Source organism: Apodemus sylvaticus, chromosome 19, assembly GCF_947179515.1.
Source record: "Apodemus sylvaticus chromosome 19, mApoSyl1.1, whole genome shotgun sequence".
NCBI classification, from domain to species: Eukaryota; Metazoa; Chordata; class Mammalia; order Rodentia; family Muridae; genus Apodemus; species Apodemus sylvaticus.
This window is the reverse complement of record NC_067490.1, coordinates 19,906,370-19,978,458: the sequence shown is the minus strand read 5'-3', so window position 1 is coordinate 19,978,458 and position 72,089 is coordinate 19,906,370.

The window sequence follows — 72,089 nt, the reverse complement described above, 5'->3', positions numbered from 1 at the left end:
GGAGTCCTGACTGGGAAGGTTGAAAGTGAACCTGTGAGATGCACTGAATCATTTAGTGTACCTGTTAGAGAGGGCGCAGTGGAGTGGAAGAGGCTAGGCCCTCTCCTGTGTGGATAACACTGTCACCAAACACAACTTCACTGAAATGTGGTCCTGCAGTTCATAAAAATGTCTGTATCAATGTTTAATAGTATAGCTACATCTCCTTTTCTGGATCATAAGAAACAGGGAAGACGTCTACCATGAGAGACTGACAATGGATTCTGAAGGTTTCACTTGATCTGGAAGAACTAAACTATTAAAATACATCAGAGGCCAGAGTGCCAAGGACCTCTGAGGGTGACTGATCCAATTTCAATGACATTGCTGATCATCAGTGAGCCTGGGACTTGGATTTGGAAGGAGAGGAGAGTAATGCCCATGGCCAGTTTCTGCTGGGTCTTCCAAAGGGCTCTCTCTGGCTTCAATCCAGCATTGAATGTAATGAGTATTCAGGGGGGTCTGGCACTACCTTCCTTAAAGTTTACTATTGTGGGTCAGTTTACAAGGAGTGACTGCATGGCCTGTATTCCTTCCTATGTTCATGTCTCTAAGTTGTGTGTGGTGCTAGCTGGCAGTCTCTGGAACCCTGTTGAGTTCTCATGGGACCACAGGTTTGTTCTCTGTAGAACATGTCTTCAGTCACTGGCTTTCCTACTCCCATCTTCACCAAAAACACTCGAGAAATCAATCATCCTTGATCTACCATTTCCCATCACACCTCTATATAATTTAGCAGTGATTCCCAGAATAGGATCCCCACTCACGTAGCCCTCTCCCCCTCCATCCAACCATGTCCGGTTTTCATAGACTTTGGTGCTGAGCTGTGTTTTCATTCCGGACTCCTGGAATCTTTCCTCTTGGCAGGTTAAGAAGACAAGTTAGGTATACCATTCCTCTGCCTGAAGCCCTCCATCCATCTTCCAGCACTCACGTACTTCACCACGCCCATTTTCCAGGATGTTCTCTCCTTAGATCGTCACATCATGTACTCCATTGCCCATTAACCCTCCCTGGAATGCTGCCCATCTCTTTCATTCCTTTGTTGGAGGTGAAGTTCTTACTTCTCCATGTTACTCCCAAGCTCTGACCTTACCCTGTCTTGTCTTCGTAGGACAGTTTACCATTTCCAGGAGTTATTTTAATAGCTCCGTATCTAGGTATGGATTCCCTTTCTCACCTCTAGAATGCTATGTTTTGACAGTAAGGACTTCATTTATTGGTCACATCATCCTAATGCCTGGATTGGTGTCTGGAACATCGTCATTACTAGGCATTTCTTATTGAGCTTCTGAATGGATTATCGAAAGAGACCACAGGGTTATAGGCCAAGTCGTGTGAAGACTCAACAAGGTAATGTTTCTAGAGGTAATGGAAAAGGCAGTCAGGACTCCGATGAGTGCTTGTGGTAAGGGTTGTTCTAGAAGCCACCACCAAAGGCATGAGATACTACAGACCTTCTAAGAATTTGTGGCCATGTTAGAATTCAGATCAGTGACCGTAGGAATGATGATTTCCAAGGCCAAAGTCAAGGCTGTGGCAGCTAATTTGAGTTGAATGTAAAGCACCTTGGGGTTGTCTTTTAGATGGATTTTTTTTTTTTACCTTATTGATGGAGTAGAGCTATTGTGGGGACTGAGTAGCTTTGAAGCTTGACTCAGAAATGATAAAGTCTTTTATCCCAAGAGGCTGTAGGTTAGGTCGGCCTGTCAGGAGACTGCTGCCCATCAGTCCATTTAAAACTGTGGGCTCTAAGAAGAGTCCTATGCCTCCCTCAAGGAGCACCCAACAGAGTATAAACTCCTCCCTTGCATATCATCCCTTCTCACTCCCTCAAATAGCCCAACAATTCCTCAGGCAAGATGTCATGGTGCAGACGGCCCACCAGAGACCAATGAGTTCCATGGCCCACTCACTTCTCATGTCGGGGAACTCCGCTCAGCAGCCAGGGGCTCTGGGCTGTCTGGGAATCCCCACGGTAGCAGCAATCTCTGTGGAGCTGAGCAACAGAACAGTTTTCAGATTTAGCACCACAGCCTCGTGAGGAGGGAGGGCTGCGGCTGGTGGCTCTGGGACAAAGCAAAGCCCAGAGACTGAAATATCTGGGACATGAGGTCAGAGGTCAGCTCTAGGGGCTGGACGTGCTGCAGATGCTAAGCCCTGCGTGCCCAGCCTTACTGACCTCAACCCTACTGGGACACTTTGAGAGTCTACACAACAGTAAGTTCATGACTGTGTGTGCACAACCCAGTCTGTTACCTGAAGCTATGAAGCAAAGAGCCTTGGCGCGGCTTCCAGAGGAAGCGAGGTGAAGATTCTTCTCTGCTAAACAGCTAAATAAACCACTCATGAATCACGAACCACAGATCCCACAGTTGGCATGCGACTCTTCATCTTTGTCTACAGATATTGATAGAGAGCCTAGTGTGTGCTTCATAATGTGCTGGCTGGTGTTGAAATGTAGTGGTAAAGCAAGATTAACTCTCTCCTACCAATGTGGACCTTCCTCCAGAGTGGTACATTCTATAGCATGGAAGCTAATGGGTACCAGTTGCAAGTGAACGGCTTTTGCCAGTATTTAGCTGTGACTTCGGACCAATCACTTTACTTCCTGAGCTCCATTTGTTCCCCTACCTCTATTTTAAGGAAATGACGTAGTGTAGTCAGCCTCATAGGGCACAATTTGTTAGCAAGTACTTACATACCAATAAAGGCTAGTTTTTCTTCTGGGTATGATTTAAGGTAGATTTAGTAGAGCACTGCTATGAAGACACATTTATATTGAAATAGTTGGATCTTGAACTAATGTACATACATGTAGAGCCAAGACTAGAAAAAATGGAATAATTGGAAATAATATTTTAGCTTCCTGTTTGAGGCTCTATCTCCCTCTTGCTGCTCTAGAGGCCCCTGTTCTCTGGATCTTGTGGTTGGCAGGCTGAAAGGAATCCAGGCAAGCTATATAGACAACACCAGAAATGTTTCAGAGGCAGGTTTCACCTTTATCCAAATGATAATGCCATTCTAGACATGAAAACACTCCTGAAAGCTATTGAGAAATTGGTCATCGGTGCAGAGAGAGACAGACACACAGAGGCAGAAAGGCTACAACAATATACCCGTGACTGCACAGGACGTTGGCCCTAGTCTGTGAAGAAACGCTAAACTCTCTAAGCTCCGAGGTTATGGGCTATGGGAGAAGAGAAGGGTTGCTTCACAGTGTGTATCAAGCCCGGATGGCATCGGGGTCTAAACTAAGAAAAGCAGTGTGAAGACTTGATAAGGACACGGATGGAGAGCACCATTAAACGTAAGGAGCTGGACTGAAAAAGAAGTTTACAGGCATGCAAACTGAAATAAGGACTTTTGCTTCCAGCAAAGATTCCACTAACGCAGTTAGAGCATAAGCGTCGGGCTAAAGACAGATACTTACAATGTTTGTGATTGGCAGAGAACTCAAAATAAGAATGTATATCTTACACATCGATAGGAAAAGAAAAACAAGCAAATCAAACACACAGACAGGGGTGTAACCGCAGTCTTTTCTACTCATGACGTAGTCCCCGAATAAGGACTCTGAGACTTAATTATTTATGAATAAATCTCTATGCCATAAGCTTGGACTTGTTCCCTGACTAGCTCATAGCTTATATAACCCGTTTATTCTATTGTATGTTTACCACAAGGCTAGTTACCTCTCCTCAGTTACATAGTCTGTAGAATCTCCGAGAGTTCCTCCCTCTCTTGCCCCACCTTCTGCCTCAGCTCATTGGCCATCAACTTTTTATTGACAGGTGATACTTCCACACAGTACACAAGAGGTTCTCTTTATGCGGAGGGGGGGCGGGTATGGGAAAGGGAGCCCAAGTTGCTCTCAGTATCAAGACAAATTAATATTAAAATCATAGCATGATGTGATTTTGCACTTTTGGGGTTGGCAAGATGATATCTCTGATAACACCAAGTTTTGGAAAAGAGAAAAGTATTCTCATATATTTCTGGTAAATGTGTGACTTGGTAAATTACTATATCCAGGTAATAGCTGTCGAAATTGGTGTCTGTTTCCTAAGATTCAGTGACTCGCTCCTCCCTTGACGTGCAACCCCAACACTCCTTTGCATCTACTGTCCGTTGTTTGTGGAGGAATCAGTTAGAGAATACGGCATGATGCTGTCGCTACAGTAAATGAGATGGAGATTTACTTGCGAATAAGAACCAATCCTGAAAAGTGCCAGCTAAGCACTTAAGAGCATCCCTCATTTACTCTTGGGACACTACAGAAGCATCTGAGTTATATGATTAATTTAGATAAGAATTTTAAAACTTGCCAACTTTGTATGGATAACATTATTTTATTACCCTTCAGTGCATACACTTATAGTACATATTATATTCACCCATGAATGGGCGGGTCATTACCCACATGGGATAGGTTGAAGTTAGAGGGAAGAACAGTAATGACAGAGATCGGATGTGTGAGGGTTTCAAATAATATAAAAAGTTAGTATTAAATCTAGGAAATTGTATAGACACCAAATTCAGGTACTCTTCTATGTATTTGATTATATAAACATTTAAAATAGAAAATTCTTTGCTTCCTTTCATTTTAAAATATGCAGTATTTTATTACATTATTGAGAATTTCAAACACGCATGCAACGTTTTTAGTAAGTTCACTGCCCACTCATTCCTCCTTACTACTCTCAGATCCCTACCTGTCCCCAACCTCATTTATCCTGCCTTATAAAAACAACCTATTAAGTCCAATTTATGCTGCCTATAAGGTCATGGGTGTAGGACCAGCCACTGGAGGACGGTTGGCCAGCAGCCACAGGCTTAAGGAAAACCAGCCGTCCCTGTCACAGACGCCATCAACTGACAGAAGCTCAGCGGCCCTCTCCTTTGATGGTCCCTGAGCCTCAGTTTGCTATAGATAACCCTGCCTGTGCAGTTGGCTTGCCTTCTTGCTTATGGATTTCAGATTAGATCTTTAGTTGAATGATGGGTGTCTGAGCGTGTGTCTAGACTCCGCAACACACCGTTTGACACTCTGCCATGTTCTCTTTGCTCGTCTAGAGCAAGGAGGCCGTGGATGGCCAGGTGGTCCCTTTAGTTCTGCAAGCACTGGCTGGGGATGAAAGTCTGAGATGCAGTCAGTCCTTCGCTCTCTAAGCTAGCTGTCCCCACGGGCACAGGCCTGCATCTTGCATGCCTGCCTCAAGCAGAGGTGGCACCTTTTGCTAAGCTCTGGCACCTACGAAGGGCCTGTTCTAATGTTGACCTATGCTATGGCTAGCACACTTTTTTGTTTTGCACAGAGGCATGGAGTAAACTGAAAGTAGGAGTGGGAATTGGCCAAGTAGTTTCCTATAAGATTGAGCACACATCCCACTGAGAACACAGGTGAAGGAGAGAGGATGATCCAAGTGTCAAGTGTCCCACTTGTCTCTTCTGCATTCCCTCTCTGGATCCCCAAAGTCTACAGTACACGCCAGACAACTGGGAGCCACATGCCTGGCCCTTCCAGCCATGTGAAGACTACTAGTGAACTCTCTCTCTCTCTCTCTCTCTCTCTCTCTCTCTCTCTCTCTCTCTCTGCTCTCTCTCTGCTCTCTCTCTCTCTCCCCTCTCTCTTTTTCTCTCCCTCTCTCTCTCCTCTCTCTGTTTCTCTCTCTCTCCCTTCCTTCCTTCCTTCTTTCCTTCCTCCCTCCCTTCCTTCCTCCCTTCTAAGACTGTGAATGTTTTCCGATCATCTTGGATGGAAATGCATGAAAGGCTGAGTGATGCTATTAAGCACGTAGCCAGCAGAGCAAACTAAGCAGTTTGAGGGGAAACAGTAAAGTGGCATTTGCTTCATGTCTCCTTAAGGGCAGAGCAGGGCCCTGTATTTATTCTAGGCTCAGGAGAAAGAGAATGACCTGACGGTGGTAGCCGTGCTCTCCTTTAAGAACCTCCGGATCAGCAGGAGACAGCAGCGAACCGAACCGTGAGCCTCTCTTTGCAACGAGGCCTAAAGACCATAAGCGATGTTGGGAGAGATTTCTGGTGATGAGGGTGGTGATAACTGCACAAGTACATTATAAAGGATTAGTCCTGTTACAAATGTTGTTATAAGTTAGAGCCAATGTAGTCTGCATCATGTGAAAAACCAGGGTACTTTGCCAGTTCATTTTCCTTAACACGTGATCTTAAAATACACCTGGTAGTGCCTACTACGTACTGAGTGCTAGAGGTTGAAGATGAAGGCAGAATTCTTTAAGAAAAATTCCTAGGTCTTTTAGAAGTTCTACTACAAAAGAGAGAAAAAGGGAGGAGGTGAGGGAAGAGAGACAGAGGGAAGGAGTGAAGAAATGAAGGCCTGAGTGAAGGAAGGGAGGAGACGATGGGAAATCCATCCTAAATTTGACCTCCAACCCCTGGCATCCTCGGAAAGCAGCTACAGCCATAAACCTGTGGTGAGAGCACCAGTCCCTTTCTGGGGATCCGGGTTTGTGAGGAAGAGTGGCAGGCGCCGATGACGTCATGTAAGCCTCTGCCCTTGCCTGGCTTTTGTCTCTCCCTCTGTAGATGGGTGAAGAACACAAGAGGTCGGAAGCCACTTCACACAGAACCCAGGGGACTCTGACGGAGATTAAGGCTCCCAGACATGGCGTACCCCCAGGGAACATGCAGATGACAACTTGAGGCTGGCTCGGCTTCTGAGCTTTGCCCCACCAGCCCGAGTCTATTAGTGAAATGGAGACAATTAAAAGTTCCAGCTTTTTTCATTGTTGTAATTACAGCAACAGCTCTGGTACAAATTATGATTCATTTGCTCTTTGAGCAATTAACACCAAGGAAAACCATTGGTGTGTGTGTGTGTGTGTGTGTGTGTGTGTGTGTGTGTGCAAGATGGCATCACACGATGCTCACGGAACTGTGGAGACTCAGCTCCAGATGGAGGAGGCTTCATTTCATGGCGCAGTAGGAGCAAGAATTTCCTTCTTTATAGAAACGGGGCTCTCACACCCCTGGGATGAGCGTGACTCACAAGATCATTGTGACCTTTGTTATTGTACATATTGCTGTTGTGAGAATATACCTGCAAAATGACCATGGCAGTGTAGGACCTTAAATGAAATTACCCATAAGGCATTGGCCTTATGCATTTAAGTGACAGCCTTCTAACTTTGTTGCTTGGAGGTAGTCAATAGAAGTTCTCTGTAATGGATGCTATGGTCCAAGTGTGAAAGTCTCTTTTAAGTTTATGTGTTGAAATTCCACCCCACCCTCCTCCCCCCAGCTATTAGAAGGATCAGGGAGGTCATTAGGCCTTGAAGGGGAGCCCTCACACTGGGATTGGTACCCTTACTTAAGAGATCCCAGACAACTGGCATTCTCCTCCATTATAGGAAGACACTGGGAGGGTGTTGCCTATGACACAGGAAGCAGTCCCTCAAAGGACACCAAATCTATTGGAGGTTTGATCATGGACTCCTCAGTTCCCAGAACTGAGAAACAAAATTGCTGTTGTAGATAAGACACTAGATTTGTGGTACTTCCTTAATAGTATCCTGCAAGCACTGAAGTAATAGGTTAGTACAATTCTGTGTCTAAAGGAAAGTAGCCACTCGTAAGGTCTGTAGCAACTTGGGGACCATCAAGAAGTTATCTCAAATGTTGCTGTTGCCTTCAGAATTCCCAAGTGTTGCCGCTGCCTCTGGTGTAACTCATGCCACTGCAAATGATAGAAATACACGCTTGAAAGGACTTAAACACAGTTGGGAATTTCATCTCTAGAGGGTTGTTGGATCTTGATTTTCTTTGACTCGAATTGGAATTCTACTTTCTCTGCTCTAGAGAAATTAGCTGAATTTTGGATAACACTTTTAGGCTCTGAGTAATACACCAGGGCAGATCCATCCAAGTTGAGCAAACATTTGATCTAGAACTTTATTCCAGACACGTCAAATTTATCACGACTGGGCCAATGCAGGTCTGAATGAGCTAAGGAATACTGATGACCCTCTTTGACTTTTGCACAAGACTAAGTAAGTGTCAATTCTTGAACTCTGTGGGACTCTGAGAGTCAGAGAAGACAGAGCACCACCAAGAAAGCGGCAAGCTCACAGCCCTGAGACTCAACACCGCTGTGAGAGGAAAGGGATGGCGTTACCTTAGAATAGCAGTTCTCAACCTGTGGGTCACGACCCTTTGGGGGGTCAACCGACCCTTTCACTGGAGTCACCTAAGACTATCAGACATATCAGATATTTATGTTACAATACACAACAGTAGCAAAATTACAGTTATGAAGAAGCAATGGAAATAACTTTATTATGGTTGGGTCGCCACAATACAACTGTATTAACTGGTCACAGCATTGGGGCTTCTACCCTGTCTTTGCTCATTCAACTCCTGGATAAAAGACATACAACTTATATATTTACAGTAAATCCTAATCAGCACTAGAGATGGGCAGACATCTACCCTCTATGCTATTAGAATCTACTTTCCTATTGATAACCCCGAGTTATTACTTACTCAATTTCATCTGGGCTGCCCTTAACTCGGATTGACCAGCCCTCGGGGCCATGCTTTCTTGACTCCTAACCCATGGCATCTCTCTCTTCTTTCTACCCTCTTCTCTCTCTTCTTCCGGTCTCCTCCAACCCCAAGGCCTAGAACACCAAGCATCACCTATCTCAATTCTTCCCAGCTATAGGCACTTTTGTTCACCAATCAGAAACAACCTGAGGGGAGATGGTCACACAGCGTCACTTGGGTCTATGAGAAGACTCTTTCCTCTCTGGGGCAACCAGGTCTTGGGAGCCCCACACTTAGCATTACAACACATAACAACAGACTAAACCTCAACAAAATCTCAATTGCCCTTCACAACCCTTTGCTACCCTAAGATGTTCCTTTCATTTCTTCCCATCAGCCTCCGAGAGTCATCCTAAATTTGACCTCCAACCCCTGGCATCCTCGGAAAGCAGCTACAGCCATAAACCTGTGCTGAGAGCCCAAGGAATAAACTAACTGTAGTCAGCAGGGTTGCCTGAAAGGTGATCTGACAGTTACTCACACCTCCCCAGAGCACGTAAAGCCGAGTTTAAGGAGTTATTTTTTTTTCTACTGCAATTTTGGCACACAGCTCAATGGTGATTTTGTAACTAGGTCTCTGAAAATGACTAGCAAGAGCTCTCGTTGCCTGGTAGACCTGCTGTATACATGAGGCTGGTAGACCTACTGTATACATGAGGCTGGTAGATTTGCTGTATACAAGAGGCTAGTACACCTGCTACATATGTGAGGCTGGTAGACCTGCTGTATACATGAGGCTGGTAGGCCTGCTGTATACATGAGGCTGGTAGACCTACTGTATACATGAGGCTAGTAGATCTGCTGTATATATACATGAGGCTGGTAGACCTACTGTATGCACAAGACTGGTAGATCTGCTACATACATGAGGCTGGGTGTTGAGTGCTTTGTTAATGCATCTGTTCCTCACTGAGGTCTACCAGAGAAGACACAGTCATCTACATCACCCAAGTAAAGAGACTCCTGGCCAGCATAGGCAGAGGAATTTCTGGACCCACACCAGGCATGCGTGCAGGCAGGATTCAAACCCTGCACTGTCAACTCCAGAGCTGTGGTTAACCAGCTTGCTTTAGCTACCATCCCTTCTTCCAAGATTGTACACATCATAACATCCCTCTCTCCTGCTCACCCATCAGATTTGAGAGTCTTTTCTCTATGATGACTTCTTGCAGTAGGAAACTGGTGCTAAGCATTTCTGGGACATTAGCTGAGTTAGGCAATGGATCATAGAGGAAGGACCCATGGTTGTATATTTGAAGGTGAGTCTTCAGTGGAGGAGGATGTATTCCTTGGACTCCCTTAGATCCAGGTTTTGCACCTGGTGGTTGGCTAGGAAGACCCCACCCAGTTTCCCAGCTGCCTTGCAGCAGCTCCCACTAGTGAAGTGACGCACGGAGAAGCTGCCCTGACTCATCCCTGGAGTCTGTCCATGCCAGCTCTTGCCACCCCCGCTCCATGGAGACCACGCTTATTAAGATCCCTGAAAATCCTTACTCCTAAGCCCACGTGGAAAGTCTTCTTCATGCCTCTTCCTGGTCTCCATGGTGCTTGGAGCACTCCACGATGCCTAATATTATCTTTTAGAAAGTAATAGCTGGCTAAGGTATTTCTACAGTAGTGGCTGTCATTGCTTGGTGGTCCTCTGTGTCCCGTCTAGGACTGAGAATCACATGTGACAGATCAGTCCCATGTACATTCAATGTATAGGAGCCCCATAATTTTGGGCATTTGGTTAGATGTAGTGTGTTCCCTAAGAAATGTGTAGGATGCTTGGTCCGTGGCAGGACTGAGGTGGTAGAAGCTTTGGAGATGGGACCTAGTAGAAGGTACCTGCTGCTTCTTGAGTGTGTCCAGATTCCAGGAGTAAATCAATATCCCCAGGTAATTACAAGAAGACTCATCCTGACTCCACCATAGCTTTTCCTTACCCTGTTTAGAACAGGTCATCTCATCCCAATTAACCAAGCCAAAAACCTTCCTCACAGGCATGCCCAGAAGTTGTTCCCATGCTGGGTGACTCTAAATCTTATCGAGTTTACAGTCAAGATGAACCATTCCGATACATCTTCATAATTTGGATCAAAAGTGTCCCCCAGAGGTCCATTTGGTAAAGGACTGTCCCCCTACATGATGCTACTGGGAGAGGGATGGAGCCTTAAGTGGGCAGGGCTGGTGAGCGATTCAGGTCATTTGTGACATACCATTGAGGAAATTAGTGGTACCCAACACCATTTTATCTTTTGTTCTCCATTCATAAAGCAGGTGGCTTTGTTATGCCCCATATTTCCTGTATGAGGTGACATCATGGGCCAATAATAGATCATGAGCTGAAGCCCCCTCAAACCACGACCCAAAGTTCTATCGTTCTATCTATCTATCTATCTATCTATCTATCTATCTGTCTGTCTGTCTGTCTGTCTGTCTGTCTGTCGTTATCTATCCATCATCTATCTATATATGTATCTATAATCTGTCTGGTATCTATCAACTATCTATGTATCTATCATTTATTTATCTATCATCTATCTATGCATGTGTCTGTCATCTATCTATCCATCTATTTATCTATGTATCTCTTTATGCATCATCTATCGTTCTTCTTTTCTCTTTTCTTTTTTATATAGAGGAAGCATATCTAGAATTTCCATTTCCCAAGTTCCCTAGGTTTTTATTTCTCCTCCTCAAGAACCTATGAATAGAGCCAGCGAGACAGCTCGGTGGGTTAAGGCACCTACTTCTAAGCCTGATGACCTGGGTTCCAATCCTAGGGCTCACTTGGTAGAAAGAGAGAGCTAACTCCAGAAAGCTGCCCTCTGACTCCCTCACTCACACAGCGGCATGCCCTTACATACACACACTGCATACCACACACCACAACACACACACACACACACACACATACACACACACACACACACACACACACACACCAAACACACCAAAGAGGTGCTTGGAAGCTCTGTTCAAATGATGCCCAATTTTCGTTAGGAACACATCTACATTTCTTTGACAAGTTTTTGTTTCCTGCTTAGAACGAGGGGTGAGAACACTAAATTTAGACCAAACTGTTAAATTAGGTCCGGTTGTCAAATTCTCAAGTCATTTATGGTTTAACACACTTATATTTCAAATAAATATCCAACCCAACTCAGATGTCGATACAATTAGTCACTGCCCAGTTCAACAAGCCAGGTTCATGCACTTTTCTCAGAGGACTTTTAGAGACGTGTATTCCCTGTCTCTTAAGACACCATGAATGCTTGCAATCCTGTTTCTGTAAGGCAAAGTGTGTGTGTGTGTGTGTCCCCAGCAGTGAGGGCTTGGTGAATGGAGGCAACATTGAGAATTAGGGTTGGAGATGAGGTCTAACTCCTGGGATGTGGCTGGTTTGCTCTCATGAGATGATGACAACATCTGTCCCAGCACACAGCTCTCTCAGCATCACAGATGCATGGTGGCATTGACCTCTCATGGGGTTGGATGGCCATTGGTTCTCCTATGTAATGCACATGTACACATGTGATGTGTATCTGTGTGCACGTGGAAACCAGAAGTGGCTCTCTGGTGCCCTCCTCAACAACTCTCTACCTTATCTCCTGAGATAGGACCTCTTCCTTGAAGCCAGCACCCACTGATTTGCCTAGTGTCGCTAGTCACCTTGCCCTTGGGATCTCTAGTCTCTGTTCCAGATGGATGTGGAGTTACAGATGAGCCACTGCACCTGTGTGGCATTTAGGTGGGTGCCAGGGATCAGAAGACCAGTCCCCAGGGTTGCGTGGCAAGCACTTTACCCACTAGCTATCTCACCCAAGCAGCCAGTCTTGACAAGTGCTACTCTAGTCTGAGAGGTCATGTTGTCCATCCTGTTCCTCAGCTCTGGAAAGCAGTCTCTAGAGGTCCCTGTACAACCCTGCAGTGCCACAGCAGACTGGCCTCTGCTGTCCTGATAGCTTCTTCTAGTCTTGGGCATCCTAGTCTAGAGTGCCTCCTGTCCCTTTCCCCGATAGTTTCTGTTATCATAGGAGACTGGCTCCTTCAGGCTGTGTTGTCTAGGCTCCAAGACCAGCTGGATCTGGGGAAGATCCCACAATTGGGAGAGGTAGAAGCAGATTTCAGGGTATAGGTGGCATCGCTGGCAGAAACAGGGTGTCTTTGTGGTTCTGGTTCTTATCAGACAAGCCCTTGTACCCCAATAATGCCATCTCTGATCTTTGTCTTCCAACCTAGCAGAGTTAAATCCATGCCTATTTGGATCATCTCTGAGTTTTTTAATACCTCCCTCTGGGCCCTTGACTCTGTCATCATCTGGATTGCCAGTTTCCAAAGTTTAATTCCTTCCTTTATGAATACACATGTGGCTTCTGTCTTCCTGGCCCCAACTGTCCCATCTGGCCTGGATCAATGGGGACCTTCAGAATCTCCTCCATACCCATCCTGGTTTCATTAAAAATAAATGCCAAGTCGTCTTGGCTAGCTTCTCAGACGTCTATACTGCTGGGTCAGGCCAGCAAATCCTACCACCCAGCAAATGTCAGTTGAATTACTGGCTTTAGATCCTCTAGTTAGAAAACTACCCAGATTTAGGGGAGAAATGTCCAAGTGACTCCTCCTCCCACGATAAGCTATGCCAGGGTTGGGGGAGAGGAAATACAGTAAGGAGTGCAGAGACACACGTGTAACACCACAGGCCCTCAGTCGTATAAAGTGAGAGGAAGATGCTATCTAACTGTGAAAACAGTGGGATGTGGAGGCTGGGTGAGGCAGGGCCGGGGGATGGAGAAAAGATTATAGCAGGTTCAGGAGTCCAGTTGGGCTGTAGATTAAATTCTCATGTTCTGTGGAAGCAGGGCCACAGTGGTTGACAACGGTATGCTTCAAAATGACTAGTAGAGAGGATTTTGAATGCTCCTGGCATAAAGAAACGGTGGATGCCAGAGGATGACACCCTGGTCTGATCATTACATCACCTGGCAGAACTTTCTTCCCTTTTCCAGGGACCAGCACCCATTTCAGGCCTCATTAACACCACCAGTCAGTGCTCTTTGGAGACTCATTTCCTGACACCACGTCACGTGATCAATCACCAACCAACCACACGCACAAACAACCCAAACATCTATCGAAACAGGCTGGTTGCCTTCAGGTAGAAATGATTCAAAATAAAGCAAGATCAAGCTCCCATCAAACACACAACAGAAACTAAACAGAAACATTAACTACGATTTTATGTTACACTCAACACAAGGGACTCATGTTGAGACTGACTCCCTGCCTGCAGACTTTGCGACCCCCTGGTCAGCTTTTAATTTTATTGTTTAAAATATTCCCATGGTCCCTTGTCAACTTTTCTTTTCAGGACCGGTCAGCTTCAGGGTTAGCGAGAGCTCAGTAGTCGCAGTTGGAAATTGGCAGCGCTGGAGAAGAACTATGTCTCTCTGTAGATTAGACGGCTCCCCAATTAAGAAAACAGTGCATTCTTTCACGAGTCTGCAGTGCCCTGAACACTATTTGGATTCTGTTGCTAAGATTCTGACAGTATCTTGTACAATCTAATCTAGCTGAGTTTTCTTTCTTGTCTCTTTATACTTCGTTTCTGGGATAGACTCTCATTTAAAAGACCCAGACACGACAAAGAATGACTGTGGCCATTTTCCCCCCATGGAACTAAGAAGAATGGTCACATGATCAAACATGATCAAACACTCAAGTAAAGAAGTGTGTCCACTGTCAGATCTTCCAGGATGAAGCTTCCAAAGTAATACTTCTCATTTGGGAAGTGATATTCCATAGGAATAGAATAGTGTGTGTGTGTGTGTGTGTGTATGCGTATATATATATATATATATATATATATATATATATATATATATATATAATGTTGCTACAGGTCAAACCCATGACCTGCTACATACTAGGCAAGCACTCCACACTTGAGCTATTCCCAGAGTCTCTCCATAGGTATTTTGATCTTAAAACATTTTTTGTGCAAGGCTGGGAGTCACTTTCTTGATCATAGTTGCTCTCTAACTTAAGAGAAGGCAACATGCTCACAGCCACACCCCTGGCAAAGAGGGGTTCACCGCCTACTCTATTAATAAATAGTTGTTGAAGAACAATGAGTGTACTGGGCAATATAGTAGGTACTAGAAATATTTCTTAATAAACAAAAAAATGATTAAAACAGTCTGTCATTCTAGAGATTATAAGTGTGTGTTTATACAAAAATAATTAGCCAAGACATTCTCTCTCAGATATGAACATATACATCTATTTTTATGTAGCTGTTAAAATGGGAAATGTCTCCCATAAAAGGCATTTGAACACTTAGTCCTTGGCAGGTTTAGAGGTAGTCTTACTGGAGGAAATATGTAAGTGGGCTCTGAGAGGGCAGAGCCTCACCCTCATTCCAGCTTGTGCTTTTGTTGTTTTGTGTTTGAGGTAACATGACCTCTCAGCTTCCTGCTCCTACAGTCCTGATGTGCTCTCAGTCCTCTGTATCCATAAATCTAAATAAACTCCCTATAAGTTGCCTTGGTCATGGTTGCAAAAGAATAACTAATATAGTACATGTAGTACATGTGCTATACCATAGATCATATCTGTTTATATATATATATATATATATATATATATATATATATATATATATATAAATCTACTCTATATGTATGAATATATGTGTTCTGGTTAATTTTTATTGTTAACACAATCTTGAGTCCCCAAAGAATAGAGTGCCTCAAACTGAAGAACTTCTTCTATCAGATTGGCCTGCAGCTATGCCTAGGAGAGGCAATCTAGACAGATGTTGAATGGGGGGGGGGAGAGAAAGGGGAGAGAGAGAAAGAGAGAGAGAGAGAGAGAGAGAGAGAGAGAGAGAGAGAGAGAGAGAGAGAGAGGCAGAGAGAGACAGAGAGAGGAGGCCCATCCCACTCTAGGTGGTACCAACCCTAGGCATCTGGGCTTTCTGTCTAATAAAGCTAGCTCATCAATAGAAGGCTAGGCTCAACCAAAGTTACAAGAAGGTCAACCCAGTTAGCATGTACCAGACAGCGATCCAGCCAACAAGCAGAGTTTCTCCATGGTTTCTGCTTGAGTTCCTGTCCTAACTTCCCTCTGTGAAGGACTGGGTGTGTATGCTGAAAAACTTCTTCCCCCAAGTTGTTTTTGGCCAGAGAGTTTTTAATTCTGTTGCTGGTTTTGATTTATCACAGAAACAATGAAACTAGAATAGCTCCTGTGTGTCTGCTTCTCTTGTTCTTTATTAATTAACTGGCTCTTTCTGCCTCACAGAAGGTCATAAAGGTTGCGAAGGAAACCAAGCAGCAAGGAAGGCCTCTGTTGGCGAGGCACATTTGACATCTGGTCAGGGAACAAAGAGGGGGCGGGGCAGCACAGGGATGACCCTGAAGAGTTTGAGGGGAGGGGGAAACAACTGTCAAGTTGTTGAAATATGAGGGGTGAACTATGAAGGAAGCCAGGCTGGGTGAGGAAATGACCTGGTGACAGCCTACACCCCACTGAACTCTGTCCTAGGTACTCTGGTACTTCAAAGGAAAAAGATGGGCTCCCCAGAGCTCAGTGCCAGCAGGACACTGTAGCTGGATGGGAGGTTAGAGATGTAGTGGGGACCGGGTTGTCTGGAACAAAGTCTCTCAGACTGTTGTCTTTCTGGGACTGTTATTTACTGGGGACCCTTATATACTCATATGCCACTTTTGCCTTTCTTTTACCTCTGTTGACTGCATTTTAATATCATTTCTTTTCAGTTGCATCTAGATTATTTTATGAATCTAGATATGCTTGTTCCGCCGGGGATGGAGCTCAGGTGTTAGAGTGTGTGCCTAGATGCATGAGACCCTGGATTCCACCCCAGTCCCTGCAGAAGTTCGGTTGGGTGACCCAAACACGGTCACCTCAGGACATAAAGAGCAAGACCAGCCTGGGCTACGGAGATACCCTGTCTCAAGATGAATGTATTCTGAAGAAGAATGTACCAATTTAGAAAGATTTCCTACAAGATCAGCCTCATGATGTGGACAAGGAATGGTAGGACCACCGTGCCAGGATTAAAGTTTTTATTCTGAGTGCGATAACAGCGAAACACAAGCCGCCATCTTGACTCCCACACCGAGTGTATGAAAGAGACAATTATTGGACAAAAAGGAGAGACTCTACCATCAGTTCATGTTGGAGACGATAGTGGGTAGAGAGATAGAGTCAGATGATTAGTCAGATGGATATAGATGGAGTCAGGCTAGAGAAAGACAATAATGAGGAGCAACCCTGGAAGAAACACAAAGACCAGGAGGTATTCATGGCGGCATAGCTGCTTTCTTCTCAGCTAGACAGGGGACCAGGCAAGAGTCACAGCAAAGGCCAGACTTATTTGGCCTGTGTATGTCTTGTGTATGAAATGACTTGAATATCCAGCTAGAAATGCTGTACCCACCGCTGGAGACATAAGCCTGGAAGTGTAGGGAGCAGTTGAGGCTGGAACTACAATGTCTGGAAACTTCTGGCACAACAATGTCTGGAAAAACAGCTTCAGTCTTGTCATGGTTACCTATCATTCTAGAGAGAGGTTCATGGGAGGAGAGGTGAATTTGGGTAACATTGCTCCAGAACAAGTTAAGTTCTGGGTTCATGAGGAAGAGAGTATTCTGGGAGCCCAGAGGAGATCCAGAATGGACTGAAGCCCCTAAGAACCAGGGATCGAATTGCTTTATCAGGAGTGACTATTAGACGCAGTGACCGGTCAAATAGGCTTGAGGCACGGCCTGTGTAGGAGGAACACCAGCGGCCATCTCTATGTGAATGCCGGGGACTAATCAGGCACAAAGGCATCTCCTGCAGGAGACCTAATTGAGGACTGCCTGAAAGATGAAGGATTGCTGACACAGACAATGCCAGCCAATCAGGAACTGCTGTTTGGAAGCGATGCTTTCTTGGGACCAATGGGGCACGGGTGGAGGGTATTGAAGGAGCTTGCAGCAGTGTTCAGATAGGATTGCTGCGGCGATTCTCACCTGTTCCTGGAGTCTATGTTGTTGACTCCAGGCACCACCTCACTTCCAGCCCCAAAGGGCAGAGAGGGTCAGGCAGGCAATAGTTCAGGGCACAGGCAGCAGTAGGCCTGGATTTGACAACTCGGAAATCATCGGTGACCTAGATGAGTGCTGTGGTCTAATGTTAGGGATGAGAGTCTCACTGAAATAAGCTCAAGAGAGAGAAAGAAGGACTGATTGGCGTCAACAGAAATAGACCGATCTTTTGGGGGAACGTTCCTCAGAAAGAAACGAGCCTTTGGCGGATGATTTTCAAGACAATACAATGTTTAAGATGGGAGAGATGGTGACACACTTGCAACCAGACAACGGACAACGGTGATTTTGTAAAAGGAAGAATCAGATGCGTAGGTGAGCGGAGGTAGGTGAGCAGAGGGTGAGCCAAAGGTAGGTTGAGCGGAGGGTGGCATCTAGCGGAAAGAGCAAAGCGGTTGACCTTAAATGGCAGCCCAAAGGGTTCACGCAGAGAGAGATAGGGAGGCAGAGAGTATGGGGGAAGGTCAGTGAGAGGGGCAGGAGCAACTCTACAAATTCCCTTCTACTGCTGCCTTGTTGAGAAGAACTAAAAGTATAGTCACCAACTACCCTGAGCATGGGGGAGGGGAAAGAGGGTGGAGAGATGAGAGGACCAGCACTGGTCCTACAAGAGTGTAAAAGAACAATAGAAACAGCAAAACACCGGAGCATCCCAGGAGCGTCCCAGGCCCATGGTACATTTAAAAATCTCTTGGCTGGGAAGACTGCTAGGTCGATAAAGAATGTGTTGTACTAGCAGGCAGACTCGAGTTCAAATGCCTCCGCCTGCTCATTTTAAAAAATCTGGGTGGCTGGAGAGATGGCTCAGTGGTTAAGAGCCCTGGTGCTGGATCAACTGGAGGTCTGCCTGCAGAAAAATGCAAATCGACCTATTCTTATCTCCTTGTACAAAGCTCAGGTGCAAGTGGATCAAGGATCTACAGATAAAACCAGACACACTGAAGCTTATAGAGGAGAAAGTGGGGACAGATCTTGAACACATGGGCACAGGGGGAAAGTTCCCTAACAGAACACCAATGGCTTATGCTCTAAACAAGAATTGACAAATGGGACCTCATAAAATTGCAAAAGCTTCTGTAAGGCAAAGGACATGGTCAATAGGACAAAACAGCAACCAACAAATTGGGAAAAGATCTTTACTAACCCTATATCCAATAGAGGGCTAATAGCCAATGTATACAAAGAACTCAAGAAATTAGTCTCCAGAGAATCAAATAACCCTATTAAAAAGTGGGGTACAGAGCTAAACAGGGAATGGCTCTAAAGCACCTAAAGAAATGGTCAGCACCCTTAGTTATCAGGGAAATGCAAATCAAAACAACACTGACATTCCTCCGTACACCAGTCAGAATGGCTAAGATGAAAAACTCAGGGGACAGCAGATGCTGGAGAGGATGTGGGGAAAAAGGAACACTTCTCCATTGTTGGTGAGATTGCAAGCTGGTAAAACCACTCTGAAAATCAGTTTGGTGATTCCTCAGAAAATTAGACATAGTACTACCTGCGGACCCAGCTATACCACTCCTGGAGCATATACCCAGAAGGTGCTCCTACATGTAATAAGGACACATGCTCCACTATGTTCATAGCTGCCTTATTTATAATAGCCAGAAGCTGGAAGGAACCCAAATGTCTCTCAACCGAGGAATGGATACAGAAACTGTGGTATATATACACAATGGAGTACTATTCAGCAATTAAAAACAACGAATTCATGAAATTCTTAGGCAAATGGATGGAACTAGAAAATATCATCCTGACTGAGGTAACCCAGACACAAAAGAAGGCCCATGGTGTGCACTCACTGATAAGGGGATATTAGCCCCAAAGCTCAAAATAAACAAGGTATAATTCGCCCAGCACAGGAAGCTCAAGAAGAAGAAGGACTTAAGTGAGGGTGCTATGGTTCCTCTGAGAAAGGGAACATAATACTCACAGGAGCAATAAGGGAGGCAATGTGTGGAGCAGAGATTGAAGTAAAGGCCACCCAGAGACTGCCCTACCTGGGGATTCATCCTATAAACAATCACCAAACCCCAACACTACAACAAGAAGCATATACCAAATGGAGCATGCCATGGTTGTCTCCGGAGGGGTCCTGCCAGAGCCTTACAAATACAGAGGCAGAAACTAGCAACTAACTATTGGACTGGGTGTGGGATCCCCAGTGGAAAAGCTGGAGGGTGGTCCAGAGGAGCTGAAGGGATTTACAGCCCCATGGGAAAAACAATGACTTTGGACACCCAGACACCCCAAGACTCCCAGGGACTGAACAATCAACCCAGGGGTACACATGGTTCCAGCCAAAAAATGTGGCAGAGGAATGCCTTGTTGGGCATCAGTGGGAGGAGTGGCCCTTGGTCAGGTAAAGGCTCAATAAAGGCCCCAACAAACGGAAATGGGAGTGGGGGGAATGTGGGAGTGTGTGGAGTGGAGGGGCATATACATGGAGGCAGGGGGTAGGAGGAGGGGTTGGGGGTCTTTGGGGAAGGAGGAAATCAGGAAAGGTTTTACCATTGGGAATGTAAATGAAGACGATATTCGATTTAAAAAAAAAAAAAAAAAAGAGCACTGACTGCTCTTCCAGAGGTCCTGAGTTCAACTCCCAACAATCACATGGTGGCTCACAACCATCTGTAATGGGATCCAATACCCTCTTCTGGTGTGTCTGAAGACAGGGTGTCCTCACATACATAAAATAAATAAATAAATCTTTAAAAAATAATATCTGGGATTGGCAGCACAAGGGGACAGAAACAGGAGGACCCCCTGGGATTTCCTGGACAGTTTGTCTAACTGCATCTGTCAACACTGGGTTCAGTAAAATTCCATGTCTCAAAAAATTTTATATTTTTTATGCTAAATGCTATAGGTCATTTATTTTTACATTTTAATCTAGGGTGGAAGGTTTTTGTTTTTTTTTTTTAGGGTATCCTGTGCCCCAGGCTACCTTTGAACTCATTATGTAATCAGAGATAACCTTGAACTCAGCATCATCCTGCCTCTACTTCCCAAGTGCTGAGGTTACAGACATGTGTCACCATGCCCAGGCAAGTGGCTCTTGAGAATATTGGTGAATGTTGACCCTACCGGTATCCACAAAACCCTTTTACCCAGACACTTCTGGCTGGTGGCACCTATCTGACACATTCTGTCCAACAGAGGACAAGCAGAACTAATCTAAGTGCGGATTCTGAGAAAGTTTTTTCCTTTCCTCAGAAAACAAAAGGCGCAGACGGGTTAGTCACTTCCCTTTAACCCTGTGCCCTTCTTCTCCTTTTTGCTTTCTTCCTTTTCTGTAGAGAGGAAGGGCAGCCTGGAGATGTAGTGAACAGTTTGGGACCACGAGGGCAAGCGCGAAGCTGTACCCACATCCAGGTGACAGGGCAGAAACAGAGCATCCATGTTGGCTAGCTTATGTCAACTTGACACAAGCCAGAGTTGTCTGAAGGGAAGGAACCTCAGCTGAGAAAATGCCTCCATAACTTCCAGCTGTAAGGAATTTTCTTAATGAACGGGCAATGGGGGAGGGCCCAGCCCATGGTGGGTGGAGCCATTTCTGGGCTGATGGCCCTGGGTCCTGTAAGAAATCGGGCTGAGCAAGCCAGTAAACTGCACCCTTCCATTACCTAAGCATCAGGTCTGGCCTCCAGGTCCCTGCCCTGTGTGAGTTCAAGGTTCACTTCCCTCAGTGATGAATTGTTACCTGGAAATGTAAGCTGAAATAAGCCCCTTTCTCCCCAAATTTCTTTGGTTATGGTGTTTCATCACAGCCATAGAAACCCAAACTAAGACATCGTCTGAGTCTCTGGTAGGGATGCTGGGCCCCGCGGAGCCATGTTTCCACTCCTGGAGTTCCTGTCTCGTGAGACAAATCAATTCCTCTCTTGAAGCCAGCACATTAGCTTGACTTCCTGTTTTTCAGCTTGTTACCTCCTAAGGCACAGAGCTATGTTCTAGCCAATGCAGAAATGTTAAGCCATTGGACCAGAGCAAGTTTCACAGACTTATTTTGATATAGCCTCGTGCACCGAGCTCCCCAGTGCTGGGATAATTATTCTGTGCCGACATGTCCAACTCCTCATGAAATCACATGAAACCTTTCACACTTTGTCTCCATTCTTCTTTTATTCTACTTAACTCCATGCATTTAATATTTTCTGTTTACTTCAGCATTGCCCTTTTAGTTTCTTTGGAACAAAATGGAAACCAGACAAAGCAACACGTGAGAGATTTGGATCTTTGCTCTCTGGTCCCCAGGCTATTACAATACTGCTACCTCATGTCTCTCCTTCTGTGTGCTCTCCGTTAGATTAGCATGTCAGTCTCCTGAGTAACATGCTTCCGTGTTCTTTGGCAGGGCATACAATGTCTGTCAGAGCCTCCGTCCCTCTGGTTCCCATGTTCTCCTCTCCAGGAGGCAAACCACTCATTGCTTTCCCCAGCTTAGCTACTTTTCTCTTACCCTTGACGGAATACTATGGCCAAGTTCCACAGGGTTAGAGCCCATGGCCATCGGGGCAGGGAACATGGAGGCAGGCAGGCAGGCGGGCAGACGTAGAGCAGGAGCAGTAGCTAAGAACTGACATCTGATCCGCAACCAGGTAGAAAGAGCCGACTGGGAATGCTGGGGGATTTTGAAAGCTCAAAGTCCACCCCAGTGACACACCTTCTCCAACATGGCTGCACGTCTGAACCCTTTCCAATTAGTCCAACCTCCTATAGACCAAGCATTTAAATCTATGAGCCGACGGGGGCCATTCTTGTTTAAACTGCTACTTCCTACCCCCAAAGCCCCACAAGATTGTACTCATATCGATGTGTTTAGTCCAACTTCAGAAGTTCCCATAGCTTTCCTCAGTCTCAACACAGTTTAAAAGTTCATGTGCCAGGGCGGGTGGAAATCCATGGGAGGCCTCCCCTTCTCCTCTGAGGAGAAAGAGAAGGGGAGATGGGGGTAGGGAAGGGGAGAGAAGAGAGAGGAACTGGAATGAGAGGAGGGAGGGCAAGCTGTGATTGGGATGTAAAATTAATTAATTAATTAATTGATTAATGACAAAAATTTCAAAAAGAAAGAGAAAAATAGGAAAGTGAACATTTCTGTATCAATGTACAAAACTTTTTTTTATTCTTCAATTTATTTATTTTTCATAGAAATACTAGAGCCAGCAATGGCCAATTTTGGATATATAAATGTATATATACATCATATACATATACATACATACACATATACATGTTTGAACCAATCTCTTAATTGTACACCCCCCCCCCCCGTCAAACTAAAAAGTGAAGTACAGACTTTCAATATACAATAGCACAGAACTCGTATTACCATTCCAAAAGGGAGGTTCAGGGGTACAGAAAAACTACTAGACCAATGCAAGTTTGAAAACCAGCAGAATGAACTCCAGATCCTTTAGCTCCTTGTCTCCTGGATAAGGACTTAGACGCCCCCGCCCCCCTTCCAGCTCTGCTAAGTCTTTCTCTGAGACTGGTTCCACTCTCTGCCTGCAGCTCTTCTTGGCAGACATCTGACAGTTCTAGGATCTCCAGCATCTTGGGGTCCTCAACACAATCCAAGCTTCATTCACAGCCTTACAAATGACCTCTCTCAGCCTCCACTCCAGGGTCTCCCCTGCCACACAGCTGCTGGCCTCAGTAGCTTCCTGTAACCTTGGATGAAGAGTCCGCAATCCAGTGAATCCTGAGACCTTTCTTATTCTAAAGACAGAGTGGCTGTGGGTGAACCTTCTAAGTTTGGCTGTCTGCTTGGGCTGGAGCCAGGCCCACTCCTTGAGTTACATTTCCAGAAACTTTGATGCATTGTTTCTTTTTAGGACCAGAATGTTCCTTAGACCTTTCCTTTCAGAGGTTACAGGGTTAGTTGTGTGTGGGGTCACCCCTGAATGTATCACTCCCTTTATTCTATTTTGTACCAGGCACCTCCTTGTCTTTTTCATCAGAAGCTTTGGCTCCAGCATTGAACTTCCTGTTGCTCTTCTTCTCTTCAGACTGTACATGTTGTATCTCCTTTTTTATTTTAGAGCTGCATAATATGATCGCTAACAGCCACTCAGTGGAGGCAATATTAGGCTGTCTTGAAATTTCTTCTGTCAATGAAACTACTCAAGAATGCTTCAATTTCCCCTCTTAGGACAAGAGCCTAAAGCAGTCATATTTGTAGCCAAGTTATCACAACTACGGTCTCCAGGTAAGTTGTTAATATTATTTCCCTTTAAAATTATAGAGTGAATCTCGTACACAATGTATGGAAGCATCATCTGTCAATAAAATGTTGATGGCTTATTAGCTTGGGCAGGAATAGGGAAGTGGACATTCCAGTATAGAAAGAAGGTCTCGGAGATAGAGTCAGGTGCAGGAGATTTACCCTGAAACTCTGAGGAGATAGTTGCATGAAATTGAAGGATAGGTAACCATCCACGTGGTACTCATAAAATACAATAAACAGGTTAAATAAGTTACAAGCTAGTCAGGGAAGAAGCCAAAGTGTACGACCTCAGCATTTATTCATATATAATTAAGTCTCAGGGTTGTTATTTCTGGGGAACAAAGAGGCCAGGTGGAAAAGGCTACAGCTACAGGAATCTCTTGAACTGGACTTCCATAGTCTACATCACTCTCAGCATAATTGCCTTCCAAGCTCCTCCTACACAATATTCTCCTGCTTTCTAGTTCAAAGTCAGTCAGTCGTCCATGTTTCTCTACAAAACAGCATAGTCAGGCCTTTTACAGAAATATCTTAACATGATATCACCTTTCATCTTAGTTGTTTTTCTATTGCTATGACAAAATACCATGGTATGACTAAGGCAACCTACAGAAAGAAGTATTTAATTAGGGTTAGAGTCCATGACCTTAGGGGACACAGCAGCCAGCAGGAGAGCATGGCTCTGGAACCGTTGTTGAGTGCTGACATTTGACCCATGAGACCTAACAAGGAATGGTGTGGGCTTTTGAAACCTTAAAGTTGGCTCTTCCGACAAGGCCACACCTCCCAATACTTCCCAAGCAGTTCCACCAAGTGGGACCAAACAGTCAAACATGTGTGCCTATGGGGACCATTCTCATTGAAATCACGACCATCCCTTTGGAAGTGGTGTATGCTTTATATTTGTTAACTGTATGTTATTCAAAATGTATGTGTGTGTTTGTGTGTGTGAGTGTGTGTGTGTGAGTGTGTGTTTGTGTGTGTGTGAGTGTGAGTGTGTATGTGAGTATGTTTGTGTGTGAGTGTGTGTGTGTTTGTGTGTGTGAGTGTGAGTGTGTGTGTGTGTTTGTGTGTGTGAGTGTGAGTGTGTGTGTGTGTGAGTGTGTGTGTGTGAGTGTGTGTGTTTGTGTGTGTATGTGTGCACATAAGCTGCTCTATTGCTTCTTCCTGTGAACTCTTACTCATATCTGAGTGCTTCCTCTGTAATCCCCGCCTCCTTATGAAACTGTCACATTTTCCTCTACTTTCAAGATCCTCTTGCTAATGGCAATTATGACATTTCGACGATATAGATATTTCTCTCTCTTTTTTTTTTTTGCATGGGTATGTGTGTGTCTGGTGTGGGTGTCTGATGGAGACAGTGTATGGCTCATAGGATCTTTGGGGGTCTTACCAGTTCATCACCCACTGTATTTGTAACAACCTCATTGATTACGAAGTTTGTCATGGTTAATTCTGGTGACTTGAAACTGGAAGGAGGAACTGTCATTAGAGATGTTGTGCTTATGACCACTAGATTCATGAAAAGTTATTAAGAAGTGAGGGAAAGCACACACACACACACACACACACATACACACCCCTATATACACATATTGAACAATATAAAATCAGCAAATATAACACACTTCCAAAGAGAAAGTGATGGCACATTTTATTAACTATTCTCAGGAATATATCCTGTGTCCACTGGCTAATGATTGGTAGCCATGGTTTTTTTTTGTTTGTTTGTTTTTGTTCTTTTTTTGTGACTGCTTCTTACTCACCCAACTAAATCAAAGTCAGCCTATGTGAGATAAGGTATCATATCATCATTCAATACTGGCTCAAGCATGACCCTCTCAATACGTCTATAACGTAGGAGGGAGAAGTAATATTACATCATGGGAACATCAGCCATTCTTTGTGATACCCTGAAATAGCATGCCTCTGCTTCCTCTTGATGTCAGTTTTGTTTGATTTTCTCCATATATGGCTAGGTTGGAAATCATGTGACCCTGGGCCTTAGAGAGGCCATGATAGGGAAACATGGAAGTGACTGGCAGGCTTTTGTCAGGGTAGAGCGTTGAGCTAGCTCTGCAAATGCATGCCAAAAGATATTAACAAGCTTTGTCCTGCCCCTGGCTTCAAGCGGTTCACTGCCTGACCAAGTCCTAGGACCTGGAGACAGTTTAGCAGTTAAGAGTATTTGCTGCTCTTGAAAAGGACCCGAGTCTAGATCCTAGTACTCACATCAGGCAATCACAAATTCCTTGGAACAGCTCTAGGGGATCTGAAGTCTTATCTTGGCCTCCACAAATACCTGCACACACAAGCACACACACACACACACACACACACACACACACGAACACAAGCACATAAGTAAAACCCAACATGAATTTTAAATAAAAAGAAAGCAAAAAAAATTCTAATGAAGACACAGTGTAGATACTACTAATCACACGTTTTTGTTAGCAGCTGCTACAGGGTTGCCGAGACAGATAGATGACCTGGAGAATGAGCGTGTCCTTGAGAGTCACCCTGACAGCATCTCACTGCTATGTGATTCTTGCCATTGCCATACACACCAGTGTATGCTGAAGCACACGCAGTGCATCTGTGATATCAGTATAAATGGTCTGGAAATACACAGATACATAGATCCACATGCTGGTGATCCAGGAAAAACAGATGTAACGAGGAAGCACAGTAGGTTTCTTTGTGTTTTAAAAGCTCAACTTCCATGTGATTATGCCAGCTTGGCACTTGTGTGACTCCAGCTATGAAAAGGCAAGAGGTTAGCAAATAGATTTTCTTCCCTGACACCAGCCTGTAAACATCCACATCTTTGAGGGGTTTTGTTATTGTCATTTTCGCCACTAGAGTAAGAGAGGGCAGCATAGTGTGGAAATAGTCTCACACTAATTTTAGAGCATTTGCATAACATTCTTAGAACAGTCTTTCTGTGACGTCACTTAGAAGAACAACTGGACAAACAAGAGCAGAACAGAAAGAGGCTCTTTCAGAGTTTGCTGACACTACTATAGGCATACCTGAAAAATCCCACACATATATATATGTATATATACATATGTATATATAGTACATTATATAAAATATATATTGTATGTAATATGAAAGGGTAGTAAACAGAACAATCATTTGAGATATATCATGTATCTCTATATTTATATCTATCTTTACCTCTATCTCTATGTCTATCTCTATATCTATCTGTATATAGTAGATATAGATAGATTAAATATAGATATATAGATATCTCATGATTGTTCTCTGTTTAATAACCTTTTGAATAAAACTACAGAAGATGCTTTTGTGACAGTTAATCTTGACTATCAACTTAATGGGATTTAGAATCACCTAGGAAGCAAACCTCTGGGCAAGTCTGTGGGAGTTTCTAGGTTAGATTAACTGATGAAGGAAGACTCATCCTTCATGCGGTCGGTGTCTCAGACGGAGTCACAAGGAGAGAGCTGGCTGAGCCAGCCGCAGTACTTACCTCTCTGCCTTTTGCCTGTGGACGCTTCATGTTCTGTTGCCAGAGTTTCCCCACAGTGATGGACTGTGCCCTCAAACACTGGGCTGAAATCTGCAAACTAAAATGAATCCTTTCTCTTTCAAGTTGCTTTTGTCCGGTGTTTTATTGTAGCAAGAAAAGTAATGATTACAGCTTCAAGCTCTTGTAAGTTCACTGCAACAGTTTGCCTGTTGGATGGAGCTGAAGAGGATAGAACTATTTTCCTACTGCATGAGATTATAGATCCTAGTAAGTAGGACAAAAAAGATGGCTGCTTGTAGACCCACTGTGCGGGTTAGATACATAGAAGAGGCTGAGGTATTGGATTGTTGGATGGGCTGGTAAATGTTTTGAAGAGCTGTGTGTGTGTGTGTGTGTGTGTGTGTGTGAATGAAATGTAATCTCAGTGTTATCTCCTATAATAGACCCTTAAGTCTATTATGCCACCTCTATACTGAAGAAAGCATGTTCCCTTAGAGTAGTATTCTAATACGAAAGTCCAATGTTGCAAACGCAAGTTTAAAGGAAGCCCCTTTCACTGAAATTTTCAACAATATAAATGAGTCCATCAGATTAAGCCTTAATTTTTAACTGGATTTGTCTGGATTAAAAATAGTTGGTGTGTGTGTGTGTGTGTGTGTGTGTTATTCCTCTTTAACCTCCTGTCACACAATATGAAAGTTTGTAAAATTCTCTCTTTAAATACATAAAGGCCACCTAAGAAACTCCCTCAACCCTCAAGGGAGTCTTGAATCAAGGACTCAGACAGTTGAGGACAAATGCTAACAGAGAACTTCACTATAGAGAATCCTACAAGGGGGTCGGCTCTCTGCAGACCACCCATATGCGTATACAGGTAAACTTTTGTTTAACTCAGAGTCCTTGGTTCCAATCAGAACTAGAATTTTTTATATTATTATTAAATTTTATTAAAGTTTTGTCAAAGCAGCTCTCTTGGACTGAAAACTCTGCCTGCTGAGTTTTTGCCCAAGGCAGATTTTAATGGCCAAACTCTTCAGGCATCAAAGGAAGGAGGAGTTAGCCAGGAGGTTCTTCCCAAAGGGTGACAGCCAGCTTGCCTCCAGAAAAACTCCACAGAACTATCACAAGTGAGGAGAGACTGGAGCTCCCCTGACAGGCACCTGGAGCTAATCACTCCTTCCTCTAGACCACCTTGACACCAACATTTCTCATTCCTCTGGGGAGACTGCTCAAAACATCTGGAGGGCGGAGCTAAGTTCCCCACACCGGCCCCGCCCCTTCATCCGCACATTGTGCTTCCGTGTTTTAATTTACTTCTTTTAAACTCAAGCTTCCCTTTGATGGCTCAGTCATTCATCTCTCCCATTCTGATCCTCGAATGACAGATCTGAAGACAGAAGAAGAGGGGACTAAGATGTCTGAGCTGTCTCAGCGAATTCCAAAGGATTGGGAGAACATTTGAGTTTCTCCCGAATGCCCAGACAAGCCACCGCCCCTGTCTTCCTCTCTCTCTCTCTCTTGTCGTTATCTTGCCACAGGTATGATTTTAATTAGACGAGAGAGGCAAACGTGACCTTATTCACTATTCAGGGTGGTGGATGACACAGAACTCAAGTGGACCAGTTTTGGTCAATGGCATCTCCTTAGGGAGAGGGCGGTCCATGTTCGGGTCTTTCCAAGCCGAAAGGTAAGAGACTAAAATCTACACATTGTTTGTGTTTCCAGGAAGTCTTTAAGGCTTGTGCCTTCCCCCTCCACCCCCTCCAGACCACACCTTTTGACCCCTATAAGAGATGAAACAGTTTTCAAGGGATTCCATCTCAATGATGGTGGTCTTTTATAAATCACAGTCCATTTTCAGCACCCCTGATCAGAAAACACAGATTTCATTCATTCATTCATTCATTCATTCATTCACCATTTTTGAGACAGAGTTTCGAGATGGGTTGTCTGTCCTGGAACTCCCTTTGTAGACCAGACTGGCCTTAAACACACACATCTGCCTGACTCAGCCTCTCAAGTGCTGGGAAAACAGGGCATCACCTGAGGGAGAGGAGGGCCATCCCACAGTCACAACTCTGACACATAAGTGTTCCTGTTTGAAAAAGTACAGGTATGGAAATGGAGAGGAGCCTGAGGAAAAGAAGGTTCAGTGACAGGCCCAAAATGGGATCCAGCTCAAGGGGAGGTCCCAAGGCCTGACACTATTACTGAGGCTATGGAGCGCTCACAAAAAGGGACCTAGCATGACCGCACTCCGGAAGACCCAACAAGCAGCTGAAGGAGTCAGATGCGATATTTGTACCCAACCAGTGGACAGAAGCAGCTGACCCCTGTCGTTGAATTAGGGAAAGGCTGGAAGAAGCTGAGGAGAAGGGCAACTCTGTAGGAGGACCAGCAGTCCCAATTAATCTGGATCCCTGAGATCTCTCAAACACTGGACCACCAACCAGGCAGCAAACACCAGCTGATATGAGGCCCCCAACACACATACAGTAGAGGACTGCCAGGTCTGTGTTCATTCAGAGATGATGCACCTAACCCTCAAGAGACTGGAGGCCGCAGGGAGTTGTTTAGAGGTCAGATGGGGTAGGGACGGGGGACATCCACGTGTAGACAGGGGGGTGAGGAGGAGGTATGGGATGTGGAACACTCAGAGGGTGGACGGTGGGGTGGTGGATAAAATATGGAGTGTAAAAAAATAAATTAATTAATTTAAAAAATAAAGAAAAAAGAATGTGAGTCTCCAATGTGCCTCATATCAGAGAAACACACTCCCTCGCCACCAGGGACCAGAACTAGTGCACAGTATTCCAAGCACACACACTAGTCATTTCTTAGGGCGGAAGATTTTTCTAGATCTTCCATGTTTTCAGGACCATTCAGTTTGTTGAGGTTGCAGTACAAAATGGGACTTGCCAGCTTCCGGTGTCATAGGGCTCTCTGGAAGGTTTTATTTTTTATTATATTTTTTAATTTTTAAAGATTTTATTTATTTATTTATTTATTTATTTATTTATTTATTTATTTATTATTTGTAAGTACACTGTAGCTGTCTTCAGCACCCCAGAAGAGGGCGTCAGATCTCATTACAGATGGTTGTGAGCCATCATGTGGTTGCTGGGATTTGAACTCAGGACCTTTGGAAGAGCAGTCAGTGCTCTTAACCACTGAGCCATCTCTCCAGCCCTCTGGAAGGTTTTATATTTCATAGTCATATGTTTTCCCTGTACTGAATATATCCCTCCACGCCAACCAGCTAGTACCTACATGCTGTCTTCTGCTTTAATTACCTCCCCCCCCCAATTATTTAATTATTTAATGGCCTGACTACGGCATGCCTATAAGTGAGTTTCTTTGCCTTTAGATTAGTGTTTCTTAACCTTCCTGGTGACCATCTCCCCACCCCCCCCACCCAAATTATTTTGTTGCTGCTTCATAAATGTCACTGTTATAAATCGTAATTAGGAATCTGGGCTCTCTGGTGGTCTTAGGCGACACCCGTGAAGGGGTTGCGGGTCTCAAGGCACAGGTTGAGATCCACTGCTTTAGGCAATGCGGAGGCTGCTGAGCCTGCATTTGTGGGCTCGTGTCTTCCAATGGCTTCACACAAACCTCAGTTACTATCCATTTGGGTTTTTCTTCTGCTTCGTTCTTTCCTTTTTTCCTTCTGAGATCCAGCTGTCTCTGCATTGTCTATTTTGTGTATCGAGGTGGTTTCCATGATAGATAAGGGACTTGTCCTTTGTCCGTCTTTGTTTTACGTGAACATTTAAATGTGTCATTCAGACGCCACTGATTAGGAAGATTGGAACTGGACGTTGATCCTTTTTGTAGTTCAGACTTCTTTATGTCCAACTTATAAAAACTATTACTGACACAGATGTGTCACCGCCAATTTAAAAGTAAATTATTTAATAGCTGATCGATGCATACTTAACCTACTATTGGGCAAAGGTAGTCTTAGTTCTAGGGTTTTTTTTTTTAAAGTAACAATATTGAAAATATTCATTCATTTATACATTAAGACAGTATAAGAGTTTTTTTTAAAAAAATAGCTTATTTTTGAAAATGTTGGAAAAAGCCATTGATTTAGATAATATGTGAATTTGGAAGTTTTTAATTTACAATTATGACTATTTGTGTCTGTGTGTGTTTGTACACGTGCAAGCAGTTGCACACCCATTGTTGTGTGGGTGGAGGTCAGAGGGTAACCTACCTCTCCTTCCACCATGTGGTTGCTGGGGATTGGATCTGGGTTATCAAGCTTGGTATCAAATTCCTTCACTTGGCCAAGCCATCTCGCTGGCACAGAATTTGGATTTTCACTTGTGGTGTTTGTATGAAATTCTATCTTGACTATAGTGTTTGTATTCTAACTAGAGGGAGAGGCACGCGTCTATGGCTAGTCCTGTGCGGCAAGCACCTCGTTCAGTACCTGGCGGCTCTGTGCGACAGACCCATAGGAACAAAGTTCAGTACCCCAGTGGTTCTGTGGGACAGAACATCAGGAACCTAGTTCAGTACCCCAGTGGCTCTGTGGGACAGAACTACTCTCCCAGGCTGCTCCCTGGTATAAGAAACCATTGTGGACGCCCTAGAAGGATTTCTTTCCAATTTCATTGTCTTCAGTGGAAAACACTAAATAGAGCAGAGAACACCAGAGACTGACTACATTTTAAAATGGCAGAATTTTTTCTTTTTCTTTTTCTTCTTTTTTTAAAATCAAACTTATATCAGAAGAGTGCTGTATCCTGGATAAAGCAGGGAACAGCTCACATTTTATTAACATACGAATGAACCTTTCCTAAATGCAGTTGCCAGATTAATAGGAAACAAAACAAACAAACAAACAAAAATATCACAGCCCTTTCAGCTGGGTTGACTGACCATTGTATCTACATCAGACATTTGGTCTGGAATCACGTTGGTTGGATTCATGCAAGTGAAATAGCGCTAGACTCTGAATTTACAAATTTCCCCTCAGGTCAGAGTCAAATTTATTTACTGTGGTGCTTCTGAAGCTCAGGCTTTCCCAGGCACTGCCCTCCCCTCCTCTGTGCATAGCACCCCGTGCCCCACCCACCCCCATGCAAAGCTGAACATTGTTGGGAGTCCTACAGTCTTGGGGGTAAGAGTAGAACAGGACTGTGCTCAGAAAACTCCTTCATATTCATGTTTACAGTAGATAGAATGGCTTAAGGCTTTTTTAAATCATAATTTTTTAAAAGATTATTTATTATCTGTATATGAGTACTTTGACTTCATGCACACCAGAAGAGGGCATCAGGTTCCATCACAGATGGTTGTGAGCCACCATGTGGTTGCTGAGATTTGAACTCAGGACCTCTGGAAGACCAGTCTGTGCTCTTACCTGCTGAGCCATCTCAGCCAACCCCAGCTTAATGTTTCTTAAAACAACAATGCCCAGCAATCCCTTTATCTCCACTTCATGCCAAGCTGAGATTACAAGTCATGCCTCGCTTTACAGTGGTGGTGGGGATTTGAACTCGGGTCCTCCTGTTTGCTCAGCATGGGCCATCTTCCCAGCTCCTATGGCATACAGATAGCGGGGTTGGGTGGTGGGGGACACTTACTGGAGCTCCACCCTTAGCTTCTGGTAATCCTCCATCTTGCTGATCTGGTTCTATGGGTCTAGACCACAATACAGCTCACCCAAGGCAATGTAATGCCTGATCTCAAGTTTGAAAAAAAAAGTCTCATTTCGGCACCCTGGAGTGAAGCGGATATGCCTGTCTGACAGCATTATAAGTAACACAGATCAAAGTATTGATCAGGAGTGGATATGTTGTCCTCCAGGGGGAGGATCAGGATGGAGAAGGCAATCTATCACTGCCTTCATCCGCAGTATCGCTGACGAGCAAGTGGGCTAGTGATACCAACTTACACTTGTCGATTTGCTTTCGCTAGAAATCAAACGACAGCTCACTGCACTTTCATAGCATCTTTCCGGAAGAGAAGGTTGAGGACAGCGACTTCTAGGGGTGGTACTCCCTCTCCCCTCCCCCACACACCTCCTCATCCCATCGCTGTCTCAGGTGCTTTCTTATAAAAGAGAAACAAGAGCTCATATTCTTCTCTCGGTTACCCTCTTTTCTTCCTCTCAAATGAATCTCTTCCCATCAGGTCCTTCCCTATTTCCATCCCGACTTTTGTTGTTTGTACCTCATCCTATTTAATTAGCGTTGCTGGCATCAGCGTGGGGAAAGGGCTCTACTTATGTGAGCAAGGACCCTTGCCAGTGGTTACAACACGCAGGAATATGATCTCTCCTCTCTGAGCAACCGTAACTGGTAACTCATCTGTTCCTTCCACTTCAGGGAGAGGCGTGGGGACTCATAAGCCCCGCCCCCATGCGCGATGGAATGTTTACAGGGGCCCAGTCTTAACCAGGGAATCCTGCTACTAGGAATTCATAGATTTACCAGTCATATCATGTCCGGAACCTAGCTCTTCTTTCACAGCAGTCTTCCAACATTATGGCTTGTTCTGTCCCCCTCTTCCCATGATGTCGAGCCTTGGAGAGGGTCCTAGCGATGTTCTATTCAGAGTTGGGCAACTGACAGTCACTTATGAGCTTCTCCCTTACCTGTTACCAACAATACCCAGAAGAATCTATGACCACCGCTGAGAGCAGTAACAACTAGCCTGCTTTAGTTTGTTTGGTTTGGTTTATCAAGATCGGGTCTCACCTATGTAGCTCATACTGTCCAGGAACTTATGTAGATCAGGCTGGTCTCAAACTCAACCAAGATCTGCCTGCCTCTACCTCCCAAGTAGGAACATTAAATGCATGTGCCATTGCACGCAGATTGTCTTTTCTTAAATGAAGAGTAGAGTTGGTGTCCATCTTTTCAGTTTGCCACTGGTGTTTGCACCCAAGTCTAGTCTGACTCCTTGGTCTTGGCTACTGTCAGAGTTCTGTCTCCTCAACTAGTTTATATTAATTAGTAAGAGGCAAACGGTGTCCTGGTTTCATAAAATAGAATCAGAAAACCTTAGGAAACTTGAAAGGACCCTTGAAATCCCATAGTCCAGAGTTGTGACTCTATCCCATGGCCTCTATCCGGCCCATAGATGTGTTGAGTTTGGTTTACAGCGTTTTTATAGCTTCGGGATAAAGACATGTGCTATTTATTGAGTACCTACTGTGTGCATTTTCCTGGATCTCTTACGAATACTGTATTGTATAAGTCTGGCATAATCTTATAAAGTACATTACTGTTACTTTGTAGATAGGAAAAGCAAGACCTATTAAAGAGCTACCCTAGTACTGAAGTTGATAAGAGATGGACCTGAAATTTGAACCTGGACCACGGAAGTTCAGAGCTCACCTCCCTGTCTGCAGCTGGAAACGATTTGTCAACATTTTATTTTAAAAGCCAAGAGATGTTTACATACCCACAGAATCACTGCTTTCTCTTGAACAAGTGTAAGTCACAGAAAGAGGACTGGAGAGATGGCTTAGTTAGTACAGTGCTTGGCACACAAGGACGTGCATTGAATTTCCAGAATCCACAGACAGAAGAAGCTAGTTGTATACACTTGGAATCCCAACACTTGGGGAGGCAGTGACAGGCGATCCCTGGGGTTTATTGATGACCCAAAGTATCTAAGTTGGCAAGTTCTGGGCCAGTGAGAGACTCTCTTCCAGTAGCTGAGGTTTCCTGGTGTTAGTACCTGCATATATATGAACATATATGTAATCACATAAGGTATGGCCAGAGTCCACAGGAGAGGAGGCTACTTAACTCTTAAATTTGCTTACTTCCTTAAATAAGAGATGGTTTACATCTCTCATGTATATAACTGCTGGATGCGTTTCGGCATTTATAAGTCCTGACCTATTCAATGGTTCTCTGCTGGGGTGATTTATCCCTGCCCCCCCTGAGTAGGATTTTTGGCAATGAGTGGAAACATGTTTGGCCACAACACAATGAAGGAATGTTACTGGCTAGAGGCCAGGGACGCTGCACACATCTACAGGGTTTTCTGGTTTAAAATATTGTCAATGCCGAGGCTGAGAAATGATGGCCTAACTCAACTCTATTTCATTTCAGGAGGAGGGGACGGAGAGAAGGAATAGGCAGTTCAGAGCACATCCCTCTCGTGAAGGGGACCCAAGTTCCGTTCCCAGCACCTATGCAGAAAGACTCAGCCATCTGGAACTCTTGATTCAAGGGCATCTGACATCTTCTAAGGGAACCTACATATTCCTACCTCCACATACACATAGTTAAAAAAAATATATAGATCATGTAGAAGGAAACAGATGTCAAAGGTCATGAGTTGCTCTAATCCCAAAGGAAGTTGGTGTTAAGAGAAGTGAGACTCCACACAGCTTCACCCTTCCTGATGCCTCCTCATCATGAGGTTCACAGGTGGTGAGGGGAGATCTTCACCAATAACGTTTTTATTAACGTTGTTTTCTTAAGGTGAGATAAAGAGAAAGCAGTGGCAGAGGACATGGGAACCCCCATTGTCTAACACACTGGATAGAAGATTTGCTAATTAAGAATCTTCTAATTAGCCGTAGGTGAAAACTTGTTAAGACTTCACGAACAGCTGCCGGGACCTCACTACAAATCACTGGCTTACCCAGCAGCTATAGAGCACGACTATCATGTAAGGTGTGCTTCGTGGATGGGGGTAGCTCTGTTTCTCTCCTTGACGAATCTGATGTACAAGGAAGAAGCGACCGAGCATTTGGTTGTGAGATTCGATCAATGAACAAGGCTAGGAATTTCACAGAACAACGCTAAACCGTATCCTTTCTTGTGGGTTTGATAATTTGCAGATGAGGCAGCAGTTTTAGCTCAAACCTCTGAACTTTGCTTGTACAGTTGCCGTGGTTCAGCTGTCTTGTTTTGCAGGAGGGCACTTCTGCAACTTCTGGAAGACATGAACTAGGTCACCAGAAACTGCTGCCATCTTTTCGAGGTTCCTTGCCCACCACAGGTGAGAAGACCCAGCTAAGGGCTCTCCACACACTGGGCGGACGGTGTACTGGCACTAGCCTCCTCCACAGTACACACTGCTAGTATTTTCCCTACCAAACTCTTGCTAACAAATGAGAGGAATACACTACCCTACACAGTCAAATAAATACCCTAACGGGACAGCTCCAGGTTGCCAGCACATTGATGGCTTCAGAATCTTTCCATCATTGTGTCTATTCTCCTCCTCCTCCTCCTCCTCCTCCTCCTCCTCCTCCTCCTCCTCCTCCTCCTCCTCCTCCTCGTCCTCCTCCTCCTCCTCGGAAAGTGTCTGGCAAGCCCAAGGCTGTGGCAGTTCAGGGTGTCCCTTCTGTCCTTGATAGTTTGCAGTAGAAGAAAAAGATACTTGCTTTCTTTTGGGTACATTTTGTTACTTTGCTTGTTTACACAGGAACCTTTCCAAAGCTTTTCCCCTCCCCACCCCCACAGGCCGCTAACCCTCTGTAACAGATAAGTCAGAACATGAGACTGCATCAGCCTCTCCCACCAGCTAAGGAAAAAAAAAAGAGTTAATCATTCTGGGTTTAATTAAACGTTTGACTGTGAAGAGGAGAGTTAGCCACAAGCAACCAGTGCTCTATTCACAGAATGAAAAAGAGATAGAGCTGGGGTCAGGACAGCGACACGGAAACTTGGAACTATTTGGCTATTTGGTGTGTTTTGGATGTCTGTTGCTGCCACCTTAACTTGGGGCAGGGCAGAAGCCCTTCCCTAACCCTGTGGGTCACATTCCGAACAATAGAGGCACCCAGTCGAAGAGCTAGAACCTTAAGACCATTTGTCTTAATTGATTTAATTGACTATTGAGAAAACTGAGAAAGGGCAAAAGAGTGGGTTATCCTTCCCTACCAGTGTGAAGGAAGCCCAGGGTACCACATGCTGGTGTGGCAGTGCTCCCAGGGCAGCAAGTGCTGGTGGCTCCCAGGCTGACTCAAGAGTGAAATTTGTGCCCCTGTTGGTTGACCAAGGAGGCCTGGCTTGTCCTCACTTCTTTTCCCTTCACAGTGTTTCACGACAAATCTGTACCTTTGAGAGGTCCCAAGGAGCTCATGTTCAACTGATTCACCCAGACCAACACTGGCGAGGAACCCACTGGAAGGATGCTCTCTGTGTAGCCATGGCTGTCCCAGAACTTGCTCTGTAGACCAGGTTGGCCTCGAACCCAGATCTGCCTACCTCTGCCTACCAGGTATTGGGATTAAAGGCGTGCACCATACCACTCAGCTAGCTTTTCCTACGGGCCTGTTTAGCCTGCTGGACAAAATTTCTGGATTTGGAGTTGCTGTGTGTAAGGACACCTAAATGAAAGTCACTGTGTATGGACACCAGAGTCCTGAAGACTGCATGTTAACTACCGTGTACCCACTGAGGACTTAGTGAATTATATACCTTCCCCAAGTTCTATTAAGGATGCCTAACTAGGAAATGTAGATAACTCCTGTCTCTCAGAGTAGTGTTCCCTCTGTTAATTAACTGAGAGTACACACAGAGCAGAAACCCATGGCATGAGGTAAGTCTCATAGTCAGTCTCAGTGGATGGCAACTCCGAACGTTGTCATCTAGGACATATACCAGTATTCTAGAATGTTCCATATCCCATCAGCTAACACACCACAGTCACCAATTCAAGGTCTGTGATCGGACAAAATCTGTCCCTTCTCATCAAAACTGCTTCTCTGAGCCTCAGATTTGTCTCGGGGGGAAAAAATGTCTTTTAAATATAAAGTGAATCTGGTGGAAGGATTAAATAAAATATTATAGCTGCGGCTTAATTAAATACAAGTGCTATAAATAGTGTGTCACTTTCCAGTGACAGGACTGTGTACGTGCCAAGCTTTTAGCATAGCTGGATTCCCAAGAATTGGATCTGGGTTTTTTCTCCTCCTCCTCTCCTCCTGGCCCCACAGGGGTGCTTGCCCCGCCTGTGGAGGCTGGTGGAAGTTTGTTTAAACTTCTGATTTGCAAACTGGAAGTCGGGTCCCTCCTTGGCATTCTTCGAAGCTTAGCATTTAATTAGGATGCAGATGTCTCTGCTGGTAGTCTAGCATCCTTTCTGTCAAGGGGAAGGCCCTGGGCTATCTAGGGAGGGACGTGGGCTAAAAGGACCCCTCCGTGGGGTTCTCCATCTTTGTGAGGAGAACACGGGCTGATGATGATGTATGAGACAGCCAGGCCTTTTGGGGACTAAAGGGGACATGACAGGGCGATAATATGAGAGAATACGCCTGTCTCCCTAATGGAGACGGATGGCCGTCTGTCTGTCTTCCTGGCTTTGTTCGGGCTGGAGGTGAGCTGCCTTCCCCAAGGAAGTGTCACTGGATGGCAGGTTCAGTATGCTGGCCACTCTGCCCTCCGTGGTCGTCTTGCCCCATGGTGGGGTGATGAGAGAAAGACATGGAGGGGTCATGTGGGGGCTCCCTGGGGGGGGAGCCCTCGCAGCCCCCCCACCTTGGCATTGACATGCATGTGTCAGTGTGTCAGCCATGACAATCCTCACTTGATTGGCTTTTGTCTCCCAACCCGCCCCTCCCCCCGACTCTCCATCCCCCCCCCATGACTAGGTTAAACCAAAAGTCTGAAACTTTATACTGATTAAAAAAAAAATCCTCAATCCTCACGAGGAGCCCCCTGCTTCGCGCCCCCCCCACCCCCGCCCAGGTCCCTTCTGGGCCCCAGAAAGAAGACTAGAGGAGCGATGTCCTCTTTGAGAACAGTTTTAGTCATTTCACTTCGCCGTGGTTACCACATGTTTGGGGAAGACAATTGATTTCACAGATCTGTGTGGGAGGCTGAGGATCTGGCTCTGAAGCAGCCACCGCCGCCGCAGCAGCAAACCTACCCAGGAGTACAGGCTCCCTAATTGACACACAGCAAAGTCGCTCTTCAAGGAAAAAAAAAATTAACTCAGAGCTAATTCCTTTTTCAACTTAATTTTAATTTTTAACTCAGATTTTTTTTTTAAGGAGAAACACAATTTTCCTCCCTATTACCGATTACACCACCCCCTCTCAAGCCCCGCCCCAAGATCTCCATATAGGCGAGACAGACCAAATGTTAAGCCACAATTTCAGCTTCAAAGCAATTTCTGTGACTAACAGAAAGTCCAGGACTCGGGTTCTAGTGGCAAAGAACCCTCTACCTAGGAGGACTCTGAATTTATTTTTGTTTCTGCTTTGGTTTGTCCCTACCTCTAAACCGGGTGTTTCTCTTCTGAGCCAGATCGAAGCAATGTGGGGAGAAGCAGGGGATTCTGGGTAGATGAGTGCTAATGACTTTGCAAGTCTGCCTATCTTGGTGTGTTGGTTACTGTAGCACTTCCTTCTAGATGGTTCCAGATGTCAGCTTGGATGGCTGCAGTCTCCTGAAAGGAATTGGTTTCGATTCTAAATAAATAATAGGCCAAGCCTGGGGGAGGGGTGCGCGGGGGGGGGGGAGGAGGAGAAAGAAAAATCTCAATTGCTAGTTCTGTGGGTGGTGGTGGGTGCTTGCCGCTGTTTTAGAAGTTTAAATGCAGATTCCTCCGCATCTTGCTCTATTTAAAATGGCGAGGTAGCTTTTTCACGCCCTCTGAAACGTTTAATAGCCCACCTTAAATGAGATGGGAGCCTGGAGTGGAGCAGTGGTTTTTTGGTTGCTAATTATACTGCCTGTGGGAGGAGTACAAGTGCTTTAGAGAACTTAGGAAGATAAGGTTACCCCCGCCTCCCCAAACAGTTCCCAGGATGACCAGCGAAGGATCAACATTTGATTGGCAGGAGAGTCAACCTGTGGGAAATAGATGGGAGAGGGGGCGGGGCTTATGCACTTGCCCCAACATTCAAGACAAACTGGAGCACTGCTGAGATCATATTGCTTCAGGCCTTTTGTCATTTCATTTGTTGGGTCCTTTACTCGGATCAGGGCAATCGAGTCTGAGTTCGGCTAGGAATAGGGGAGAGAGCAGAGGAGGTTCTTCCCACTGCCAAGGTTTTCCGGAGTAGCATGCATGCGGAATTGGCCAAACCACAGGCAGACCTTATAGTCAGTGTGGACCCTGGGTGATTGAGCAGATTTAGGGAAAGGGAAGGAAGCGCCAGAGAAGGCTTGTGTGGGTGGGAGGCTGTTCCAAATTCAGAAGATGACCAGGAAAGCTGCTGTGGGTCTCACACTGAGGCTCCTGGGGCGAGGAGTCTAATCTCAGCTCTGCTGTCTCTGACCTTGCGTGGGACCTGGGCTGGGATCAAAACTCTCAGCATCACCACATGCCCTGCCTCCCAAATGGAAACTCTTATTGTATCGGTTGCCAAGGAGGAGTAGTATTTCAAACGTTAAAGCATTACAGTCAAGCAACAAAAAAACTCAATGAGGCCCCGGGGGAAGGAAGGGGAATGGGGTCTTGGAGAGGAAAGGAAATGACACGTTTCATGAAATTAGAGGTTTTTTTTAGGGTTGCTTTGGGCACAGTTTCGAGAGGAAGTGCTGGTTATTAAGAGAAACAATTGCTAATCTAATCTCTATCAGAGATGTATCGAGTCCAAGCACACATTTAATTTTTTTTTTTCTTCTGGATTTTGGATTTTCAACTAGATGCTCTCATGTGAGCCTAACTCAAGGAAGAAAGTATTTTGAGGAAGAACTGCTTTATTTCTGGTCCACATCATGTGGCTGAAGGAAGGCTCCCACCTAGTATAAAGTTCAGCAGTAAAGAGTCAATTTTTAGACATCTCCTTAGCATTGATTGTCCTCGAACTCAGACCTCCTTTAAAGGTTTCCCTGTGCTTCGTTCTGGGCAAGCTCTGACAGTCAGCAGGCACACTACCATCTGGACTCCTCACAGGAGGTGGCAATGCCTGGTTTCTTCTGTGTTCTCTACTAGTCTGCCATCTTGAAGACTAAAAATACCCGGAACATGTTAAATGCTCATTAAGAGGCCCATGTTGACCATAGATGGGAAATGGAGAATACTGACAATTTACTATAGCATGTGTGATGATTTGTACAAGCTTGGCCTAGGGAGAGGCACTATTAGAAGGTGTGGCCCTGTTGGAGTAGGTGTGGCCTCGTTGAAGTGGGTGTGGCACTGTTGGAGTGGGTGTGGCCTTGTTGAGGTGGGTGTGGCCCTATTAGAGTGGGTGTGGCCTTGGAGTGGGTGTGGCCCTGTAGGTGTGGGCTTTAAGACCCTCACTCTAGCTGCCTGGAAGCCAGTATTCTGCTAGCAGCCTTCAGATGAAGATGCAGACCTCTCAGCAACTCCTGCACCATGTCTGCCTGGATGCTGCCATGTTCCTGCCTTGATGATAATGGACTGAACCTCTGAGCCTGTAAGGCAGCCCCAATGAAATGTTGTCCTTATAAGAGTTGCCTTGGTCATGGTGTCTGTTCACAGCAGTAAAGTCCAAACTGAGTCAGCACAAAACAGGTGACCACAAGAAGCACACCTAATAGAAAAGAAGACTCAGTGACTGAAGCGTGTGCTACACAAGTGTGAGTGAGGAGTTGAGTTCCAATCCTCATGTAAAGCCAGTATAGTAGCCTGCGTCTGTAATCTCAGGGCTCCTATGGTGAGAGGGGGTGCAGAGATGGGAGATTCCCAGAAGTCCAGTGGTTGGTTAGCCTGGTACACACTGTCGCCAACTTTAAACACACTAGGAAGCAAGGCTTCACACTCTAGATCCTGTATGTCACAAGCCATTCACAGCACAGGGTTTGTTTGCTTCCTCCAGGCTGGCCAAAGGATCTCACTCTAGTGGGATAAGATTGAGCTTGGGTAACTAATCAAGGGAGGGGCATTGTATTTCCTTCACCATGTTCTATTTGTGCATGTCTCAGGCACCCTGAAGGGGACAGGAGTTATGTTATGGGTGGTTATGTCAGGATGTGCCCATATCAGTTTGTGAAACTACATTCCGGGTTTTCCCCCTGTGAGATCCATTTATTTCTTTTCTTTGAGGCAGATGAGAGAGTCTTCAGCTGTCTCCCCTCAATCCAAGAACTTGCTGTAATGTTGTGGTTGCTCAGAAAATACAGTAATGTGGTATTCTCCATTCATGTCCTATGAAAAGGCCATCCTATTTGTCAGTTACTGAGCTGGTGCTTTTGACCCCCAGTCCTCCCTCGCTCTACTCTCTTGGTGATGCGGGACTCTGAAACCTGCTTTCTTCTCGGCTTCATGCCGGGTCCTTCCAGTAGGAGCAGAAACAGGGAGTGAGTTTTTTCCTCCTTGGCTGTTCACATCAGCATTGCCTCAGCCCCTTTGCCTCAGTGTTGATGGCTGCTTCCAGAATGGTTTCTCCTGGCATTCCCAGACCCAGCCTTTCTCAGCTCAGCTAAGAGTAGCATTAGCTGAGTCTGCCTCCTTTATAGCCTGAGTCCTGGCTCCATGGTGCCTACCACTAAGCCAGAAGTTCAGATAATTCCCGCATTCCTCCTTCCCTCCCTCCCTCTCCTCCTCTCCCTCCCTTCTTTCCTCTCTCCTTCCCTCCTTCTCTCCCTCCATCCCCTTTCTCCCTTATTCTCTTCCTCCTCCTCCTCTCCCTCCCTCCGTTCCTCCCTCTCCTCCTTCCTTTATCCCTCTCCTCCCCCTCCCTCCCTCCTTCCCTTCTTCCTTCTCCTCCTTTTCTCCTTCTCCTTCTCTCTCCCTCCCTTTCTCCTTCCCTTCCTCCCTTCCTTCCCTTCTTCTTCTTCCTTCTCCTCCTCTTCTCCTTCTCCTTCTCTCTCCCTCCCTTCCTCTTTCCCTCCCTCCATTCCTTCCTTCCTTTATTTAGTGTTAACTCTATGTAGGATTTTTTTTCTTTTTGTCATATGTATTGTGGTATGCACTCACACATGCATGTTCAAATATGTGTAGTTCCCTTGGAGGTCTAAGGTTGATATTCGGTGTCTTCCTCAATTGCTTTCCACCTTGTATATTAAGGCGTGGTCTGCCCCAGAGTTTGATGGTTTTTTTCCTGGTCCAGCCAGCAGCTTGCTCTGAGGATTTCCCTCCCTAAGCTTCCTCACAGGAAGGTAGTACACACAGCTTACCTGTTAGATTCTCCCCGTGGAAACACCTAGAATGTATTATGTTTCTTACTTGACTTTATTTATACGTTTCACTGCATCATAGGATATTGGTACCAAGATCCCCTAAGTACCAAAATCCGCAGTAGCCAACTTATATAGAACACTCAGTATTTACATATAACAACTCACTAACTCCTTTTTTTTATTGTCTTTAAATGGTGTGTCTATGCCTGTGTGTGCTTTTGTGATATGTACATGTAAGTACAAGAATCCATTGAGTCCAGAAAAAGATGTTGGATCCCCTAGAATTGGAGTACTGAGAGGTTGTAAGTTCTAGGATCTGAACTTTGGTCTTCTGCAAGAGCAGAAAATCCTTTCAACTGCTGAGCCGTCTCTCCAGCCCTTTAAGTATTTTTGATTGTGGTTTTCAGAACCACAGATGGAAAGCCCACAGATACACGGAAGGAAACTGAATTCTAATTTTCATCCAATGTGTCAAGACGATGAAAGGTCTCAGAGACTCTGGGTGAAGTTTTGCGCCCTGAGGTCCCAAGGCTTGGCAAGAGATAAGATCTTGTCCTCTTGTTTCCAAACATAGGAACACTGGGCCAATAGTTAGACTTTCCCAGTAGGCTCAAGTCTGCCTAGCTAAGTTGGAGTAAATATAATTAGAATCAAAGAGTGATTCATACTCTTACTCCTCAAATTACAGTGAATCATGAGTAAAGAAACTACAGACCCCAAGAAACCCAAATTTGGAAACAAGAGTCCTCTTTGTGGAAGTTGCAGAGTACACCCATGTTCCCATTTCACAGATGAAGACTCAGGGGCTCATCACCATCCAAGGACTGTTCCCTAGAGTAGTGGATGTCTTTGTGCTTTTTACTTCCTATATCTTCCAGCTTTTAAAAATGGCATCCAAATCCAAGTTCAAGATATGTTGAGTCACCAAAAGGTAACTCCATCTTTTCCTCTCTCTTAAATTGGGCCTGCCAATTTCCCTACAAAGTGCTTCTCCCATCTGCCCCTGTTGGCTTGTTTGTTCTGGATTCTGAGCTTGGCGAGACTCCGTGTCTAATCCAGATTCTGAAAGGACCAGAGTCAGCACAGGATACACCAAGACCAAGTTCTCAGCATGAGGGAGATTTCTTTTCCCCAGAGGGACAAAGGCAGGGAGTACCACAGAAGCAAGAAGGGAAATGTTGGGCAAGAGAGAGAGATTTGCCTCAGACAGACATAGGACTGCTGCAGGATACAGAGGAGACAGATGTGCCCATAGGCAAGTGGCAGTTTATAAAAAAAAAGGGTAGGAACTCGTGTTAGGATGAGGTGTTTAATCTCGATTGGACTGGTTAGTTAGGGCAACCAGGAGAGGGCTTTTGCTTGCTGGACTTTAATCCTTTGGTAGCTAGACCTTGCTGGTCAACCTCAGGAGGAGGAAATAGCCACATAAGAGGACAGATTCTGGTGGCTCACTTTGGGAATGTGATCTAATCTTGCTAATGATTTTTAGCAAGAGTGAGAAGGTTACAAGGCAAAAATCTGTGGGTGCCATGACTGCCATGCTTGGGCCTGCCAGAGACTTTCACTTCCTATTGCTAGTACCTATCTGGGACACTATTCCCCAATGGACGTATCTAAAACATGGCATACATGATTACTGCTCACATCAAAGACCCTTTGGTGGCTCCTTATGAGCACCCTTACTTACCCCGGGAGGATAAAAGCTCATTCAAAATCCGACTTCAGTCTGGGATCCCAGCCTTACGTCCTCCGTCTCAAACATTCTATTGCAGCGTTCATGAAAACTCTACACAGTAACTACTTTCGGTCTCAAACACCAACATACGACTTAGCTTAGGTAAATGGCTTAAGGTTACATTTTTCATTTCTGTCCTATGTGAATTCTTCCTACGTTTTCTTTTTTAAAAAATCATTTTATCTATTATTTTTATTTTATGTGTAGAGTGTTTGCCTACATGTATGTCTGCATACCGAGTGCATACAGTGCTCATGGGAGCCCCCAAGAGGGCATTGGCTTCCCCGGAACTGTAGTTTAGACCACTGTGGTCTGCATGTGTTTGGTGGGAATCAAACCCAGGTCCTCTGAAAGGGCAGAGTGCTCTTAACCATTGAGCCATCTCTTGGGCTCTTTTATACTTTGTTCTCTTTCTCTGGAATAGATGGCTTGTTTAAAAAAAAAAAAAAAGAAACATTGCTCAGCTAAGATTCCAAATTTTTAAGCTTACGGAATACTTTCCGTAATAAGTGATCCATTCGATGAACTGAATTCACAGTCCCTGTCACTGTATTACATGTTCTTTGGCACTGGGTGCAATCAACTCTCTTCTTAATTCTCTATGGAAGTTACTGCTTGTTCCACATGAGGAACATCAAAAAGCACTGTGGTGGTTTGAATATGCTTGGCCCAGGAACTGGCACTATTATGGAGTGTGGCCCTTGATGGAGTAGGTATGTCACTGTGGCATGGGCTTTAAGTCTCCTGTCCTACCTGCCTGGAATCCAGTCTTCTCCTAGTGGTCTTTCAGATGAAGATGTAGAATTCTCAATTCTTCCAGCCCCATGCCTGCCTGGGTACTGCCGTGCTTCCTGCCTTGATGATAATGGACTGAACCTCTGAACCTGTAAGCCAGCTCCAGTTAAATGTTGTCCTTTTAAGAGTTGCATTGGTCACGGTGTCTGTTCACAGCAGTAAAACCCTAACTAAGACAAGCATAGTGCTTCTTGGATGCAATTTTCCCTTTTCTGTTACATATGAGGTGATCGTTACTTGGCAGTCGTTCCTGAAGTCTTTGCCCTGAGAACTTAGACATTAAAATTCAACATCCTTCAATTTGGAAAGAAACTGGAACATTCTCATCATGTAATGGATCCTTTACTATATCTTCTAGGGATTCCTTGTCGGAGTCTGACATTTTGCCTAAGGACATGCTAAAACAATGTTTTTTTTTAACATTTATATATTCTCTTTGTGCATGTGGGGCAGGTGGGTATTATGTTCATGTGCCATGCCACATGTGGAAGAGAGCACCCTGTGGGTTCTGGGGATCAAGACTCAGGCCACCAGTCTTGGTAGTCAGTGCCTTTACCCACTGAGCCATCTCTCTGGGTCCACTGGTATATTTTTAAAATCATGATTTGGCTGACTCACAGCAAGGGACTCCTGTCCACTCAGGAGAACTGAAGCTGCTGGGACTAGCATGGGTGTTCTCCAAAAGCTGCTTAAAAGAGACAGAATGAAAACTCAGGAGCGTGACTTAAGGTCATGTACGTGTTAGAACCCTGGGGTTGGGAGGGACATAGTTCTCTCAAAAATAGCAGTAGATGGGCACCCCACCTTGGAGATCACAGTTCACAAGGATACTCATGACACTAAAGAGGGAAGCACTGTTGGCAGACACAGCCGGTTACAGTTTGCTCAGTCCAGAGCGTCAAAGTTTTGGGAACAACTCCCAGATACGCTGTTGCTTTCCAGGAACCAGTTCCCCTTATGTAGCCTATTCTCAGCAGCCACTCTTTATTCCTATGAGGGACCCAGAAAACAGAGACGAAACCGTCCAAGATGCAGGGAATGAGGGAGCAAGTTCAGAAAAGAGGCTCTGCTAACTGGGAAGCTCTTCTAACAAGTAGGGGAGGTGGAGTGAAAAGGTGGTTATGTACTTCTCTCTCTGAGCATCTTGTCCATAAGCTACTCCTCTGGTTGTTCTGATGAGATATACCCACTCTGGCCATGGTGACCCCACAAATGGCTTGTCCCTGGTGAAGACTGAGCCTGGGAAATTCCTTGCACTGATCCTGAAGGTCCTGTTGCTTCCTCTCTGTGCTGTCTTCAGTCAGAGTTGTTCTGGGGTCACAGAATAGAGCTAGGTTAGGTGGTCCAACAGAACTGTAGATTTTTTTGAAAGTGTACAGTATTCAGCATTCTGACTGGCTCTTTTCCATTGGCTTAAATGGACAAAGAAAAGTGGATCTGTCCTGGTAGCTATTTAGCCTTGGTCCTGGGGAAAACAGGGTTACGGACCTTCCGACCAATACTGGGAAGAGGGTAAGTCTTTCTGTGCAGATCCCACATAGAGGTTAAATAGAAAGCAAGGTACACAAAGAGTGTATAAAAGATAGGGTAGAGATAGGAGAGATGATTCAGCAGTCAAGTTACTGCTCTTACAGAAGATGCCAGCTGTTTTCCCAGCATTTGGGGTAAAGTGGCTTGCAACCTCTTGGAAGTCCAGCTCCAGACAATCTCATGCCTTCTTCTGGACACCATGGGAACTGCACTCATGTCCACAAATGCACACGCAGACGCACACACCCCTACAATATTAACATTAGAATCTAAAATCCAAATGTAGGGCAAGGGTACAGTCTGCCACCCACACAAAGTCTCACTTCTGAGTGGAAAGGGTATGGTTAATTATGTTTGGGCAACAGACAAGATCGGGACTGCTCTAGATGTACTTGGAATCCCCCTTCTGAAAGCACCTTGGTTTCAATTGAAGAGGTTACAATTTCCTAAGCACTTTATAATAGGCACTGAATCCTTCTAACACAAACTGATATATCAATGGTCATGACAAAACAGAGCTGATACAGTAGAAGAGCAGATGCTGAATCCACAGGAGATCGAGGTGACTTGAGAAAGGACAGTGGGATCATTGGGGGAACATTTAATGCAGGGAGTTTTCAGAAGCATGCCACCAGCAGAGGGGAGTCTTAAGAGCCATCAGCAAGGGATACAGCACAGATATGTTAGCATACATAGCACAGGTGAGGGATTGCAAAGTGACTGTGGGGCACCACAACACAGGAGGAGGCGCGTCAGAGACAAGGTACTTCATGGATACAGTTTGGAAACAGCTGTTCTTGCTAAGAGCAGGGTTTGCCAACGGGCTTTTGGATTGAATCTAGCATGCCTTCTTTGCAAATAACATTTTTCTGGAACACAAACAGGATAAATGTATCATCTGTCATCCATGGCTGCCTTATACATCAGAGGCTACGAGGCTAGCAGGGCTTGACTGTGATTTGCCTCATGCCCTGGTGAGGGTGTGATTTTGCCAGCTGCGGGGAGTGTCTGCAGGTTTGTGACATTTGGAATTCTGGGGACTCTTGGGTATAAAAATGCTTAGTCCCAGTAGACAGAAGGGGCTGATTGGCCAGCTCATTGTTGTAGTTGCGGTTGGTTGCTGTATTGTCTAGCAGTCATGTGCAAAGAGATCAGAAGAAATTGAATATCTTGTCAGCAAAGATAAAAATTGCCTCAGGGAACTGGATGCCCTTTATCAGCAGGAAGTAGTCTAATGAACTTGATGCCCTTCCCCTCCCCCCAAGCTTCTTTCTCTCCTACCTAGTGTTGGGGTGGGGATTGGAAAGATGATAGGAAAAAGAACCAAATAAAGTAGCCAAAAATAAAATTATAGAGACGTTCAGAGGAGCTAAGTTGGGGGACCCTGGGGGAGTTAGGTGTATGTAATGGACAGAGATATGATCAAAATGCATTGAACACATGTATGAAACTTTCTAAAATAAATAAAAATAAAGTCACCTTTTTAAAAAGAAAAAATGTTTATTCATTTATTCATTTACTTCCAGTTTGAGAATAGGCAGAAGTGTCCCAAAGCACACTTGTGGAGCTCAGAGAATTACTTTCAGGAGACAGTTCTCTCTTTTTTACCATGTGGAATCCAGGGATTGAATTTAGGGATTGTTCAACTTAGGGTCAGGATGTTGGCAAGCACCTTTCTCCTCTGACCCATCTTGCCAGCATACACACACACACACACACACACACACACACACACACACACACACAGGGTTTCTCTGTGTAGCCCTAACTGTTCTGGAACTCACTCTGTAGACCAGGCTGGCCTTGAATTCAGAGATCTTCCTGCCTCTGCCTCCCAAATGCTGGGATTAAAGGCATGCACTAGCATGCCTGGATCACAATATACATTTTAAGAGACTGGAAAAAGTACCTTTCTACAATGGTAGGTGTATACTCTATCAGCATGCCTGTTGACCCACAGCTCCTGGCCCCAGGAGACAGGAAGCATACATGTTTCTAGCCAGCCATCTATCTGTCCATTGCAATTTCTCTTCCCTGAAACACGGTGTCCTGTGGCATTTGCAGACAGGTTATTGGATGGATGCAACCTCCATTCATCTTTGCCCCATGTGCCTTTGAGGAATTAGTCAACTCCTCAGACTTATATTCCTAATCTTCAGAGCCAGGGTAAGTATTATGATGGTTAAATGTGATTGTCTACCGGACAGGATTTAGGATCAACATGGAGTCTCACTTCTGGGACTCTCTGTTTCTCAACTCCTATTCTGCCACCCTTCCTTCTCCCAGGGGACTAGTCTCCTTCTGAAGGTAAACCTGAAGAAGCCCTCCCTCCCTTAATTTGCTTAATTAGGTTAGAGCAACAAAGAAAACAACAGTTGCAACAGTGTTACTTCCTGTCTAGGGCTATGCAGATTGTCGGCTGCTTAGACAATGCCTAGCACCCACTGACCTTGATATGAGGACCAGATAAATGTACTCCTTTCTCATCTCTCTCACCTATTTTGCTGTGATATTGAAGACCGGCCAGCATTTAAGGACTACCAGGAAGAAAAGAATTTCTGCGACTCTCCTCTTATTTCTGAAATAGTTAGTGAGGTCTTTCTTGAAAGATGTCCTGATGTAAGATATTCAGATGCCTTTTCCTATTGGACCTCCTACAAGGGCACCATTGTTGGGTAAAACACTGTTGGGGGCTGGGAAGGAGTCTTTTTCCTTCTGCTCACTCTGATGTTCTGAGCTGTTGATATTTGACCAAAGGTTCTTCCAGAACCAGTTTGTCCCAGGGTGGGAGAAGCTCTTTGTATGGTTCACACTTCTGAGCAAGCTCCAGGCTCTAAAGCTCAACCAGCTGTTTCTTAGAAGGCCCCCAGGCCAAGGCAGGAACCCAGTCTGCAAGATGCTAGCTACTCTGCAATGACTGTGCATTCATTTGCAGCAGGCTGAGGGCTGTGGTTATTGCCACCTGAGCTCTTGCTGCCCCTGGAAGATCATACACCCACAAGGGGAATGCCTTAAAGTTGATTTTTTAAAAAGTGGAGAGAGAGAGACAGAAAAAAAGAACAGCTTCCTTTACAGGCCAGTCACAGTCACACAACACTGACTGTACATGTATAGAATTTCCATACAATGAAGGTCACCTTAAGATAGCTTGCAAAACCTTGCAGACACTGGAAAGTCCAAGCACGCATGAGCATGTAAGGGGTATTGCTTGCCAATGAATGTGTGTGCAGGTTCTATGTGGAGCAAGAAAGAACGTTATGCAGGTAACAGAAGAAACCACAGCACAGACTCAGCGGGGTTCAGCAACAACCCATTTTCCCAACGAGAGAAATCAGTTCGGAATGTTTAAGTGTCATGACCAAACAGCCACAAAGTGCCAACTCACACTTTGGAAATGGAACTTCCCTGGGTTCCAATCTGCAGCCTTTCCCCTTGCTCTGGCTTGCAGAGCTGTTTCCACTTCATAAAGGTGCGGAATTAAAGTCGAATGTGATTACAGAATTCATCGCTTCTTTTAGGTTTAAAATTGCAAGATCGGTGGTGACGTGAGAAAAAAACATTATCTTCCGTCCCCACCCCCCAACACCCATCCAGTGCTTTATCTGGCAGACACCTTTCTTCTATTTGTTTGGCTCTACAAATTAATCTATGAATGAGCAATATGTTGGAGACGTAGGGTCAGATTCTTGGTTCTGCTGTTTCTTGGCTGTGTGGACAAGCTGTGTAACTTTTGTGGGTCTCGCTGTATCATCTCTGAAATGCCAAGAGTCCTGAAATGAAGACAATGAAACTGAGTTGACGTGAGACCCGATGCACAGGCCAGATACTTACATAAGCCAGCTAGCTCTATGACTATTTTGAAAAAGAGCTGGGCATGAAATTTTGGCTTTAGTCTGAGAAAGCATGAAAATGGGACTTAACCAGGGGCAGGGGGATGTACCTGTTGGAAATGGAAGTTGGATAATGCTTTTAATGGAGAATAGGCTTGAGAGTGAAGGCTGCATGTGTTCAGATATTGCTCTCGATCACAGTTAGCTATGTAACCTCAAGTAAATTACCAACATCTCAGTGCCTCAGTAACTCTCTTGGCCATTGTCTTAGTTAGGGTTACCATTGCTATGACAAGGCACCATGACCAAAGCAACTTCCTCAGTGTAGTCCATCATTCAAGGATGCCAGGGCAGGAACTCAATCAGGGTAGGAACCTGGAGGCAGGAGCTGATGCAGAGGCCATGGAGGGAGAGGTACAGCTTACTGGATTGCCCCACATGACTTACTCATCCCATTTTCTTATAGAATCCAGGACTACTAGCCCAGGGATGGTACCACCTACAATGGGCTGGGTACTCCCTCATCAGTCATTAATTGAGAAAATGCTCTACAGGGTTGCAGACAGCCCAGCCTTGTAAAGATATTTTCTCAATAAAGGTTTTGTCCTCTCTGATGAATATGATCCATGTGAAATTTACATAAATGTAGCCAGCACAGGCATTGTGAAAGATTGTAGTATCTTTCTCATTAGGATTGTGTTTGGTTTAGAAGGGGCAAAAGGAAATGTACAGATACAGTGTATTTGCAGATTAACTCAGAGATGGGGACAGGAAGGGTAGAGAGACACGCTTTGACATTTTGTATTTCAAAGTCATATTTGTACTCTATATTGTAGAAAGGCATCTATATATATGTAATATTTTTAACAGTTTAACAGGTGCATACTTTTCATGGTTTTTGTTGTTGTTTTGTTTTGAGTTGCTTCTTTGTCCCAACCCAGGTGCTCAGGGAGGAATAGAAAGTCTAAACCAGGACCTACTAACTGAACTCTGTATTTTACAATGTATCTGAGAGGCTGGAGAGATGGCTCAGTATTTAAGAACTCTTAGGGCTCTTGCAGAAAACCCAAATTCAATTCCTAGCAGCCACATGGTAGCTCACAACAGTCTGTAACTAGTTCCAGGGGATCCACTGCCTTACTCTGTCCTCCAAGGGCACAAGGAGTGTAAGTGGTACACACACACACACACACACACACACACACACACACACACACACACACACACATATATATATATATATATGCAGGCAAACCAGTCACACATATACAACAAAATTAAATAAATAAAGATGTGACTGAGCCCAAACACTCACTGGATGAGGGAAGATCATAACTCAAGAGGTTGGGCACCTGAGCCTCTTTTGAATGGGGCTGGACGGAGTTCTGGAAAGACTGACAACTCTTGTCTCCCTCCAAATATAAGTCTGCTGGCTGGAGATGAGATAAGGGTCAGTGTTTAGGGTGTTAACCTCTTGCCTTCTCAGACTTCCGGTTCTCTGAACAGAGCACAACTTGAAGATTCAGTTCTTGCCTGTGCTCACTGGGCCACTGGAGTGACAAGCTACAGAACCCAAGCATTCCAGTTACAATGGGAGATTCTGGTGAAACAGCAGATAAACAAACGATCAAGTTGGCTATAGTGATGCTTAAGAATTCTAGGCTCTGAGGGTAGTGATTCAAACTGCACTCTGTATTTTGAATGAGAGTGCCACCCACAGGTTCATATACCTGATTGTTTCCCAGATGGTGGAACTGTTTGGGAAGGATTAGAGGGTGTGGTCTTGGAGGAGGTGTACCTCAGGGGGCAGAATCCCAGGTCATTTCCCCATTAGCTCTCTTGCTTTCAACTTGTGATGTAAACTCTCAGACACTGCTCCTGCTGCCACATTCCCCATCATGATGGTCATAGATTCTAACCTTCTAGAACTGCAAGCCTCAAATTAAACATTTTATTTTATAAGTTGCCTTGGTTATGGTGTGTTAGTCACAGCAATAGAAAAAGTACCTAAGACAATAGACAAACAGAAAGAGCCACTCTGGGACCTCACAGGCACTTTATAAAACAGTGATTTCACACAGCTTCCCTGGATGCCTAGCTGGTTATGGACAGACATTCCATTGTCCTTCGTCCTTCCAAAGATAAGCAGTGGTCAGAAAGGACAGGGTGCCTTACCCTCTGCACACCTCAGATGCAGTGAAGTCATTTCTAGAAAGCAATTCATACTCCAGGGGAAGTTTTAAAAGCTCTTTCATTCCAAAAGCTTAACTGGAGAAGAGTCAGATATGTCCCCACCCTTGGACTTGTCTGTTTAATGTCAAAGTTATTCTTTAAAATATTTAAATAGCCATTATATTATTATAATATAATGTATTATATAATACATAATTATAATGTATGTGTATTATGTATATATTAGTATGTATTATTATGTATATATGTTATTATATAGGTGTACATCTCTATGTTGGTATGTGTACATATGTACAGGTATTTTCAAAAGCCAGATGTAATTGGATCCCTTGGAGCTAGAACAACAGAGAGTTTGAGCCACCTAATATGGATGCTAGAAAATAAATTGTGGTCCTTTGGAAGAGCAGCAAATGCTCATAGCCCTTAAGCGACCTTATCTCTCCAAGTCCTATTTAATTATTTTACAACAGTAAGCTTCCAACATATGCCTTGCTAGGACCTGAGGCTAGCAGTGAAATGTGGTAGAGTTGTGATGCTGAATGCTGACCCCATGAATCCCAACGCTAGACAATGATTCCCAGTGAATTCATTGTGATTATGTTAAATGCCATGAAGAAGGTGTGTAAGGTCACAAAGACAGTGTATTACAGGGCCTGATCTAGTCTGGGAACTCACTGAAGGCTTCCTAGAGGGAAGTACATTTTGGCTGAGACCAAAGAGAATGGTGTTGCCCAACTTTTGGAAGGGTCCTCCCATCTCAGTCCACCCAAACATACTTTCTCACACGAATGCGCTTTGGTTTCTTATCTGCTTTCTGGGATAAAATACCTTGACAAAAGCTACTTCTTGGTGGCAGTTTTAATATCTGATCACAGTCTGAGGATATGGACCATCATGGCAGGGAGCTGATGTGACAAGGACTGGAAGCAGCTGGTCCCGTTGCATCACCAGTGAAGATGCAGACAGATATGAAAGCTACTGCTTGGCTTGTGTTCTCCCAGTCCCACTACCATGCAGTTCATGACCAGAGCCCAGAGAATGATGGTCCCCATCCTTTGGATGAGTTCTTTCATCTTAGTCAATCCAAACACTATCCTTCCTCACATGCATGTGAAGAGGTGAAATAGTCCCTTGCAGGTACGCCTAGAGGTCTATCTCCTAGCAGACTGAGATCTTGCAAAGCTGACAGCCATAACCACGCCACAGCCCAAGCCAGCTGGTGACTGAGTAGAGAGGGAGAGATTGCGAGTCAGGAAGCATCACCATTCATGACTGTGGCCTTTCCAGATGCAGCATGTTGGAAGACCTGGGGGTGGACCACTGAGAGGGTTGTGAAGCACACCAGAAGCCTTCAACCACAGATTTTTTCTATTACAAGGTGAAAAATCCAACCAAACCAAACCAGTCAGCGTCTAAGGAAGGACTACTGAAATGAATTTTGCCACACCCCTTCAAAAGAATGAGGTGTCTTAAGTGACCTTGCACATCATACATTGGTTTAGGAAATAAAAATAAATGTATGAAATGTAGTATCACAAATTAAGTCACAGTTGTATATACCCTATCCTCCATTCCTATTGAAGAATATAAAACAGAAATACAGAAATATCTGGGAAAGTGAGGGTCAACATGTCAATGTGGTAACAGTGGTTAGGTTATTTCAGGAAGTGTGGCTTTATGAATTTTTTTATTTACCCATACTTATAATGATTCCCTGTCCCTGATGTATTGGGGTGGCTTTTTGATGTACTATATATCACAATGACTTGAAGCCGGGCTGGTTGGAGTTGGTCTTTAGCCATCTCCACTCTGGTACCCTATCCACGGCTCTATGAATCAACCTCCCCTATCTGGAAATTACTCTGTAGCTGCCCTAGATTGAGAGACAAAACCATAGAAAGCCTAGCACAGACTCTGGCCCATGAGTAAGAGTGTAACAGCCCCAGCTAAGAACAGAAACAAAGTTTACACCTCCTTTCTCTCCCCCACTTTCAAGGCTGCATGCTTTTAGCTGTGTGCTTTAAGACTATGCCTGAGTAAGAGAGAGTTACAATGTGTCACTGTGGTTACTCACTCTGGACCACAGAGAGGAGGGAGGTGGCAGTGCACAAAATCCGGCTTGGACTGGACAGTGGATGGGTTCTATGGAAACCCTGAGATGGCAGGTTTCATCCGTAGCCCACACCTTATTCCTCTCCTCCCCTCCCTTCTTCACCTCCCACCCCTTTCTCTCACCTCCTCCCACCATCCTTGGTGATGTTTCCTCCACTGATCTTCCCACAAAACCAAACCAAACCCCTTAGTGTCTAAGGAAGGACTATTGAAAAGGCTTTTTCCACATCCACTCAAAGGAAAAGGAATCACTTCTTCAAATTTGTCTGAGGCCAGAATCTATACAGTAGACCAGGGCATACCAGTTTTCCTAGGTGACACACCTGCTACTGTGCCTTGGGCACAGCGTGCCCTCTTAGAGCAATGTGTCTATCAGATGCTCTCCCACTGGGTGTGACATGGGAAGCAGCATAATGAAACATGAAAGGGAAAGAGGTAGTTAAAGGGAAAGACACAACACCTAAAAGACCCCACAAAATGTAAAGACAAAGACTCTATCATTTTGAAGATATCTTTAATTGTACTTCCAGGCACATTCCTTAAGCATTCTGAACTTCTTTTTCCATCCTCATGCACGGAGTCCATATGGACTAGACCAGTGGTCCTCAAACTTCCTAATACAGCATCTCATGTTGTGGTGACAAGCCCCCCCAACCATAAAATTATTTTGTTGCCACTTTGTAACTATAATTTCAATATTGTTATGAATCATAATGTAAATAGGTTTTGGGAGATAGAGGGTCACCAAGGGGGTCACGACCCACAGGTTGAGAACGAGCAGTCTAGATCCTCGCTAGTCCTGATGGTTCAATGAGGTAGTGTGACAACACCCTGGAGCTGACTAACAGTCATTTGTAAGTTTTCTTTCTTCCAGTTTTCTTTACTTCTTCCAAGCTTTGAGGATGTGGTTGATGGAAGAATTATGCTGCTGACCAAACACGTAGGGGCACAGAAAGCCCAACAAACAGTTTGAGATGGGGCATGTTAATCCAGTGGTGCTGTTGGTACAGCAGGTAGGAGACACATTTACAGGGGAACTGCTGTGAGGGGATGACATCTTTGTGTCTTTGTATCTTTGCTTATTATACAGAGAGAGGTAAAAGGGGTGAGCAGTTAGAAGGCAGAGTGCAGTGGAAAGGAGAAAGAGCTTAGTTCAAAGCTATGGAGGGGGGAGGTTTCAAAATCTGAAACACAGTGACAGGCAATGAAAGTCAACACCAGAGCCTAGGAAACAAAGTAACTAAAAACAACACTTGTTATTGTCACAAGGCCTCTCTAAACCCATCCTTCTGCTCCACCCCTCTTCCAGAGTCAGTGAACACCAGAGTTGGTGAACACCTGTGTTCTTGTGCGGTGCCTGTGCTGGTGTGAAGTGGGAACTTCTGGTTTGTCCAGAAAGTCCATTTTTGTCAAGTGATGTCTTCCTGGGACACTCAGGAGAAAAGATGTTCTGCTATAGCAGACATGTGAAAGGATGTGTGATGTTTGGAAGGCATGTAAAGATGACCCCACAGACATTGTGAGCTGGAGCATTGGTTCCCTTTGCACACTCTGCCTCCCTATTCTTCCCTGACAGCAAACATGTATTGGTGTGCCTTACATTTCCTTACTGAGCTTCGCTGGTGGTGGCTTGATAGAGAGAAACTCACCGAAAAACTTCTCTTGAGGTTCCTGGGACTTCATGTCCCTTCAGCAGACCTGGGCTGGTTGGTGAGCCTGTTTATTCTGGATTGAACTGCAGTTGCTGATTTGTGTGTGGTGCCAGCTGAGTAGACTGGATTGCAGCTGCTGATTTGTGTTTGGTGTTTGCTAGTGGACTGGGCTGAGAACAACAAAGATTGGAATCACCCCAAAGAACTATTTCTAAGTAGGTCCACTTCCTTTGTATCTTAACAACCTTTCTTTTCCACTACTTCTGGTGAGTGGTGGACTAAAGGGGAGGTTGAAACCTATTAAAGTATGTTGAGAAATTTATGCCTACATTCCTGTGTCACTGATCACCCTGAGCACATCTCCTTCTCTGCAGGTCAGGACTGCTCTCCAGGAAACTATCAGGAGCACGGTCATCCTTCAGAGTTCACCATAAGATAGCCACCATATATTCTCCTATCCTTCTCCATCCCATAAGGCAGGCTACTGATATTTATTTTAACATTATTATTGGGGGTGGGGGGCTTGGAAACAAATTGTTCCTTCCCTCAAAGAGAAAGATGAATTACATAATTTATAATTTATTAATTATATTTATTTCTGTGCTACACATTTAGAGAGGATGCAACCAGAACACTGGATCCACAACCTCTTGACACCATCTGTACTGTGTTCATGTGAGTACTTATGAATCTGGACACCTAACACCTAGGTGTCTGATCACTGCAAGTAAACTTAACTCTTGGGTTGTGTATACCAGCCTCCCTGCATCCTCACCTGTACACGCAGACAGTCAGCTAGGGTGTGGAAGAATCTATTCTTAAGTGGTATTGATTGAAAAGAGGAACAGGTATTCCACCTCCAAGCTCCACCTCAGGCAGGGGCAGCCAATCCCACCCCTGACTCCTATGCAGTTAGTGCTCTCCACTGAACCACAACAGGCCATGTGGCACACTGTCAGCTCACATAACTGTCCAGTCCTTGGTCCTCAGTTGTTTGACCAATTATAGATGATCCTATATTTTTATTGGAACCTCTTTGGGATACTGCGGTCATCCTGCTTTCCTTCCTGGCTTGGCATTCTGGGAAAACTCTTTATGGCTGATGTCCCCTCACATACAGCAACGTCCGGCAGCTCATACCAGTGTTCTAGACATGGAAAAGCCATTACCAGTGTTCACGCCTGTGCAGGCACTGAAAAGCAGAATGGCTAATACAAGGGGCATTTTGCTGACTGTGCAGAATAGCTGATAAAGATTTGGGTGCAGGTATTTGGGAGGGGATCCGAAAACAGTAAAGGGGGATGGTGAGGCAGGGCCTTGCATCTTGAAATGTCAGTTGTCTCTGATAGGAAACATTGGCCAATTCTGGTTTACAGTACATAAAAGTTACTGTCTGACTCACCTCAGACTCATCCACCTGAGTGGGTGAGGCTACTGTTTATCCACCCACCAGCACTCTCCATTGGCTGTGGTGGCTTTGGATGGCCCCAGAGACAGCCTCGTAGCAAAGGCCAAGAGTGGGGCAGACGCCTCAAGTGGGGAAACTGCCAGTGTCCAATAAAGGAGTTCTCCAGGGTGAGTTCAGGAGAATGGAACCCACAAGCCCGTGACCATGGCCTCACTTACTATGCAGAATTTTCATCTCCTTATTTTGGTTAGCTTCTGGAAAGTGGGGCTTTATAGGGGGTGCTTGCCAGAGTTCTCCACACCCAGAAGGCATTCAGCTAGCTTAAAAATCAATGGTATTAGATTTGCCTATAAGGCCTGGCAGTGATGGCACACACCTGAAATCCCAGCACTCTGGGAGGCAGAGGCAGGTGGATTCCTTGAGGCCAGCCTGGTCTACAGAGTGAATTCTGGGACAGCCAGGGCTATACAGAGAAACCCTGTCTCAAATAAATAGAGAAATGAGAGCAAAATTAGTTTCATCTGTTGGGATTTCTTATTTAGGGCCCAAGGTCAGGCTCATTGTCCCTACAGTCCTGAAGCAAGCAGCCATGGAAGCAATTATTCTTTAGCCACAATGGTAGGCTTTCTACCTGGAGTCTTTATGAGCTAGAAACCAGCTCTGGGCTTGGAGAGAAGATGGAAAATGATCCCTGGTCTGTCAATGGTGTTGAAAGGCTTGAGCTAATGCACACCTGGATACCCACAACTTCCCTTAGAAGAACTCTTTCTCATTAAGACTCATCACTAAAACTTCAGTCACAGCGGGTAGAGACTTGGGGCAGAATCTTCTGCATGTAGAGATTTCAGAGCCAACTGAGATCTCTGAACATTGAACCCGGTGTCTGGCTCCTAGTAGTTCAGTAAGTGCTAGGTACATGAAACCTTGGAGCATTCTGGGACCCCAGTATATCACAGAGATCTCCATCTTCTTGGTCATTGGTACCATATTTTCTCTAACCTCATTGCGTGTGAACTTCTGGACGTTATCTGTACTGATAACACAAGTTCTTATTGCTAACGGAGTGATCTTGAGTCAGGTAAGTCCAGCATGGGTTGTCCCGGAAAGATTCAAATCCATATAGCTCATTTAATGGAGGCCAGAAAACATCTGTCTGTGGACAGAGAAGACAGATGACAAAGCTGTATTGTCAATTTACAGCTGGGGCCATTGGCGCTTACTCTCCCAAGATTCTGAGGGCCAGTGTGAAACAAAAGCCTTGGAACTTGCTTCAGAATGGAATCCCCCAATCCCAATCCTGCTAAGGTAGGGGTGTGGCCTTTGTTTAAATACTAGATCTTCCTTATTGTCTGGTCCGGGAGGTCATTTGTTTGTCAACACATTGGGCCTGCTAAATGGAATCCGCATATAAGAACACACGAGTCTGAAGAGTCCAGTGAGAGCTCTTAGGCCAGGTTCTGGCTTTTGGAAGTGGTAGGAGCTGATAAGGTGAGGGTCATGGAGATACAGGTGGCGCACAGACAGCATCTACCATCTATAAGATGAAGGTGAGCACCTAGTTCATTCAGCCAGTGAGTGTGTGACACACTTGGAAAGTATTAGTACTGTAGTGTACTAACGCTTTAAGTAGCACTTACCTACCAAGACTGAATAGACAGGGCATCAATTTTCCAAGTTCATCCATCTATTAGAAACACAGCACTCTTTTGTTGTGGGCGGAGTCTAGTTCTCCCCAGGAAGCCCAAGAGAACTTTGGGACTACTTGGATGAAGAAACGCTACAGAAGTGAAGCCTTTGGTTTCTAAAAGCAGGTCATAGGAAATGATAAATGTTCGCAAACTTCCCTCCCCACCCCCGCCTAGGGTTAAATCCTTCAGTGGTCACATGAAGAGACAGAAACAGGACAGAGAGACAGCCAAGGAGCTCCCGGTGCTTGAGTTGTCCCAGGCCAGGGAACAGATGGGTGAGCAGAGAAACCTTCCAGGAAGGCTCCGGTGTAGCAACCTCATCACGGTGACCACAGCAAAGTCCCCAGGTTAGATCTGCCGCACCACATTCGATGCCAGCTCCTGATCCACACAAACCAACAGAGACAAGTGACGGTTGTTATTTTAAGACTCTTCACTTTGCTATAATTTCTAATGTAGCCATGGAAACGGGTACAAGGCCTAATTAATCGAGTAAATACCATCTCTGCCCCTTTAGAGATAACCTCCTCTAAGATGGGAAAGGAACCTCTCAAGTCTTTACTCTGCTCCGAATGTGCCTGCCACTAGCCACTTCCATTGGTTATTTATTCGATGTAATCTTGAGTTTTGCAAAAACAGCGAACAAAACAACAAATCTATCCCCAACACACACACACACACCACACACAAGCACATGCGCACACACACACACACACACACCACACACACACACACACACACACACACACGCACACGCACACGCACACGCACATGCACACACATATGCAGAGAATAAAAATTTTAAAAAAATGAAAAAATGGGGGAAAACCTTGCAATTTTTCTGGCTACATCTTGGATGTCAGTGTGTGTGTGTGTGTGTGTGTGTGTGTGTGTCTTTAGTGAGCATATTAACTCTGCTGTTAACATGAACCACAATTAGCTGGTTTAAGATGACAGAAATCTACCGCCTTGATATTGTGAAGACCAGAAACTCAGGGTCAGGTTAGCGCCAGGCTTTGCTCCTTATGAACGTGTGAGGGAAGACTGAGTCTAGGCCTCTCTCTAAGCTTCCGGTAGCCTTGAGCATTCCTTGGTAGCTTTCTGTGTTCTTCTTGTGTCTCTAGGCATGTATCCTGTCTGCCTCTGGGTCCCAGTTCCTACCCCTTTTCATAGGACATCAGTTGGATTGAAGTTAAGACTCAGTTCATCTTGATCACCGTTGTAAGGTTTTTTATTTCTAAATGAAGTCATGTGCACAAGGGCTGGGCTTGATTCTGGTGGTTTTCTTTCTTTTTGTTTGTTTTGTTTGTGGTGATACACAGCGAACTCTTAACAATCAGGTTGTAGAAATGGGCATGAGGTTTTTTTTTAACTCTTAACAATCAGGATGTAGAAATGGACGGGGGTACACAAGACACCGCGACAGGAAAGGTTAAAACTGTACGATTACATAATCAATTTTGGAGTCTTCCAAGTTCGAGAATGCCCCCTATGAATCATGGGAGAATGGGAGATGCTCTTGCCCACTGAGCTACCGAGATAGACATGAAAGAATCCGGCAGGTTTGTCAAACACTGTGTCCATGGTTCCTTCTTTTTTCAAGCCTGGATGTTTCCATCCCAACAATATCTGTTTTGTTGGTTGATATTTTTTTTTTGAGGGAATGCACACAATGCAATCACTTACATTGTTCTCTGTGCACCCAACTGAATGAAATGTATGAAGTCTCCTGTACAAAGTGCTCATTGTGAGGCTCAGAATAACTCAAGTGTCAGGAATATTTAGCTACTGAAAACAACTCAGAAAGGCCTTGTTCGCGCAAACAGGTCAGAGCAACAAGACAGGGCCTACTCTAGACAGCTGGGTCCCAGGGCCTTCCCTCTACACCAAGGCCACCTTCCAAGGAAATTAACTTCACCCCTTCCAAGGACCTCCCCATTACAAATCAGGAAGTCTCACTTGTCATGTCGACTTCACAGTCAGTGTTCTGCGTGCTTTGCGTCTATTTTCATAAATCAGTAACTTCTATGGGCTTAAGAAGTCAATGAATACGAGGTCCAAGCAAGCTCTTAGGAACTGTGTGCAGTTCAAGGGGAGATGTAAAAACCGAGCACAGTAGAGCGTGCCTGTCCTTCCATACTGAGGAGACGGAGGCAGGAAGGTTGGAAATTCAAGGTTATCTCCAGAGACGTAAAACTCCATCTTAAAGAGACAAACAAACAAAAAAATCCAAAGTCTATGTGGGAATGTTTATCAAGTTGTAAGTTGCTACACACATGAATGCCACTAATATCTAAAATGAATCATGGCGACTTGGGCTCACAGTGGGCCACGGGACAGTGGACCTTGGTGGACCTTTTCACAGCCTTTGCACAATAATAGTTTACCAACTGACTCCTGCTCCAGCCCTTCCAAGCCCAAACATCAAGCATCCCTGTGGAAGGGTGTGGCTAGAGTTGCACTCAAATGCAGAGTTTGAGTAGGCATTGTCTTTTACCTCACGCTATCTATCTAGCTTGTGTTCTGTCTAGTCTCTGGAGCTCTCTGGCCTTGTGGTCGAGTGGGCCTTGTGCTTAGCTCGGCTAGAAATAATCCCCACAGGTGTCATTCTTGTGTGGTTTCAGATGAAGACTGGCCAGTGGAGAAATATGCGTGAGACAGGAGAGTCAAAGGGACAGCAGCAAGTCCAATGGTTGGTGGCAGGTATCTGACAGTCCCCTAGCCTCAACTGCTCCAGTCAATCACCTGTAGACATAGCACAGTGCTGGCCTCCGATTTTCTTCCTTCAGAGTCTCTGAGTAGCAACTTGGAAACATTTATCTCTCACAGAGAAGGGGAGGGAGGGGAAGAAGGAGAGAAAAGCCAGCTTTGGAAGAGAGGAAAGGTCACCAGAAGAGGAGAGAAGCTATTTCTACTCTCCACGGTGGTTTTTAATCTCCCATGGCTGCCATCCTAGCCCAGGCTATCCCATCTTAGATTATTACAGTGGTCTCCACCGGGCTTATTTTGTTTTTAGTTGACATGTAATTACTGGACATATTTGTGCAGTCGAGTGTGATATATCCAAGGGGCAATGATCAGATGAGCACAGGTCATCTATCCTTCATCTCAGACATTAATAGTTGATGAGCATGGTTCATCTGTCTATCATTTCAGACATTTACGGTTGCCCAGTTCCACCTGGTTCCTTGGCCTCTGCTCTTTACCTCTATGCAGTCGAGCCTGTCTGTAGAAGCCAATGACCTTGAGAAATCATAAATACTATCATTCTTGGTCCTTTGGTCTTTTCCCATGATTCCGTTTCATTGGTATTTAATTCGAACTCCAGTCAAGGCCTCCCTCAGCTCCACGATAGCCATCTCTCCCTTTGTCCTTAGATTGAATCTCAGGAGAATTCATCTAGCTTCTTGGATCTGAGCACCAGGCCACCTACCCCAGCCCCTTCTGCTCTGGCTTCATCCTCATGGCTGGCCCAATCTTCGAGTCTGTGTTCCTGTGTGATTTCCTTGCAGACTTTCCCTATCTCCAGCAAAACAATCGGGCCCTTCTCTTATGCCTTCTCCTAGACAATCTCCAGGAAGCTTTTCTTCTTATACCGAGTGTTGCATTTCCAAATGGTAGACTCAGGGATGCAGCTTCTTTAGTCTCGCTGACCCTCACTGATGGAGCCTGCCTCACAGCTACAACCCCAGCAGCCAGCAAGCACTCTACTGGTGCTCAGTCTGTAATTCTGGAGCATCTAGGAAATTCCTCTGTACTTTTCCACGTCCATCCTCCTGTCTCTGGATAGGGCAACTTTGTCCTCTTCATAGTCTCCATAAATTAGTTCTAGATGCTTCGAAACCAAGTAAGATCCCGTTGGATATGTGTTTTGTGTCTGGTTTCATTCTAGTTGCTGTAGTTTTGTGCTTAACTGTGTTTGCTATGGAGGCGTGTTCCATTGAACCAATGTGCTACAACCATTCACTCCACACTGTCAAATGTCCAGTTGTTTTCAGGTTGGACAATGATGAATATTACCAGCCATGCCCCTTGGCAGACATGTCTTTGGGATTGAGCTCACGCTGAGGGTGGCGTGTCTTTTTGTTCTGCTCAGTTCTCTTGTCTTTCTATCTCTACATTCCTTAAACATCCCTGGCTCACGTCAACTTAAGTTCACAAATGAGGGAGGTGAGTCAGTAAGCTGGGGACAGTTGCTCACGTGGTGACAGTCTCTTTGCCGGTGAGAATCCTCTTTTAACTACATTTCCAGGCTGTGTGTCAGCGGACATGGCAATAGCAGACCAGAATGACTTGAGATCATTTCCTGAAGGGGTGCTGCTGCTGAGAGAAACTCTGGAGTCATGCCAACTCACTGGACCGCAGCGATCTGAGCCACTAAGAATAGGTGACTGAGTTTCCTTTATTACTGAGTTAGAGACACATTTTTCGTGAGCCTTAGACAGCTGCTCTGGCGAATCCTATAGAACACTGTAGCTACTCCTGACACACAATTTTGGATCTCTGCAGATGTCAAACAGTTATGTTGACTGCTTATCATGTCCCAGTCAGGAGAATTTTCTAACCCCATGTTATAGAGTCACATTTTTCATTCCTACAGGAATAGGGTGTTTTTAGCAAGCTACAATCATTAAACAGAACCCAAAGTCTAAGTAACCCACCCATGAAGGAACAGCTACAGGGGGAAAATACCGCTGCAGATGTTTTTGCTAAAGGTCTCTTCATTCGCAAGAGAGCCTGTTCCCCCTGGAGGGTTTACAAACCTTCTCCCAGTTCCTTGTGAGGTCCGCAAAGCTCTGTCTCTGCCCCTAATAGGAAGGTAATCCGTGCAGTAAGAGAATCCCTTGGATTCTAGAAGCTGGTCATCCCGAGAGGCTGGGACCACCCAGGCAGAGATGGTGGTGGAAGGTGGACACATTGGATGCAGCTTGAGTAGAAATGCAGAGATAGTCACATCTTTTGGACACCTGACTTTAGTGTCTGCACCATCCTTCTCACTTATAGAACTGAAACAAACAAACAAACAAAAACAAACTGTACCCAGAATGGGAGGAGCAAATCCACGTGTTTAAATCCAGAAGCACACTTAATCCTATGATCTGTCCACAAAGCTGGTCTTATCTTCGCCGCTGGGGAGAAAAAAAATGTAGAAATGGAGGTTCAGACAGCTGGGATATTTTGATTCCGGGCACAGGGATGGGGTGGGGCTTTGAAGCCAGGTCACCTTACTCCCATATGCATAGACCAGACTGGGTGGAAGAGGAGGTTTCAACGCAGGGTGATAAGTGTCATATACTCATGTCACCTTCCTGAAAGCGTCATCTGAAAATGCCACACAAGCTCACCTATACCACGCGGAGGGTAAATTAGGAAAGAATCACTGAGTGGGGAGGAAACGGAAAATAAAGGTCCCAAGGGGACTAACAGCTCTTACCCCTGAGTAGGTCTTGTTCTGAGTTTGCTAGGGAGGAGCCTAAAGTGTCCTTGAACTGAAGCTCCTTTATAGGAGGGGGCCACGATGAGCTCAGGGGAGCCACTGGGGGGCGCTGGGAGGAATTGCCTCATACAATATGGCCTCCGTCTGAAGGCTATGTCACTTCCGGTTCTGACAAAACACCTCAGCCAAGGTCAAGGTTGGGCTTTTCTTCCTAGGAAGAGAGTCTTCTTTCTCCCAGGGAAGTGGGGGTGTTTTTCTTGTTTGCAGCTTCTTCAGATAGTGGCATTAGGAACATGAGGAGGGGTTTTCACACACACCATCCGACTATTCGGGCCTGGTCCCTTGACTCCATTGGCTTTTGTTTTCCTCTGCAGATGCCAGAATGCGATAGTCATGGTCTTTCTACCTGCTCTGTCTGGAATCTTTCCATGGCATCTTTTATCTCATACTTCTTTAAATGTCCCTTCTGGGAACAATGATCCCACTTTATCCCCCTGCCCCACTACCTGCTGGACATCTTACTGACTCATCTTGGTTTTTGTCTGTCCCCTGCCCGAGAACATCCTTTGCGATGGTAAGGATTTGGGACTGTGGAGCATTCCGACACCTGATATCCAACGTCAGAACCAGTACTCAATAAAAACCCACCGAATGCACGAATGGACCCCAGCTCCACCCTTTATTGATCAGGCAGCACATTTATTTACTCCCCCTCCACCACTACCCAACAGCAGGAGCAGGGGATGTCCCTGAATCTGTTGCCTGCCTGTGGCTCCCATTGGTCTAACGGGACTGCCTTGTCCGGCCTCACTGGGAGAAGACACGCCTAGTCCTGCAGTGACTTGGTGTGCTGGGGTGGGAGGGAGGGTGGAAAGAGGGAGGCTAGGGAAGGGGGAGGGATAAGGGAAGGGCGAGGATAGAGGGGTGGTGCTAATACCTAGAGGAAGGCCTCCCCTTCTCAAAGGAGAAGGGGGAGGGAGAAATGGAGGAAGATTTGGGCAAGGGGATACCGGGAGGAGAAGGGGGCTGATATTGGGATGCAAAATGAATAAGTAAATAAACCTAATAAAATTTAATTTTATTATTAACATATTATTAATCTGTTAATAAAATTTAACTTTGGCCTCATTTCGGCCACTGTAAAATCGGGATAATTGCTATGTTTCCCTGGTGTGGATCTCCAACAAGATTACAGAAGGACACGCCCGACAGAATACCCAGACTCAATAAAGTCTGCCTTATTAGCACTCTGCAAAGTCCAGTGACAAGAAACTACATGTTAACATCAAGCGTTTGTAGACTATATCATCCAGGTCTGGCGTTACTTTGTTAGCAGTTGAACAGAGTGACAGCTTTAGGGGAACACTCGCATATTAACCCGACTTCAACATGCCTTCGCCTTTTGTTTCAGTAAAACTTTTTTTTTTGAGAAAACTGAGCATGCGCAGAAGATGCTCCTACCCACCAATCTGTATAATGGAAGCTAAGCACGCCCAAAGGTGTTCCTGTCAGCCATTTTGCCCTTTTGACTGGAGGCTCTAATGTCCTTGAGCTCAACAAGTAGAAGAACCTGTCTGCTCTGACAGCTTTTCTTCTTCAAGTACAGTCTTAAAAAATAAGCACACCCAGAAATGTTCTCCCCAACTGAGCATGCTCAGGACCACGCCCACCCTTGCTTTCCCCTTCGATTGTGCATAGGCTCCCTTTATCAAATCTCCATGCTTCCTCTGTGGAAGGAGAGCATTGCTTAGGGACTAACTGCCACACACTCCTTCCCAGCTGCAGGTAACATATCCTTCTCTACTCTTATTTCTTGGGTTTGCTTGTTTTTTTTTTCTTTCTTCATGCTCCCCGTGACGTGAACCCACTGTGTTCTGTTACACAGCCATTAATATCTTAATCTACAGAATCCTTACAATGCCCTGCAGGCTGTAAGCTATTCAGCACCTCGCTTTAAAAATAAAGATGCTATACATAGCTCTATATATAACCCGTTTGGTCCACATGCGACTTGTATGTTTGCTTTCAAGGTTGACCATGTGGCCCTGGGCAAACAATTGGTATGCTCTTCCCTGGGGAGGGCCGCTTCTCCAGCTCCCAGCTTTCCTCAGTTGCCTGTAGTTCTTTGTGTAGCATTGAGGACTCCTGGGCTTGTCCCCAACCACTTCGGCATGTCTTGGGGTTGCCCTTATCCAGCTAGTCTTTGGGCAGCCATGTTGGTGAAACTTTATGAGTACAACTTGAGATAAAGCTCAGAGACACCATCTCACTGCAAGTCCCCAGTGCTCTCATTTTTACAGTCTCTCTGCCCCATCTTCCACAATGATCGCCTGAGGTGTGGGAATGTTTTACACATCTGTGTTCAACAACAATGAAAGAAGACACCGTGAATTTGAAGGAGAGTGGGGAGGTGTGTGTGGGTGGGGAGACTTTTGGAAGAAGGAAAGGGAAGAGAGAAATGTTTTAATTGTATTGTAATTTCAAAATTAAAAGTATAGAAGATGATGATGATGATGATGTAGTGATGATGATGATGATGATGATGATGATGATGATGATGATGAGAACAATAGAAGGGTTGGGAAGGTCTTGCTTGAGGCTCCATGACAACGGAGCAACTGGGAGCTAGATTTGAATTCAGACCCAAAGCCCCATCTCTTCACCATCCAACTGCAAGTGTCACCAGAGCCAGAAGACATAACTCTTACAATACAGTCCTGGAAAAGTTCCTGTGAGCGGTAAATGACCAGTTGTAGGTCTCAAACCAGTAAGATGTTTTTCTGCACTGAACAGGAAGGGTAATTCCACTTCTAAACTGAGATGTTTCTACGGAGGCCAACTTGTGTTGAGCTGTGAACTATGAAGTATTTTTGGCCAAGAACTAGCACCATTGAGAAGCTTTAGAAAGGATGTTTGACTCTCACACTTAATGGGCACACGTATAGGGATATACATTTAAAAATAGAGAGTAGATGTTGTTTTCCCCAAAACTGAGTGGAAACAGTGCTAGACCCTACAGGTGTACCCCAAGTTTAGTACCTGTTTTTTGGGGGGCTTTTTGTTTGTTTTTGTTTTTGCTTTTTGGGACATCCTTGAGTATCACTGTTATATTTTTCTTCTGAGTTGGCTTTGGTCCCTTGTGCTCGTGGTTTACCCAGCATATCTTATAAGCAGGGGTCAGTCCGTTGGGCCCTATCTCACAGGAGGTTGTTAGTGTGTGGAAAATCACTCATCTGCCACGCATGGCTCAGCGGAGGCTGCGTGCGCCCTTGACGGGGAGGCTCACACACCAACTCTTCAAATCATCTTGAAAGACTTTCACTTCCCCCTCTTCTTTTTTTGGGGTGCCATTGCCTTCCTAGTAAGACTTTACCAGTTTCCGGTGTGCTTCCTTTGGTTTCCTCAGAAGGCCTGTGGCCCACCAGTTCACCTGGGAGCAGACTTCAGTTTCCCATGGGTTATACTGGGTATGTTTTCTTGCTAGGTACAAAAGTCTGTTCAAGGCAACTGAAAATCATGGATCTTATGTCTGACTATATATGTATGTGTGCATGTGTGCATGTATGTGTATTGTATATTTATATGATATATATATATGCTGAATATATATATGAATATATACATATACGACATATACACATACATATACATATGAGAGGGAGTTACTATTCCTCTTCAAGAGCAGAAATCATATTAAATCTTGGCCTCAAGATGGTAGTGTGCATGTATGTGTATTGTATATGTATATGATATATATATGCTGACTATATGTATGTATATGATATGTATGAATATATACATATACATCATATACACATACATATACATATGAGAGAGAGTTACTATTCCTCTTCAAGAGCAGAAATCATATTAAATCTTGGCCTCAAGATGGTAGAACTTATAGATGATTCCACATCCCAAGGGACTTCTACACCTCCCTCAGGAGAAGCTTATGTGGGTTTTGTTGTTGTTGTTGTTTGTGTGTTTGGTTTTATTTTGTTTCGCTGTTGTTTCACCTAGGATAAAGTAACACTGCCCATCTTCTGGACCAAACTACGATGTTTTATTTGTTTCAAGTTCAGAGCCCTAAGTCAGACTGTGGTCCAGTTGATCTTTCAGCACAGGTTGTCACTCGCTGACAGGTCTGTGGGTTGCCTGCCATGTTCTTAGGTTTCTCAGTGAGGGCCAACCCTGTCAGCAGTGAGGGTTGGGTACCAAGTAACCACAAGACCTGCCCCTTCAGTGTGGGCAGTGTGGAGACCGTGGGTGCGTTGTCACTGTTGACCCTTGCAGAACATCATCACCTAACAAGATGCTGAGGAGTTATCCAGCTCCTAGAGTGGCCCATCAGCACAAGATGCTCTGTGGATAAAAACAAAACAAAACAAAAATCCTCAACAAAATAAAAACAGGCCAAACTCAGAGAGACATCTTTGTCTTCTTTCACCTAGCATCCCTCAGACATGAAACTAATGTCATTATTTCTTATGATATGCTTCACCTAAAACTAACACTCCTTTTCCCTTGGTCAGTGTCGTTACCAACAGCCCATTGCTCATTTAGTCTACACCTCTTCCTCACCATGAGCGGATCACGCCCAGCAGACTTTTCGCAAGGCCATTCATACAGATGCCAGTGTGGAAACTAAACTGAAGCCTCTTCCCCTGGAGGTGTTGCTCTGATTGAATTGGTTAAAAATCTGTGGACGTCTCATCATCCTTGTCTAAAGCCTTCTCAGTGTGCTGTTCTATAGCTTCAAGCACAGTAGAAAAGGTAGCTTCAAAAGTCTTTAGTGTCAAATACACGAGACCCATTGTGCTCCTGGTCTGTCTTCTGATGACTGCTCCCTCCCCCGCCCCTTCGGCCCAGGGTTGTTGAAGAACAAGCTACCTGTGCTGGGAACAGTTTGATCTGGGTGAGAAGGTCAAGGAGCAGGTGTTAGGGGGTCTCGGTCACTGTGTGTGTTTGAAATGACAGGGTGGTGTGCACTGGGGGTTATCCGCGTAAAGGCAGGAAGTGTGACGAACTGGGCTCGAATTACAATTCTCACGAACAAAATCCCCTGGACAAAGCCCCGGCTCCTGAGTTCAAGGGACTTGCCTTTCATCAGTTTGTTCCATTTGGCAGGCTCAGTGATGGGCCAGGCTCTTTGCTTGAGCACTCATCAAAAAAAAAAAAAAAAAAAAGTCCTTCCTGTCATTGCGCGTCCATAGAGCTTCCCTTCTGCGCATGCCCCATATCACCTTCTGCGCATGCCCGTATCACTCCCTGGGTTTAGTGCCCCCCCCCCCCCCCGCTAAGTTAAGAACACTTGCTGCTCTTCCAGATTGCTGGGGTTTGGTTCCCAGAACCCACCTCATTATAACAACCTATAATTCTAGTTCCAAAGGGCCTGACACTTTCTTCCTGCCTCTATTTGTCTGTGTGTATGTGCACCTATGCGCACATGCACCCACTCATGCACTAAATAAAAACAACTCTTTAAAAAAAAATCCCCAGATGTGAAGAAGATGTTTCAATAGTTAGGAACAAGTACTGCTCTCATAGAGAACCAAAACTCAGTTCCCAGCATTCATACTCAAGACTACCTGTAACACCAACTCCAGAGAGGACCCCACACCCTCTTCTGGCCTTCAAAGGCATCTGCACTCACATCTCACCACTATAGACACATACACAAATGTAATTTTAAAAGTTTTTCATTTGTTGTGATGGACAAATGTATAAAAACGCACCTGGATAGTAAAAGTATAAAATCCATTGTGAAGACCAGTGTCTTCAGAAATTATTTGAAATGTATAGCCTTTTGGTCTGGTTCATTTCCATGTGGGATGTTTTTTTGTTTGCATTTTTTTATAATAAGGTTTATAATTATTTTTAATGTACAAAGTAAAAAATTCCTCACCACACACTAAAACAGAAAGCAAACAAAAAGCCATTACAATTAGAGGGAGAATTTCTACCTGATTCTCTTCTACCTTTGCATGGAAATTTCTTTTAAGATGAGATCAAAATCAAGTATGTATGTATATATATATGTGTGTGTGTGTGTGTGTTTATCTATCTATAGATTATGAGTATTATCAGCTTTAAACAAAGTAGTACTGCTAAATTCACAGCCTAAGAGGCTCCTAGTGTCAAGTATATGTGGTTCATGGTGCTGGTCTCTGTCTCTGTCTCTCTCTGTGTATCTCTGTGTCTCTGTCTGCCCTCCCCCTCTTTCTCTT